The sequence below is a fragment of the Carcharodon carcharias genome, chromosome 33 (assembly GCF_017639515.1).
Source record: "Carcharodon carcharias isolate sCarCar2 chromosome 33, sCarCar2.pri, whole genome shotgun sequence".
Lineage (NCBI taxonomy): Eukaryota > Metazoa > Chordata > Chondrichthyes > Lamniformes > Lamnidae > Carcharodon > Carcharodon carcharias.
The window spans coordinates 9,442,400-9,513,188 of record NC_054499.1 but is presented as its reverse complement, the minus strand read 5'-3'; the positions used below and the strand labels follow the sequence as shown (position 1 = coordinate 9,513,188).

Genomic DNA, 70,789 nt, shown 5'->3' with positions numbered 1-70,789 from the left:
CACACTCAAACATACACACAAACAAATGCATACAAACACACATGCACACAAAGAAACATGCGCACACACACACACATACATACACGTAAACAAACACACATGCACACAAAGAAACACGCACACACACACATACATACACGCAAACACATGCACACAAAGAAACACACACACATATACGCATACAAACACACATGCACACAAAGAAACACACACACACATATACGCATACAAACACACATGCACACAAAGAAACACGCACACACACACATACATACACGCAAACAAACACACATGCACACGAAGAAACATGCGCACACACACACACATACATACACGCAAACAAACAAATACAAACACATGCACACAAAGAAACACGCACACATACAAACACACATGCACACAAAGAAACACGCACACACACAAACACACACACACAAACACAAACACAAGCAAACACACAAACATGCACAACACACACACAAACATACAAACACACAGTGTTCAGCAGAGGCTGCTGGTTTGCTATGAGCAATCAGAAGCCTGGGTGATTTCCCCTTCCCTGAGCTGCTCTGCAAAGCCAGTCACCACCAGCAAGAGAGCCTAACCTCTTCCCTTTGTTCCTGAACTAAAAACTATCACAAGAATAGGGCGGGTGCAGGGAGGTGGGATTAGAAAGGGCACCTGGGTGTCCTTGGGCTGGCAAGGACAAGATGGGGCTGAATGGCCTCCTTCTGTGCTGTAACTTTTCTATGGTTCTATGGTTCCAACGCAATTCCTAACAGGACATAATAGGAATGTCACCGCATTGTTACATATGCTCACTTATAACAACACTGGAACCAGTTTGGTGAGCTGTGGGTGATCCAAATATGAAAGCAGAATCTTTAAAAACCAAACTCTTTTCCATCTCGTTCCACAGGTTTGCTTTAACCCAAACCCAAATGATTGTTTTCAGAAAAGGGTCAATAGGTCCAACAAAATTATCCCTCGATTCCGCCCCCCCATATCCCTCAACCCCACCAGATCCCTCAATCCCCCAACCCAACCATATCCCTCAACCCCACCATAACCCTCAACATCCCTCAAGCCTTCCAGAACTTTCAACCCCACCGTACCCCTCAATCCCTACACCCCGCCATATCCCTCAACACCACCTACTCACCAATATCCTTTAAACCCACCCACTCCACCAAACCCATATGATTGTTTTCAGAAAAGGGTCAATAGGTCCAACAAAATTATCCCTTGACCCCCCCCCCCAATCTCCCTCAACCCCACCAGATCCCTCAATCCCTCAACCCCACCATATCCCTCAACCCTACCTACTCACCTAATATCCTTCAAACCCACCCACCCACTCCACCACATCTGTCAAAACCCCATTCTCTCCAAAACCTAACTGGCCCCCAGTTAATAATTCAATCCCCACCTCTGATAATCTACTGGACACCTCCAGTCCCCTTTGAGTGAAAGGTTCCCTATCTTTCCTTCTCGCTCCCAGGTTCTCACGCCCCTACCCAACCCCAGAACTTGAACCCTTCCCCCACAGCAGGGGTGGGGGCAAGGCAATTGGGCGTGTCAGGGTGTCCGAATCCCTTTTGCAGTCTCTAACCTTTAGTCAGGACTTCCAGAAACATCTTACTGTATCAGACGAAGCAGAACAGGATCCACGCCCAAATTTACCTATGGGGATTAACCCATTCCCGGCTGCAGGTTGGGGATTTGGAGAGAGAACCACATTGCAAGGGGAATGGACTATTAGCCTGAAAGTAATCTTTGATGTTAGTTTGCTGGCATCTCCGTAACAGCTTAGGGAGAGGAATGGAATGGTTATTATGGCCACATCATGGATAGGCAGCAACACCCACCACCACCCCCCTCTCCGAATGCTCCCAAATCCCATATCCTGACAGTATTGAGACAACACATTGCTGTGATCTGGAAAGCACTGCCTGAAAGGGTGGTGGGTGGAGATTCAATAGGAACTTTCAAAAGGGAACTCAAAGGGGAAAAAAGTGGAGAAAATTCAAGTATCACTTATTACACAAGTGCCGGGCGATGGCCATATCAGTGAGACAGAATCTGACCATCTCCCCTTGACATTTAATGGCACTAACATCGCTGAATCCCCATGATCAACGTCCTGGGGGTTACCATTAACCAGAAACTGAATCGTCCAGCCATATAAATACTGTGGCTACAAGAGCAGGTCAGAGGCTAGGAATCCTGCGGTGAGTAACTCACCTCCTGGCTCCCCAAAGCCTGTCCACTATCTACAAGGTACAAGTCAGGAGTGTGATGGAATACTCCCCATTTGCTTGGATGAGTGCAGCTCCCACAACACTCAAGAAGCTCAACACCATCCAGGACAAAGCAGCCCACTTGATTGGTACCCCATCCACAAACATTCACTCCCTCCACCACCGACGCACAGTAGCAGCAGTGTGTACCATCTACAAGATGCACTGCAGGAACTCACCAAGGCTCCTTCAACAGCAGCTTCTGAACCCACAAACTCTACCATCTAGAAAGACAAGGGCAGTAGGTAGATGGGAACACCACCACCTGGAAGTTTCCCTCCAAGCCACTCATCATCCTGACTTGTCGCTGGGTCAAAATCCTGGAACTCTCTCCCTAACAGCACTCTGGGTGTACCTACGCCATATGGACTGCAGCGGTTCAAGAAGGCAGCAGCTCACCACCACCTTCTCAAGGGGCAATTAAGGATGGGCAATAAATGTTGGTCCTGCCAGCGATGACTGCATCCCAAAAACAGACTAAAAAATAGAGCCAGGGAATTGGGATTAATTGGAGGGCTCTACCAAAGTGTCAACGCATGCACGGTGGTCTCCTTCTGGGTGGTATATGATTCTCCATTTCCAGGAAGTCTTTCCTGGGTTAGCTGATCACACATTGGCTGTGATTGTCTTTAGCAACCCCTGAGTGAGACAGAGGGAATCTTCCCCTAGGAATCCTATTGTGACTCAATCAGCTGCCACCATATCCAGGTGGACCTCAAGAGGTTATGTCGCCCCTGTACATTCTGATACAAACATCTGACACATTTATTCCCCATTAAGTTCCCTGGGGGGTGTTCGAACAAGCTGATAAAGAAAGGTTTGCATTTCTATAGCACCTTCCATTGCATCAGGGCATCCCAAAGCACTTTACAGTCAATGAGGTACTTTTTGAAGTCTCGTCACTGTCGTAACGTAGGAAAGGCATCAGGCAATTTGTGCACAGCAAGCTCCCACAAACAGCAAAGCAATAATCCATTTTAGTCATGTTGATTTGAGGGATAAACATTGTCCAGGACACCGGGGAGCTATCCTGTGCTACTTTGAAATAAGACCGGGAATTTTTACATCCGCTGGAGAGGGCGTTTCACCTGAAAGACAGCACCTCCCGACAGTGCAGCACTCCTGCAATGCTCCACTGGGAGTGTCTGGCGCTCAAGCCTCTGAGTGAGACTTGAACCACAAACTTTCTCAGAGGCAGGAGTGCCACCCCCACTGAGCCACAACTCACAGTGCCACAGAAAAGCAGAGTGCTCTAGGAAGGAGCGCTGGGGCCTCAGCTATTTGCAATCTATATCAATGGCTTGGATGAAAGGATAGACTGCATTGTAGCCAAATTCACTGATGATTCAAAGCCAGGAGGGAAAGCATGTTGTGAGGTCTCAAAGAGACTGCAAAGAGAGATAGTTAGGTTAAGGGGTATAGATAGTGTAAACGCAAGTAGGCTCTTTCCACTTAGATTAGGAGAGATAAACACAAGAGGACATGGCTTTAGGGTGAAAGGGGAAAGGTTTAGGGGGAACATTAGGGGGAACTTCTTCACTCAGAGAGTGGTGAGAGTGTGGAATGAGCTGCCATCTGATGTGGTAAATGCGGGCTCACTCTTAAGTTTTAAAAATAAATTGGATAGATACATGGATGGGAGAGGTCTGGAGGGTTATGGACTGGGTGCAGGTCAATGGGATTAGCGGAATAATATTTCGGCACAGACTAGAAGGGCTGAATGGCCTGTTTTTCTGTGCTGTAGTGTCCTGTGGTTCTATGGTTCTAAGTGAGTGGGCAAATATTTGGCAAATGGAGTATAATGTGGGAAAATGAGAGGTTGTCTGTTTTGCAGGAAGAATAGTGAAGCAGAATATTACTTAAATGGGAGAGAGACTGCAGAATGCAGCAGTACAGAGGGATCTGGGTGTTCTTGCGCACGAATTACAAAAGGCTACCATGAGAGTACAGCAAGTGATGAGGAAGGCAAATGGAATGTCGGCCTTTATTGCGAGGAGTGTAAAAATAGGCAGTCTTGCTACAACTGTACAGGAATGAGACTGCACCTATAATACTGTGTACAGTACTGGTTTCCTTACACAATGAGGGATACACTTTCATTGGAAGAAGTTCAGAAAAGGTTCACTCAACTGATTCCTGGGGTGAAGGGATTATCTTCTGAAGAAATGTTGAGCTGGTTGAGCATTGGGGTTTAGAAGAATGAGGGATAATCTTACTGAAAATTAAGATTCTGAGGGGGCTTGACATGGTGGATGCTGAATGTTTCCCTTCATGGGGGTAAGGGGGCAAAATTTTCAAAGTAATGAATCGCCCATTTAAGACGGAGATGAGGAGGAATTTCTTCTCTCAGTGGGTCATTAGTCCCTGGAATTCTTTTCCCCAAGAGCAGTGGAGGCTGGGTCATTGAACATGTTCAAAGCTGCATTAGATTTTTTTCTTATTAACGAGTGAGTCAAGGGTCATGGGGACAGGCGGGAAATTGGAATTGAGGCCACAATCAGATCAGCCAAGATCTTATTGAATGGCGGAGCAGGCTCGAGGGACTGAATAGCCTACTCCCACTCCTATTTCTTATGATCTAATGTTATAGTCTCTCTCTCTCAGCATTTTATTAATTGATCGGATTGTCTGCCCCAGTAGTCATGAACCTCTAGAAACAGCAATCTGGCTACAAGTCAATCAAAGTGTCACAATTCTGACCATGTTTAAATAAAGAGCATATTTGTCTGAATGACTAGGTTAGTGCAAATCAAAGCCGGGATAATGATATCAGAATCATTTCACCTCCAGATCGCAATCAGTTTTATTACTGATATTAATTCTCTCGGTGCTGATGCTCACTCCCTCTGCAACTATTCTGACACTCCCTTTTAAATCACTCACTTTGAAAACAGTTTAAAGTGTTTAAAAGAGATAGGGCATTATTCATACAGAGGTGGGGTGGGGGGCTTCAACTGGGATTTCCAAAAATGAATTCCTCAAGATAAACAGTGAACTAAGTTTAACTAACTTTAAGTTGCACTATCAGCCACTTCTGCAAATGCGATTCCCTCAATGAATTTTCTTTATATTAAGTTGTGGGTTAAAATACTGCTAACTTTGACAGACTGACCTGCTGGAGACACCCCGAGCTCTCCCTGCCTCAAACTGGTGACGGTGGCCTGCTAGTCAGTCGCTCTCCTCTCTGGTGCAATCCTCTGCCACACTGAGAGACCTATGGCTTGTGGAACAAGTGTCGCTTAGAATGAAACGGAGCCAAGCTGCCTCCTAAGCCAATCGGCTGTGACTTCCTGGGTTATTTCAAACAGTTGAGTTCGAGCCAAAACACATGCAAAAATTATTAACTCTTTAAAAGCACCCTCACTTAGTTGCCTAATCGACTTCAATCGTTCCCATTTCATTGGGAGGAGCGATTTGGATCCTGCACTTCAAAGTGGAACGAGTTTGTATAGTGACCTGGGTGAGGCAGTGTATTGATTATGTTACTGGGTTAGTAAAACCCAGAGACCTGCACCAGGAATCCGGACCTTCGGTCTGTCCGCAAGCATGACCCAGACCTCCCTGTCGCTTGCCATTTCAACACACCATCCTGCTCTCGTACCCACATGTCCGTCCTTGGCCTGCTGCTTTGTTCCAGTGAAGCTCAACACAAACTGGAGGAACAGCATCTCATCTTCCGACTAGGCACTTTACAGCCTTCCGGACTGAATATTGAGTTCAACAATTTCAGATCATGAACACTCTCCTCCATTCCCACCCCCTTTCTGATTCCCCTTTTTTTCCAATAATTTATAGATTTTTCTTTTCCCACCTATTTCCATTATTTTAAATATATTTCCAGCCATTGTTTTATCTCTACCTTTTAGCCTATTTCAATCCCTTCCCCCCACTCCCACTAGGGTTATCTGTCCCCGTCCTGCTTTCTACCCTTAATGTCACCATTAGCACATTTCTTAGCTAATATCACCACCGTCAACACCTCTTTGACCTTTAGTCTATGAAATCTTTTGGCTATCTCCACCTATCAGTGGCCCTCTATCCAGCTCTACCTGTCCCACCCCCCCCCTTAAACCAGTTTACACTTCACCTCTTTTCTATCTTTCCTTAGTTCTGTTGAAGAGTCATTCGGACTCGAAACGTTAACTGTATTCCTCTCCGCAGATGCTGTCAGACCTGCTGAGTTTTTCCAGGTATTTTTGCTTTTGTTCCAAGAATTTGGAGGCTACTCTTCCAAGAGTTGTCCTCTACCAAGTGTTGAAGACTGACACGTTCTAATGTCCGGTACTACATGCTGAGGGTCACACTAAATCTTGGGGCAGCCACCACAGAGGCACAATGGGGAAAGGTCACTGTCTGAGGCCTTTCAGCTAGAGTGCACCAAGGGGCTGGAAACTGTGTACAGGCCCTTGAGCAGAATGCCCGACATGGAATGTATATGGTAAATATGTCGCTATTGTGTTGAGGCACCTCAGAGTGGAACCTGCTGTGTAGAGAAAAGATTAATTTTATTGCACTCTCCGTAATTTTCAATTCAAAATGCTTTGTAATGTACTTCTCCAAATTTTATGAGTAAAGTATATTTTTGGAAAAAAGTAGTCTGGGGTTACGTGTTCAAATTCTACCACAGCAGCTGGAGAAATTTAAATTTAGTTAACTACGGTCTGGAATGCGCTGCCTGGGAGGGTGGTGGAGGCGGGTTGCCTCACATCCTTTAAAAAAGTACCTGGATGAGCACTTGGCACGTCATAACATTCAAGGCTATGGGCCAAGTGATGGTAAATGGCGTTGGGTAGGTAGGTCAGGTATTTCTCGTGTTGGTGCAGACTCGATGGGCCAAAGGGCCTCTTCTGCACTGTGATTCTGTGAGCTAATGAAATCTGGAATAAAGGAAGTGGCGCAGTGATATTGTCACTGGACTAGTAATGTCCAGGTTCGAATCCCTCTACGGCCGACAGCAAAATTTGAATTCAATTAAAAAAATACTGGAAATAAAAGTCTATTGATAACCATGAATCAACTGTTATGAAAAACCCCATCTGGTTTGCTAATGTGAACTGATATCCTTACCTGGTCTGGCCTCCAGACCCACAGCAATGTGGTTGACTCTTAAATGGCCTAGCAAACCACAGAGTTCTCAAGGGCAATTGGGAGTGGGCAATAAATACTGGCCTACCCAGTGTCACCCAGATCCAATGAGTAAAGAAAAATGCAGCAGTAATGGTGACCATGAAACTACTGAATTGTAAAAACCCATCCAGGTTCACTAATGCCCATCTCTGACACTTCCCTTCCCTTCTGTGACCTCCCTGTCTCAATTTCTGGTGATACTGTCCACCAATATCCATTACAAGCCTACCGACTCCCACAGCTACCTCGACTACAGCTCCTCACACCTCGCTTCCTGTAAGGACTCCATCCCATTCTCTCAGTTTCTTCGCCTCCGTCTCATCTGTTCTGATGATGCCATTTTCCAAAACAGTTCCTCTGAAATGTCTTCCTTCTTCCTTAACCAAGGTTTTCCACCCACTGTGGTTGACAGGGCCCTCAACCGTCTCCAGCCCATCTCCCGCGCATCTGCCCTCACACCTTCCTCTCCCTCCCAGAACCATGATGGGGTCCCCCTTGTCCTCACTTATCATCCCACCAGCCTCTGCATTCAAAGGATCATCCTCCGCCATTTCCGCCAACTCCAGCATGATGCCACCACCAAACACATCTTCCCTTCACCCCACCCCTGCGCGGCATTCCTCAAGGATTGTTCCCTCCGGAACACCCTGGTCCACTTTTCCATCACCCCCTACACCTCAACCCCCTCCCACTGCACCTTCCCATGCAACCGCAAAAGGTGCAACACCTACCCCTATACTTCCCCCCTCCTCAATGTCCAAGGGCCCAAACACTCCTTTCAAGTGAAGCAGCATTTCACTTGCACTTCCCTCAATTTAGTCTACTGCATTCGTTGCTCCCAATGAGGTTTCCTCTACATTGGAGAGACCCAACGCAGACTGGGTGACCGCTTTGCAGAACACCTTCGGTTTGTCCGCAAGCATGCCCCAGACCTGCCTGTCGCTTGCCATTTCAACACTCCACCCTGCTCTCATGCCCACATGTCCATCCTTGGCCTGCTGCATTGTTCCAGTGAAGCTCAACGCAAACTGGAGGAACAACACCTCATCTTCCGACTAGGCACTTTACAGCCTTCCAGACTTAACATTGAGTTCAACAATTTCAGATCATGAACTCTCTCCTCCATCCCCACCCCCTGTCCAATTCCCTTTTTTTCCAATAATTTATACAGATTTTTCTTTTCCCACCTATTTCCATTATTTTAAAATGTATTTCCATCCATTGTTTTATCTCTACCTTTTAGCCTATTTCAATCCCTTCCCTTCACCCCACCCCCACTAGGGCTACCTGTACCTTGCTGGTCCTGCTTTCTACCCTTAATGTCATCATGAGCACATTCCTCAGCTAATATCACCACCGTCAACACCTCTTTGTCCTTTTGTCTATGACATCTTTGGCAATCTCTTCTTCGCCTCCACCTATCACTGGCCCTCTACCCAGCTCTACCTGTTCCACCCCCTTCAACCAGCTTATATTCCACCTCATTTCTATATTTCTTAGTTCTGATGAAGAGTCATTCGGACTCGAAACGTTAACTATATTCCTCTCGGCAGATGCTGTCAGACCTGCTGCGATTTTCCAGATATTTTTATTTTTGTCACTAATGCTCTTTCTTGAAGGAAATCAGCCGTCCTTCTCTGGTTTGGCCTATATTTAATTCCAATTCTAACTTCTTCTAAAATGGCCGAACAAGGCAGTCATGTTTGAGGCAGCAGCTCACCAGAACCATAATAGTAAAGGCAAAATACTGCCAATGCTGGAGCTCTGAAATAGAAACAGAAACTACCGGGAAAACTCAGCAGGTCTGTGGAGAGAGGAAAAACAGCTCAGCATTTCAAGTCCAATATGTCTCTTCTTTGGAACTCGCCACCTTCTCAAATTATGGGTGGGCAATAAACAGTGGCCTTGACAGCCAAGCCTACATAAAGTGAATAAAAAAAAAAATCCTTGGAAAAACTTAGCAGGTCTGGCAGCATCGGAGGAGAAGAGCAAAGTTGATGTTTCGAGTCCTCATGACCCTTCAACAGAATGTTGAAAATTCATGAGGACTCGAAACGTCAACTTTGCTCTTCTCCGCCGATGCTGCCAGACCTGCTGAGTTTGTCCAGGTATTTCTGTTTTTGTTTTGGATTTCCAGCAAAGCAGTTTTTTGTTTTTAAAAAAAAAATCCTCTCTCTCCAGTTGAATGGTACTCACCTCAATTTGGCTATCTCACTCGACCTGACTGAAAACACTGACTGAGGAATATTAGGCAAGACGCAGGGGGTATAAAAGGATTCAGATATTCAAAAACCTTGTTTTAATAAGCTCCGAGCTCAGAACGATTGTGGAGCTGTTGGAAAGATAGGCTGGGGCAAAAAGGAACATGGAATAAGGCGGATTCAATGGACTTTCATTTTGATAGCTCTAGATGTCTCACAGGGAATGAAGGGCTTCTGGGAGGTACGTAGCTCATCAGCCAATTTGCACATACACCAAGGTCCACAATCACTTTCTTACAGGTGTTAGATGAGGGATAAATATTGGCCGGGATCCTCTTCTTCCAATAATGAGGTGGGATCAAATTCAACGGACCGGACACTGTTTCCAGATGGCAGAAAAGGTTCTTCCCCAGCCACATCCTGTTTTCTCAACTCTCAAATGGCCAACATTCCAAGGGAGGGCAAAGACACACTCAACCTCTCCTTGGAGCACAGCAGCATTGACATTAATGACCGGGAGGGGCTTGCTACCAATCGTTCAGGATGGCGACAACTTGTCCATCAAGCTGCATCACACTTCAAGTCCCAACACTTTAATGGTGAGGCAGAGCAGCAGCAGAGAAGGAAGCAAATCCTGCACTCCAGTTGCCACTACCTTGGAGGGCACCCGAAGATCTGTGGGTCAAGAATCGGCATGACCAGTCAGGTGAAGACCCCAAGCAGAAACTTCAACCCCCCAGAGTAGATGCCGAATCGAGAGCCAGCAGACGGGATCTTCTACATTCACCAGAGAGGGTGGAAAGAACAGGGGAGCTCTCCCCATATCCTGGGCTAAATTCATTCCTCAAAGCCAAAAACAGTTGATCTAGTCATTTAGTTAATTGCTGTTTGTGGGATCTTGCTGTGCACAAATTGGGCACCGCATTTCCTGGCCATTACACTTCCACAAATAATTTTGGCGGTTATAAAGCTCTTGGGGAGAGCCGGAGGTCAAGCAAGGTGCTACAGAAATGCAGCTCTCTCTACTTTCAAGCCCCCAGCATCGAGCACCCTCAGTCATAGCACAACTTGAAGCTGAGTCTTTCGCCTGGTGTAAGATTTCTAGTTAGAAACTATTTAGGGAGGCCTTAAACCATCAAAATCCTGAAATAGACCCCTGTGGGACACCACTCTTAACATTCCCCAAGGCTGGTGACATCCCTGTACCTCTAGCCTATGGCTTCTATCAGGACAACAAATTACAGATCCACAACAAAATATGCCCATTGCTCCAGCATTCATTAATTCTCAGAGACCGAAACATTGTATGTTTTCAAGGAGTTAGATATAGCTCTTGGGGCGAAAGGGATCAAAGGGTATGGGGAGAAAGCGGGAGCAGGTTATTGAGTTGGATGATCAGCCATGATCATAATGAATGGCGGAGCAGGCTCGAAGGGCCGAATGGCCTGCTCCTGCTCCTAGTTTCTATGTTTAACAGGCTCTGAGGCGAGAGTGAGGCATACCAGAACCCTCACAGCTATCAAACGGAGAAGGTATTCATCTTTGGATTCAGCCCAAACCATGGGCATTACACTGTCTCCCAAGGTATACATGTACAGGGCACTCCCTGATTCTGAGTGATGCAATATTTACCTGGTTAAACATTGATATCACTTGAGCAAGCGTAAACAGACACACCCATTTGAGCGCTGGTCCAGAACAGACAACATGGAGCACCAGACAATAGACCAGGTTGACTTGAGGGGAGCCTAATTCTTCAAGGAATCACATTGGGTTGAGGAAGTCAAGATGGTTAGACAACGTCCAGTTTAACAATCATTATGAATGAATAAAACTATCTACAGCTGATGAGAGCATTTCATTGATAAGAACCTGCTCCAAGGAAAAACGGCCAAATGTTTCCTTGCTTAGGGATTAAAGTCTCATTTAGCCCTTGCCCAGTTGCCATGGAGATTCTGATTTATTTCTCTCTCACTGTAGCTGCTGGAATAAATGTGCTATCATCTTTGCAGGATGGAGTTAGAGGCACAATTAAGAAACTTGCATACTCGTTTTCATGCCCTCAGAATCTCCCAAAGTACTTCACTGCCTAAGCACCTGTTTTTTTTTGCAGTTGAAATGTAGGCATTTTTGTTGGTGAATACAACAGTCAATTTAAGTCACCAAAACCCACATCCCTACAGGTTCCAGAGGTGGTGCTGCTACAGCAAGTGCATTTCTTCACTCGAACCACGAGCAATGCCACAGAAGATTCACCAGTGGGTCTAAACTCCACAGCTTTCCAGGCTCATCGAGTTCAACAACTTCAGGCCTTAATCTCTGCCCCCATCTTGATTTTCTTTGCCGGTTTCAGTTTTGCTCTCGGTGTTCCCGTTTTTTCTTTTGGACTGGAGCTATTCATCATTCTGCCACTTACACCTCCTCTGGGCCCATCTTTTGTTTCTCAACATGTCACGTTACCACTCCCTTTGGTCACTTAATCACTCCCACCTTCCACCCCAACACAGACTTTCCCCTTTTGCTCTTTTTCCGCCCTCCCAGGTTTTCCAGCTATAAGGGAGTCAAGGGTTTAGAGGAGGCAGGCAAGAAAAGGGGAGTTCAGGCCACAATCAGACCAGCCATGTGCGTGTTGAATGGCAGAGAAGGCCCAAAGGGACAAATGGCCTACCCTTGCTCCTATTTATTACCCCCTCCCTTGCTTAAAATACGAACACACAAATTAGGAGTAAGCCACTCCACCATTCAATAAGATCATGGCTGACCTGATGTTAATCTCAACTCCACATTCCTGCCGACAACAGAATCACAGTGCAGAAGAGGCCATTCGGCCCATCGAGACTGCACCGAGCAACATCTGACCTACCTACCTAATCCCATTTACCATCACTTGGCCCATAGCCTTGAATGTTATGACGTGCCAAGTGCTCATCCAGGTTCTTTTTAAAAGGATGTGAGGCAACCCGCCTCCACCACCCTCTCAGCATTCCAGACCGTCACCACCCTCTGGGTAGGAAAGCTTTTCCTCACATTCCCCCCTAAACCTCCTGCCCCTCACCTTGAACTTATGCCTCCTTGTGACTGACCCTTCAACTAAGGGGAACAGCTGCTCCCTATCCACCCTGTCCATACCCCTCATAATCTTGCTGACCTTGATCAGGTCGCCCCTCAGTCTTCTCTGCTCTAACGAAAACAACCCAAGTCTATCCAACCTCTCTTCATAACTTAAATGTTTCATACCAGGCAACATCCTGGTGAATCTCCTCTGCACCCCCTCCAGTGCAACCACATCCTTCCTATAATGTGGCGACCAGAATGCACACAGTACTCCAGCTGTGGCCTCACTTAGGTTACATACAACTCCAACATGACCTCTCTACTTTTGGAATCTATGCCTCGATTGATAAAGGCAAGTGTCCCATCTGCCTTTTTCACCACCCCACTATTATGCTCCTCTGCTTTCAGAGATCTATGGACACACACGCCAAGGTCCCTTTGTTCCTCAGAATTTCCTAGTGTCATGCCATTCATTGAATACTTCCTTGTCAAATTGCTCCTTCCAAAGTGTATCACGTCACACTTTTCAGAGTTAAATTCCATCTGCCACTTATCTGCCCATTTGACCACCCATCTATATCTTCCTGTAACTCTTTCGAGTACAAACCCGTTTCCATCTGTTTCAGATGAAGTTACATTGTTTCATAGTTTTGCCATTGTGAGATTTGAACTCTTGATCTTGGGGATCCAAACCCAGTACCATAACCACTTGGTTCCTGTAGCCCAAGACATTCAACCTTGCTGTTAACCACCCGGCCAATCTTTGTGTCATCCGCAAACTTACTAATCCTACCCCTCCACATAGTCATCTATGTCGTTTATATAAATGACAAATAATAGGGGACCGAGCACAGATCCCTGTGGTACGCCATTGGATAATGGCTTCCAGTCACTAAAGCATCCTTCTGTCATCACCCTCTCTCTCCTACAACTAAGCCAATTTTGAATCTACCTTAGCAAATTAGCCTGTATCCCATGTGCATTTGCCTTCTTTATAAGTCTCCCATGTGGGACCTTGTCAAAGGCTTTGCTGAAATCCATATAAACCACACCAACTGCACTACCCTCATCTACACACCTGGTCACCTCCTCAAAACATTCAATCAAATTTGTTAGGCATGACCTCCCTCTGACAAAGTCATGCTGACTATCCCTGATCAAACCTTGCCTCTCCAAGTGGAGATAGATTCTCTCCTTCAGAACTTTCTCCAATAGTTTCCCTACCACTGACGAGAGACTCACTGGCCTGGAGTTCCCTCGTTTACCTCTACAACCCTTCTTTACTAGCGGTTAGCTGTTCTCCAGTCCTCCGGCACCTCCCCCATAGCCAGAGAGGAATTAAAAATTTGGGTCAGAGCCCCTGAGATCTCCTCCCTCAGCAGTCTGGGACACAAATCATCCGGACCTGGAGATTAGTCCACTTTTAAGCCTGCCAACACCTCCAATACCTTGTCACACTCTCTATCAATTTGCTTAAGAACCTCGCAGTCTCACTCTCCGAGTTTGATACCTTCATCCTCAATCTCTTGGGTGAAGATGGATGTGAAGTATTCGTTCAACACTCTAGCGATGTCCTCTGGCTCCACCCATAGATTGCCCCCCTGGTCCCTTATGGGCCCTACTCTTTCCCTGGTTACCCTCTTCCCATCGATATACTTTTGGAATATCTTGGGATTTTCCCTTTTACCAGCCAGAGCTTTCTCATATCCCCCCTTTACTCTCCTAATTGCTTTCTTAAGCTCCACCCTACACTGTCTGTACTCCACTAATGCCTCTGCTGATTTGCTTCCCTTGTACCTGCTAAAAGCCTCTCTTTTCCTTCTCATCGTAATCTGAATATCTCTGGTCATCCATGGTTCTCTGGGCTTGTTACTCCTTCCTATCACCCTAGCGGGAACATGTTGAGCTTGTATCCTCCCCATTCCCTTTTTGAACACCCACTGTTCCTCTGTGGATTTCCCCACAAGTAACTGTTCTCAGTCTACCTTGACCAGATCCTGCCTTGTTTTACTAAAATCCACTCTCCCCCAATCCAAAACATTTTTTTGCAACTTGTCTATTTCTTTGTCCATAACAAGCTTAAATTGCACCATGTTGTGTTCGCTATCACTAAAATGCTCCCCCACCACCACCTCAGCCACCTGTCTGGCTTCATTCCCCAGAATTAGGTCCAGCAATGCACCGTCAATTGTTGGATCCTCTACATATTGACCTAAAAAGTTCTCCTGTACACATTTCAAGAAATCCATTCCATCCAAGCCCTTAACACTATGTCTATCCCAATTAATGTATAATATAATTACCCTATTGTTATTGGTTTTACACACCTCCACAAATTGCGCACATATTTGCTCTTCAACTTCCTGTTGACTATCTGGGGGTCTATAATAAACACCTAATAATGTGGCTGCCCCTTTTTTATTCCTAAGCTCAACCCACAAAGCTTCATTCAATGCCCCCTCCAAGATATCATCTCTCCTTACTGCAGTAACGGACTCCTTAACTAATAATGCAACGCGACCTCCTCTTTTACCCCCTCCCCTGTCTCGCCTGATGATTCTATATCCCGGAATGTTGAGCTTCCAGTCCTGCCCCTCCCTCAACCACGTCTCAGTGATGGCTACTATATCACAATTCCACGTGTCAATCCTCATCCTTAACTCATCCGTTTTACCTGTAATAATCCTGGCATTAAAGTAGAGGCCATCCAGCCTTGCCTTACTCCCTTGAAGCTTAATGCAGCTGTACTCCCTCTGACTTGTTTTACTGTATTATGATGTGTCCCTATCTTGCTAACATTCTGTGTCCCCTCCCCCTGCCGAATTAGTTTAAACTCCTCCCAACAGCACTGGCAAACCCGCCCGCAAGGATGTTAGTCCCGCTCTGGTTCAGATGTAGACCATCCTGCTTGTAGAGGTCCCACCTTCCCCAGAAACGGTCCCAGTGATCCAGGAATCTAAAACCCCCCTCCTGCACCTACTCTTAAGCCATGAATTAATCTGCGCTATTCTCCTATTTCTGAGCTCGCTAGCACGTGGCACTGGGAGTAATCCAGAGATTACAACCCGAGGAGGTCTTGCTTTTTAGTCTACTGCCTAACTCCCTGAATTCAGTAATCTTTCATCCCCTTGCTTATCTATTACATTTTCTAACCTTTCCCAGTTCTGATCACAGGTCATCGATCTGAAATGTTAACTCCGTTTCCTCTCCATAGAGGCTGTCAAGACCTGCTGAGTATTTTCAACATTTTCTGTTTTGATTGCTAATGCTCTAAGTAAGCCCCAGACAACTGCTGGGGAGAGGGAGGGACTCTGCGGCAATAAAATTACTCGTATCCTGTATCTCACGAGAAATCTAATTTATATTTGAATGAATGAATGTACTGCTTTTCTCTGTCTCCCCAGCGAGCCTGTTCTATGGAGTGACACAATGAATAAAAATATCTCTGCAGATTAGTTCTGAATTTGAACGTGTCAGTAAAGGCCATGACATTGGGTTCTACAAAAGGAGAATCATGCTCATCATTGGCATCTTTATCAACTTCCTTTATAACCCTAAAACCTATAATCGCAATTTAAAAAACATTCATTCATTGGACGTGGGCTTCGCTGGCTGGGACAGCATTTATTGCCCATCCCTAGTTGCTCTCAAAGAGGTCACCACCTAATCTCTTTTCTGTGTGAAGTGGGCAGGTTCGCACAAGTGTTCCTCAGATAAAATAAAAACAGAAAATGCTGGAAAAACTCAGCAGGACTGGCAGAATCTGTGGAGAGAGAAACAGAATTAAAGTTTTGAGTCCGTATGATTCTTCTTCAGAGCAAGAGAGTGGTAAAACGGACACGAAACGTTAACTTCTGTTTCTCTCTCCACAGATACGGCCAGAGCTGCTCAGTTTTTCCAACGTTTTCTGTTCTGCATTTCAGATTTCCAGCATCCGCAGTATTTTGCTTTTATCAAACATCCCTTATGATTCAATCCCCACCCCCTCCATCGCAATCCTTCAGATGCCCGAAATGGGGAAAACACTCCATTCGCCAACGAGAAAATCCTTCACACCGGCACAAATTAATAGAAAAACACTGTGTTGCATCCAAGGATTTTTGCTTACACAGAGTAAAAGGTAAGCGGACTTAAATCTAACAGCACTCACTCAAAAACCTGACTCCCAGCCGCGATGCGCGATGTTACAGAAGGCGAAGAGAGGCTTGGTCTAATTCGTAATCAAATTCACTCCACGGCCTCTTCCTCCCCATCTCAGTCATCCCCAGCCACGAGGTCTCTTGCGTGTCCTCAATTTTCATTGCTCCACCATTGGCAGCCGTGTCTTCAGCTGCCTAAACTCTGGAATTCTCTCCCTAAACCCCTTCGCGTCTCTTTCTCTCTCTCTCTCCTCCTTTAAAGCGCTCCTTGATACCCACCTCTTAGGGCAAACCTTTAGTCAGTCACCTGCTGTAACATCATGTAACGTGGCTGGGAGTCACGTCGAGCGAGCGCTCTCCACGACGCGCTTTTGGACGTTTTTGCCACGTCAAAGGCGCCACATAAACGCAAGTTGTTACAACGAGTCTTGCCTCAGCATATTCTCTTAACGACCTAACCCCTTCCCCAGTTAGAACGGCAGCAGGAGAAAGCCCATTCTCAAGCCTGAGGTGGGCAGTGGTGCCAAGCAACTACTTCACATCACAGCGAAGCCTTCCAATGTTGCATGGGGTCAATATTAACGTTTCAGTAAAGAGCGACTTAATCAAATGAGCTTTATTCTAAAAAAAAAATTGTGTAAACTTCACGGTGGTGATTCGAGTGGTGGGAATTTCTGCCCAAGAGGCCCTAGTGACAGTAGCCCACGGTGCCAGTATTTACACAGGTTTGCGTCCCTTTTGGCAGGTGGCACTGCCAGCAAGCCGCGGCCCACGGAAACCACCGGGCAGCTGGTGGCACTTCAGTCATTCTATTTCCAGGCTGCTTGAGACGCAGAGGCAATCATCCCTCTGCCGGGGGGGAGGGGGGGGAGAACAGAAAACTTCGCTCCCACCCTCCGTCTCTCGCCAGAAGAGTAAGCGGCTGCAGGTCGGTCAGCCAGGCACGTTGAGGCTTGCTCTGCTCTTCCGCCTCCAGGCTCGGCTCAGCTCGTGCCAGGCCCATGAGCAACCCCTGCGGCTCGTTCGCTGCACCCGCCGAGTTTGCTGCTTCCCCCCTCCTCCCCGCCTAGCAGGGGAGAGGGGGGGGGTCCTGGGGGAGAGGAGGGAGTGGCGAGCGAGAGGGAGAAGAGAGTCAACGACGGGTCTCATTTCGGCGAGTGCTGCTGCAAGGAGTTGTTACTGGACTGGGCTTTGCTTTCGGAGGCCGAGGGAAGGGACACCACAATGTACTTCTGGGTGCTCCCGGTCACCGTGCTGCTGGGCGCGGTCTGAGAGGTGGAGACCAGTTTGACGATCGGTTGAATGCTGGCCACTGTAGTGGTGACGGGCGACGTACTGCCTGTCCCGCAAGGAGTCGTCCTCAGCGTTATCACCTGAGGGGGAGAAAAAGCAAGAAACTTTTAACCATCTTCCGATCCCTTTTCTTCGTAGCCATTAAACGCGATGGGAATGGATTTCAGCTCAATTCTCAGGGGGGGGGGTGGAACGTCTCATCCAAAAGACAGCATCTCTGACGGTGCAGCACTCGCTCAGTGCTGCGTCAGAGCGTCAGCCATGATTGGTGCTCTTTTAGAGCAGGAGTAGGCCATTCGGTCCCTCAAGCCTGAGCCACCATTCAATAAGATCACGGATGATCTTCTACCTCAACTTCACCTTCCCACGCTATCCCCTTATCCCTCGCTTTCTCTGGTGCCCACAAGTCTGTCGGTCTCAGTCTTGAAAGATACTTCATGCCTGGGCTTCCACAGCTCTCTGGGGTAGAGAACGCCAAAGGTTCACAACCTGCTGGGAGAAGAAATTTCACCTCGTCACGGTCCGAAGAAGCGGTCAACTCCTTATCCTGAAACTGTGACCCCCTAGTTCTAGACACTCCAGCCAAGGGAAACAGCCTCTCAGCACCTACCCTGTCAAACGCTCAAGAATTTTGTTTGTTTCAAAGACATCTCTCATCTTTCTAAAGTCCTGAGGATGTAGGCTCATCCTATTCAATCTCACCTCATAGGACAGGCCTATCAAAATCTCGTGAACCGTCACTCTTACTGCTCAAAGGTTCCTTTATGCCCCACACAAGCCTCATCTCACCCCATCGCCGTAGCCTTCTATTCCTCATGCGTCTCCTTTAATCCATCTGTAATACTCACCTCGACCACTCCATCTGGTGGTGGCTTCCACATTCTCATCATCAAATCAAAACATGGTCACAGTACAGGAGGTCATTCAGCCCCTCATGTCTGTGCTGGTTCTCTGCAAGGGGAACTTGGTCAGACACTGCTCCCCACCCCCGAGCCACTGCCAAAATTTCTCCCAAATTCTTTATTGGATTTATCAGCAAATACTTTATACTGCGGGCCCCACATTCTGGTCTCACCCATAAGTGGAAGATCATATGAACATAAGCAATAGAAGGAGTAGGCCATTCAGCCCCATGAGCCTGCTCCACCATTCAATAAGATCAGGGTTGATCTGATCGCTGTCTCAACTCCACTTTCCAGTCTGGCACCCCCCCCCATTAACCCCTGACTCCTTTGTTAATTAAACCTTGAATTTTTTAATGACCCAGCCTCCGCTGTTCGCTGGGGAAGAGAATTCCATAGACTAACAACTTCTGAGAGAAGAAATTCTTCCTCATCTCTGTCTTAAATGGGTGTCCCCTTATTTTGAAACTGTACCCCCGGTTCTAGATTCACCCAGGAGGGGAAACATCCTCTCAGCATCCACACTGTCAGGCCCCCTCAGAATCTTATGTGTTTCAATAAGGTCACCTCTCATTCTTCGAAACTCCAATGAGTATAGGTCCAACCTGCTCAACCTTTCCTCATAAAGCAAACTCCCTCATCCCGGGAATCAGCTGAGTGAACCTTCTCTAAACTGCTTCCAATAAAAGTATATCCCTCCACAAGTAAGGAGACCAAAGCTCTACAGAGTCCTCCAGGGAACATCTCATCTACTCCGTCGAGCCCCTTCAAAAGGTGGAAGAGCTCTATCAGGTCACCACCTCAGCCCTCTCTAACCCCAACGTGAAGGCTCCAATTTGCTCCCCAGTCTATGGCGAATTGGTGTCGGTGTTATGGGGACTTTTGGTGGCCCCACCAGCCCTGGGCTTGGGAAGGCCACAAGGGTCAGGCAGCCGGAAATTGCTCAACTCGCTCCGAAGTCGCAACGGCAGCTGGCCGGTGAAGCGAGATTTACGTAGTGCGCAAGCTGGGCTGAGGCTGAGGCTTGCAGAGGGAGTCAAAGTTAAGCAAAGTTACTCTAACGCGTCCCCTTGCTTCCCCTGACCTTTAATAGTAGCAATGTGGGGAAAGCATTCTACGGAACATTTCAGGTTCCCACCTTGCCCAACTCACCTTGGACAAACACTGATGTCCGTCCATGGAAACAGTGGGGCAAACAGGCAGCACAGATTAGGCTTGTATTCCCTCGAGTACAGCAGGTTAAGGGATGATCTAATATAGCTGTTTAAGATAATTAAAGGATCTGATCAGGTACAGAGAGGGAGAAACTATTTGCTCTGGTTGGGGGGAAAACCAGAACAAGGAGGCAGGACCTTCAAATTCGAGCCAGGCCATTGAGGGGTGATGTTAGGAAGCACTTCACACAAAAGGGAGTGGAGATCTGGAACTCTCTCGCCCAATAAAGGCCATTGAAGCAAAGGGTCGACTGAAAATTTCAAAGCTGAGTGATAGTTTGATAGGTACAGGTGTTACAGAGCCAACACAGGTAGATGGACTCAAGATACAGATCAGCCATGATCTGAATGAATAATAGAACAGGCTCAATGGGCTGAATGGCTTCCCCCCTCCTGTTTTCTTTCTTCAAAATCCCTCCATGGCCTCACTCTTCAGTGTCTCTGTAACCACCTCCAATTCTGATCTCCTCTGCTTCCAAGATTTCCATCGCTCCGTCAACAGCAGTCATACCTGCAGCTGGTTAGTCCCCAATCTCTGGAATTCCCTCTCTGAACCCTTTCCACCTCTCTCTCTCTCTCCCCTCCTTCAAGATGCTCCTTAAAACCTACCAAACTGATCTGTCCCAACATCTCCTTATATGGCTCAGCGCCAAGTTTTGTTTGACCACACTCCTGTGAAGCGCCTTGACGTCTTACATTCAAGGCGCTATATAAATACAAGTTGAATGAAACTGGACACTGGCACCGCAGGAGGACAAGTCGATCGAAGTGGCAGGTTTTAAGGAGCATCTCAAAAGGATACGGGGATGGCCAGACATATAGGGTGGGACGTAACTGAATAACGAAACGGGCTCAAGGGGCTGAATGGCCTAGCCTCTTGTTGTGAGGCTCCTCACCGCTTTTTAAAAAATTCTTTCATGATATGTGGGCGCTGCTGTCTAGGCCAGCGTTTGTTGCCTACCCCTAATAGCCCCTGAGAAGACGGTGTTAAACCACCTTCTAGAACCGCTGCAGTCCGCACGATATCTGCAGTGGTTTGGTACAAGAGAGTGGCTTGCTAGGCCATTTCAGAGGACAGATAAGAGTCAAGACATTGCTGTGGGTCTGGACTCACAAGTAGGGCAGGGCTAGGTAAAGACAGCAGATTTCCTTCCCCTGACGGGACATTAGTGAGCCAGGTGAGCTCCTCCAACAATCGATGATAGGATCACGTTACCGAGGCTAGCTTTCGATTACAGGTTCCCACCGGCTCACCTGCTGCGTGCTGGACGAGCCGGAGCTCGAGGACATCACGATATAGTTGGTTGGCGACGGGGAGGACTGGGTCGGGGTAGACGGGCGCGTGAGCAGTGTTTGCATTGGCAGCGTGATGGAGCTGGGCACCTTGAAGATGCTGGGGCTGGTCGAGGGTTGTGACGACTGTGGGCTTTGGGATATCGTCAGAGTCGGCCTGGGCTGCAACACAAAAATAAACAGATGGATGTGAGGTAAACACACAGGAATATTAAAGGCTGTGAAACCAAGGAGAGCAGTTGGGAGTTATGATCAGGCATGATCTAAATAAATGGCCAGAACTGTTTCGAGGACCTGAACAGCCTCCCCCTATGTCCCTAACACAGTGCAGGCAATTCAGCCCAACCTGCCCATGCTGGTGTTTAAACTCCACGGGAGCCTCCTCCCCTCCTACATCATCTCAGCCCATCACCACCTCCTTTCTCCTTCATGTGTCTAGCCAGCTTGCCCTTAAATGCATCTCTGCTATCCACTTCAACCTCTCCCTGTGATAGCGAGTTCCTCATTCTCACCACTCTTTGGGAAAAGAGGATTCTCCTGAATGGATTTAAGTGACTATCTTACATTTGTGGTCCCCATAGTTCCCCATTTGCTTGGAGACCAGAACAGCATCTCTACAAAACCTCTTCATAATCTTCCTCCGCCAACCCACCCCAAGCATTACCTTTTATTCTAGAGAAAAGAGCCCCACAAACGAATGAAACCTCTCAGTTCTAGTGTAATTCTAGTGAATCATTTTTGAGCTTTCTGCAGCGCTTCTATAAAACATTTCATAGTACGAAGGCCAGAACTGTACATCGCACTCCAAGGGTGACCTTACCCCAGCTTCTCCTACACAAATTCACTGTTATCTTCCTTGGTTCGCAACCATGATCCTTTTTTTTTGGAAAATCATTTTGCGGTGGCGATCTTAAATTCCGGAAAGAAGCATTTCCACTTGTAAATCTGGAGCAATGATGCCCGGGGTGGTGGGGAGGGGAGGGGAGGGGAAGGGAGGGGAGGGGAGGGCGGTGCCTACCTGCTGCGAGCTGGATGAGCTGGACGCTGAAGACATCATGATGAATTTGGTCGCAGGTGGCGAGGGCTGGGTTGGGGTTGACGGGCGGGCGGAGACCAGAGTCTGCATGGGCAGCGTGATGGAGCTGGGCACTTTGATGATGCTGGGTGCCCGCGACGTCTGCGGAGACTGCGATATTGTTAACGTGGGGCGAGGCTGCAACAGTCAACGACAGCACAGATGCTAAGTAAAACCAGCAGTCCCTGTCCCCCCCCTCTCCTCGAAGGCAGTGGCTCATGAAGCGCTCCCGAAACGTCTGACCTTTCTTTCCCCTCGCCCCTGTCAGCTGCCATCTAGATGCTTAGTCAGGCGGGGCCCACGTGTAAACAATAACAGGAAAGAGAATTTTTCTTCTTCTCTTTCTTCATGGGACGTAAGGGTCACTGGCGAGGCCAGCATTTGTTACCCATCCCCAGTCGACCTCGAACTGAGTGGGCTTGCTCGGCCATTTCAGTGGGGCGGGGGGGCAGCCAAAGAGCTGACCACACTGCTGTGGGGTCCGGAGTCACATGGGCGAGGGGGGGGGCGGGGGGGGCCAGACCAGGGAAAGGTGGCAGGTTTCCTTCCCTCTAATGGGACATGAGTGAACCAGATGGGGTTTTTAAATGACAAATCGCCGATTGCTTCATGGCCACCATTACTGAGGCTAGCTTTCAATTCCAGTTATTTCAATTAATTCAGTTTAAATTCCACCAGCTGCTAGCGGGGAGGGGTGGGGGATTTGAACCCGTGCCCCCCCAGAGCATTACAAACAAAAAAAAACAGAAAATGCTGGAAGAGAAAAACAGAGCTAACGTTTCGAGTCCGTGTGACCCTTCTTCGGAGCTCTGAAGAGTCACACGGACTCGAAATGTTAACTCTTGTTTATCTCTCCACAGACGCTGAGTTTTTCCAGCATTTTCTGCTTTTGCTTCAGAGTTCCAGCACCTGCAGCATTTTGCTTTTACCCCCACAGCATCAGCCTGGGCGCCTGGATGACTAGCCCAGCGACATTAGCACTATGCTACCATTTTCCCCTAAATAGTGCCATTTATTCAGCGTTGTCCAATAGAAATAACTAGCCCCAGGTTCGATGATGGCAACACCGCTTTAATTACTGGTACTCATTTTAGTAGAAACCGCCTTAGACACAATACAGGTAAACCGAGTATATTCACGTAACTATCTGCTGCCATTCAGTAACCAAGAAAGACAGTCACAACGATGAAAAAACACTCATCCGTCGTGCTTTTCCTCTCACCATTCCCAAATTTCCAAAAAAAAAAGCTGGCTTTATATAGCACTTTTCATAGCTACCTGATGTCTTAAGCTTTGGAAGCCAATGAAGCACTTTTTGAAGTGCAGTCATTGCTGTAGGAAAATGGCAGCCAATTTTCACGCAGCAAGCTCCCACAAACAGTGATGCGATAGTGACCAGATCATCTGCTTTTTGAGATGTTGATAAAGGGACAAACATTGGCCAGGACACTGGGGGGGGGGAAACTCCCCTGCTCGTCTGCGAAAATAGTTGGACGGGATCTTTTATATCCATCCGAGAAGGCGGATAGGGCCTTGGTTTATTGCCTCAGTTGAGAGACGGTGCCTCCAATAGTGCAGCACTCCCGCACTACTGCACGGGCAGAGAGTCAGCCTTGATTTTTGTGCTCAGGTCCATGGAGTGGGACTTAAACCCGGAAACTTGTGGCTCGGAGGTGAGAGCGTGAGCTCCCCACTGAGCCCCAGTGGGCACTGCACTGAGTATACATCAAGAAGTAACCCATTGGCTGTGAAACGCTTTCAAAGAGCCTGAAAAAAAAAACAGAGAAATAAAAGCTGTCCTTTCTCTGAGACCAAGCAGCCAGCCGAACAACCCCTGCTCCGGCTCAGCAACCGTTTGTTCTTGATGGTTTAAAAAGGCGCTAGGTAAATGCAAGGCATTGTTGCTGCGGTTTCTCACCTGCGTGATGGTTAGTGTGGTCCTGTTCACCTGCTGGGCCTGCATGGCCGCCTGGGCACGGGCTTTCACCACGTGGGTACACAGCATGGGGCCCAGGTACCCATAGTCTGTCTTGTAGGACTCCTGATTGTCGGGAGGAGAACGGATCTTTGCCACGACTGGTGCGCAATGTTTCTGGAAGAGCAGAAAGGAAGCACGCAATGTAAGGGGGGAAAAAAAAAAGTGGTCAAAGGAGAATCAAGAGCAAATTTCAGAAAGTGATTTGGATTTACACGTGAAAGGGAATATTTGCACGGCTACGGGGGAACAGAAGCGAGAGAGGGGACCAATCGCCTGGTCCTTGCAAAGATCTGGCACCGGCACAGCTGGCTGGAGGGGCCTCTTTCTGTGCTTTAAGATCCCACGCTCCCAATCTCGAGTTCTTTTCGAAATCATTGCTTGGGCTCAGTGTGGAGTAGTGTGTCCAATTCTGGCCACCAGACTCGATGATTCTCCAAGGCCTTGGAGAAGGGGCAGAGGAGATGGACTTGAACGGTTCCAGGGATGAGGATCTTCGGTTACGTGGAGAGACTGGAGGAGCTGGGATTGTTCTCCTTGGAGCAGAGAGGGTCAAGGGAGATTTAATAAAGGTGTTCAAATCGTGAGGGGTTTTGATAAGAGTGGATAGGGACAAACTGCTTCCAGTGCCAGAGGGACACAGGTTGACAACTGGCAAAAGAACCTGAGGGGAGATGAGGAGAAGTTAATTTTAGGCAGTGACCTGGAACATGCTGCCTGAAAGGGTGGTGGAAGCAGATTCAATAAGAACTTTTAAAAAGGAATTGGATAAAGACCTCAAAAGGAAATAACTTCAGGGCTATGAGGGAAAGGGGGAAATCTGATAGCCCCTTCAAAGAGCCTTCATGTGGTCAATGGGTCAAATGGCCTTCTTCAGTTCTATAAGCTTAGATGAATATTATGTATTTGAACATTCTGCAGACAACACTTCATCACGCCACATAAAGCCCGTCAAGCTCTATAATTTATTCCACAGGTCACCTACCAGTAGTAAACTTTGTACATGATCTGCTCCAATCTTGTCGATGTTGCTGACGACAGGTCCCTCTAGCACCGTTCGAATACGTTCTCCTTCTATCTGAAGTCTCTGGATTATCAGAGTCTTGATCACCTGTTTATCAATGGTGTTTGGTTAATGTGTGCGGTGTTACGGACAGACTGCTGCGATTTATACAACCCGCACCATCTACGACCCGCGCTTCAGCAACTCATCAAGGCTCCTTTGGCAGCACCTTCCAAACCCAGGGCCTCTACCACCTAGAAGGGCGAGGGCAGCAGGTGCATGGGAACACCACCACCACCTGCAAGCTCCCTCCTTCCCCCAAAGTCACACACTGTCCTGACTTGGAACTATATCGGCCGTTCCTTCACTGTCGCTGGGGCAAAATCCTGGAACTCCATCCCTAACAGCGCTGTGGGTGTACCTACACCGCACGGACTGCAGCGGCTCAAGGCAGCGGCTCACCACCACCTTCTCTAGGGTATTTTGGGGATGGGGAAACCTGTGCTGGCTTTGCCAGAAATGCCCAAATCCCACGAATGATTAGGAAACAGGAACGAACATGACATGACAATTAAGTCTCATATCAAAAAGCAAAATAACTTCAGACTTACAGAGGGGAACATGACAACCACTTTGAGTGTGTAACCTAATCCAAATTTATTAGAGGGTCTCACACAGCAAACTGCTTTTAAATGAGGTCCTTTGTGGAGACAATGAAACTCTGAACAGGCCAGAGCACTGTTATTATCGGACACAAGTCTGTATCGGTCTGCGAGCCAGGGGTTTTTGCTGCCATAGTAACCACGTTTCCCAGGCTCTGCGGCAACTTCACTCCAGGGAAGGTATATTAAACACTTTCAAGAGACACTCACATCGTGGCCTAATTCTGCCAATCCTGCGATGCAGCCGTACCTCGTCGTCCAGGGAGTCTTGTCATCCAACCAACTCTGAAACCGTAACAAAGAGCCAAGCCTAGTTACATGCGGAGGGTTCAGTGCATCGAGCGTCTGAAGTATCCCGTAGGCCAACCAGGTGGTCTGATCAATGGTAATCTAGCTCTGGTTCCGGTGAGTACAGTATGGTACAAAGTCAATCAAAATCGGGCCTTGTGTTTAAAAAGTATGAGTTGTGCCAAATTTGACTAGGCCTGGGGCGTTAAAATAAATCTTACGGCCTGAGAGGATCCACATGTACGCAGATGATAAACCAGCTAACTCGCCACTGCTACCTCTGGTTTGCCATGCAGTTGGTCCAACATCCAGTAGGTATGGATGTTTTCTCAGTTTAAAGATCGGGAAGAGGGGAGGCATTGGCTTCAGTATCTGACACAAGCTCCGTTGCCTAGCCACTGACTCCAGCCCCTCCCTGGCCAATGCCTGAGGCTGCAGCTGACTGCTTGCAACCCCAACCTCCTCCATGGCTCTGAGCTGTGCTTTCAAACCCATATCCTCAGTAACTAAGACTGCCTATTTCCACCACCCTAAAATCGACTGCTTGCTCCCCTCTTCACCCCATCTGCTAAAGAAACCCTCTCCCATGTTTCTGTTACCTTTATACTCGTTTATTCTAATGCTCTCCTGGCCGATCTCCCAGCTTCCACCCTTTATAAACTTGAACTCATGCAAAGATCTGTCCAGTATTCGGATTGTATTCCGTTAACCCCATGTTCGCTGACCTAGACTGGCTCCCAGCTCAGCAACACCTTGATTTTAAAATTCTCATCCGCGGTCTCCCCCCACCCCCCACCCCACCCCAACTCCTTCCTTATCTCTGCAATCACCTCCAGCCCCACAACCCTCTGAGATCTCCGCATTCTCTGGCCCTCTGATCTCTTGCCTATCACCGCCTGCCCTCTATTGGCAGCTGTGCCTTCAGTGGCCTGGGCCCGTAGCTCTGGAATCCCCTCCCTAAACCTCTCCGCCTCAGTCTCTCCTCCACTAAATACAACCTCTTTGACTGAGCTTTTGGTCTACTGCCCTAATACCTCATGCAGTGCAGTATCAAATCTGTGTCTGATAACACTTTGGGACGTTTTACACTGAAGAAAGATAAATACAAACTCTTGCAGCTGGCGGGGGGGTTAATTAAGAGGCCGCAGACAAAGATTTGCTCACACGTTCCAAAACAAACAGTCTTCAACGAATACGTTTTAGAATTTCTGTAATTGCACAGATGAATTTTAATCCTTGCACTCAGACAATAACAAGACAGACCAGATGTGTAGCGACAAACCTCTCGTTTGTGCTCCTAATTTGAACAAAAATCTGCAACATCATTGAGGAATTTGATTAAACAAACTACAACGAGGGTCTCCTCCTGCTCACGAGGAGCTCCGTTCGCCCTGACCCCCTTGAAAAATGACCACCCGAGGTCACAGGTCGGGTGAGGCGGTCGCCAATGGCCATCGGCTGCGTGGAGGGGAACGCGGGAGGGCCACCAGGGGCCGCGACTGCCTTACCTTGGTGAAGGTTTTGGTGATGCGGGACTGGATGTTGTTGGTGGTGGTGCTGAAGTTCTTACAGATCTGCGCCATGAGGCGGGCGGCAAAGTCGCGCAGCGCCCAGTGATTGTCCACGTCCGGGCGAAGGCAGAGCTGCCGGCTCACAATGCACGTCACCACCGCGGGGATCAGCTCGTGCAGCTGTGGGGGCGGGTGGGGGGGGGTAGAGAAGAGAGAAAGGTTATTGGTAACAATTCCAAGGCAATGCTTATTAAAAAGAAAAAGAGTGCCCATCCAGCTCCCCCCACAATACCCACCCCTTCCCAACCTGCTACAGACCTACAGCCTTCCAAGGTCTCTGACCTCTTCCAATTCTGACCCCTTGCAAGTCCCCGATTTGAATCACTCCACCATTGGCGGTTGTGCCTCCAGCTGTCTAGGCTCCAAGCTCTGGAACTCCCTCCCTGAGCCGCTCCATCGCCACCTCCTCCTTTAACATGCTCCTTAAAACTTCCTCTTGGACCAAGCTTTTGCCCCCAATATCTCCTCGTGTGGCTCAGTGTCAAATGTTTATTGATAAAGCTTGCTGTCTAAAAGGTGATTATATAAATGCAAGTAAAACATTGCAGGTGCTGGAAATCTGGAATTAAAAACAAAAAAAATTGCCGGAAAAGTCCTGCAAGTCCAGCAGCATCTGCGCAGAGAGAAACGGAGTTAACATTTCGAGTCTGTGTGACTCTTCCTCCGAGCTAAAGAGAAGTAGAAATGTGATGGATTTTACACTGTTGAAGGTGGCTGGTGCAGGTGGTGCAAGATAGGAGGTCAGGGATAGGTGGGAGCTAAGGAGAGTTTGACAAAGATGTCATGGACACAAGACAAACAGAGTGTTAACAGTAGCGGTAAAGACTAAAGAAGGTGCTGTTAGTGGTAAAGGTAAGACAGCAGAAGGTGTTAATAGCAGAACAGGTGCAAGTTGTTGCTGCCCATCCGCTGAGCTGAGCTGCGCAGCTACAAGTTCCGCTCCAAAGACTAAAGTGTTGGTTGTGGTTAAGGGGGTAGCACTCTCTCTCGTCTCCCAGTCAGAAGGTCGCGCATTCAAATCCCACTCCTGAGACTCGAGCACAGAATCCAGGCTGACACTCGCAGTACCGCACTGAGGGAGTGCTGCCCTGTTGGGAGGCGCTGTCTTTTGGATGAGCCCTGTCTGCCCCCTCGGGTGTGTAAAAGATCCCATGACACTAACTCAAAGAACACCAGGGGAGTTCTCCCTGGTGCCCTGGCCAATATTTATCCCTCAGTCAACATCACAATAATAATAGATTATCTGGTCATTATTTCTGTTTATGGGGCTTCCTGTGCATTATTTGGCTGCTGCATTCCTGAGGTGGTGAAAGGCGCTATAGAAATTCAACTCTTTCTTTCATACACTCCAAGGAAGACAGAATGGGACGACACTCACGTATTTTTCCAGGTACAGTGTGGGATTGTCCATCAACGCTTTCACCATCCGCATCAGGTAGATCAGCAGGGCCAGGTTGTTCTGTACCACGTTCACACGCACCTGAGGAACCAAAATAGGAAAAACACCAAGACTCCGAATGATTCCAATCGACAAGCTCAATGCGCCTACGCTGTTCGCAGCCATTCCCTGTGATAATTCTCACCACTCTCTGGGGAGTAAGTAAGTTTCAATTGGATTTATTAACAACTGATGGCCCCAAGCACAAGCGAAGGCATCAACTCGACATCTACTTTATCAAACCATTGCATAATATTAAAGACCTCTATCGGCTCGCCCTTCTGCCTCCTTACGATAAACTAGGTTACAAGTCACATAGGGCGATTTGGATAAAATTGAGCAACGACAGAGGGGGGGCCACGACGAGACTAGGCTAGGCACCGGCAGACGCGAGCACAAAATAAAGAGAGATGGGGTGTGCGAGCGAGAGCAACATTACGACTCTTACCCCTTCAGATATGAAGGTGCTGAATCTGGGCAGCATCTGGTACAAGCCTGGGTCAGTGGCTATGCTCTGCAGTGCCTCCTGTGCGAGAGAACGAGGAAAAGTTGTCAACCTTGAGATAATGGCGAACAGGCTTCTCTTGAAGACACAATGGGTTTTGTTTTTTTCTTTTCAAAAAGATCTTACTGCTCTCTTGGCCTCACAGGATCCGACACAGGCCTCGGTTATCTCCTTGTAATACAGCTGCTGCTCCACGGAGAGCTCGTGCGTGGTCCTCGGTTTTAGTTTCAGTACACCCCCGTCCAGCAGAGACTTCTTTTTATCTTTACCTGGACAGAGAGGGTGAGAAAGAGGGGTGGGAGGAAATTTATTACAGAGCAAGCACAGAGAGCACACAAGAGAATATCACAGAATAAAAATACCAGACAGAGGTGTGTAGAGAGAGGGGGAGATGTAGGGTGAGAGACAGAAAGAGAGGGGGAGAGGGCGAGAGATGTAGGGTGAAAGAGAGAGGGACGGGGGGGGAGATGTTGGGTGAGAGAGAGAGAGAGCGAGAAATGTAGGGAGAGAGAGAGGGGTGGGGAGGAGATGTAGGGTGAGAGAGAGATAGAGAAAGGGGGGAGATGTAGGGTGAGAGAGAGAGAGAGAGAGAGAAAGGGGGGAGATGTAGGGTGAGGGGGGGATGTAGAGTGAGAGAGAGAGAGAGGGGGGAGATGTAGAGTGAGAGAGAGAGCGAGAAATGTAGGGAGAGAGAGAGAGAGAGGGGTGGGGAGGAGATGTAGGGTGAGAGAGAGAGAGAAAGGGGGGAGATGTAGGGTGAGAGAGAGAGAGAAAGGGGGGAGATGTAGGGTGAGGGGGGGATGTAGAGTGAGAGGGAGAGAGGGGGAGATGTAGGGTGAGAGAGAGGGGGGATGTAGGGTGGCTGAGAGAGAGAGGGAGAGGAAGAGGTAAGGGAGATGTAGGGTGAAAGGGGGAGATGTAGGGTGAGAGGGGGAGATGTAGGGTGAGAGGGGGAGATGTAGGGTGAGAGGGGGAGATGTAGGGTGAGAGGGGGAGATGTAGGGTGAGAGGGGGAGATGCAGGGTGAGAGGGGGAGATGTAGGGTGAGAGGGGGAGATGTAGGGTGAGAGGGGGAGATGTAGGGTGAGAGGGGGAGATGTAGGGTGAGAGGGGGAGATGTAGGGTGAGAGGGGGAGATGTAGGGTGAGAGAGAGGGGCAGATGTAGAGTGAGAATGTGTGGCAGATGTAGAGAGGAAGAGAGAGAAATGATCTGTTTAGCTGCTTCCTACAATTAGATAGTAAGTTCTACTGCAGACTCTGCAACCCTCAAGATGAAATGCCTGTGATTGGGTGGAAGGCAATGGTCATTAGACAACACAATGTTGCAAGGTAAACAGTGACAATGGGACAAGCGCAGGAACAGAAAACTGGGTCCAGAGGAATTGTAAATGATTGCAGGTCATCCGAGAGAAATTGGAAGCAGGGGGTTAAGATCTAAAAGTGTTACACTCCGAAAACAAGAGTTCAAATCCCACCAGGGCAGTTTGAAAATCCGAAATCAGTTTCAAAACAAAATTTGGAAATAAAAAAACTGGCATCGGAGGAAGAGATCGTGCCACTGTCAGAATGGCGGAATATCCCACCTGGTGCACTAGCATTCTTTCAGGAGGGAAACCTGCCCTCCTTACTCTGCCTGGGCCACACGGGCATAGCTGACTCCTAATTACCCCCCGAAAGTGGCATAGCGAGCCTCTCAGTTGTACCACCACCTGTTCAGGGCAACTAGTGACAGGTAAAACACCAGCCTTGGCAGCAGCGAGAATGCATCGAACCAAGTTGTGCACCAGCCCAAATCCCATGCCAGTTTTTTTTTAAACTGGGTTCTGTGTAAAAGCAACAAAGGGCAAGGCCAAAAGTAAATGGAGGAGGAAAGAAATCCAATGTCACTTGGATAAAATTCAATGTTTTCAGATATTATCCCCAAAGTTAATCTTCGGACAGTCAAATTCATTGGTCTTCTACCACTTTATAAAACACTAGTTAGACCACAGCTAAAGGACTGCGTACAGTTCTGGTCACTTTTTCTTTCTTGCCCAGCATGGACACAATGGGCCGAATGGCCGCCTCCTGTGCCTGTTCTATTTTGCTGTCTTCCCCAGATCAGATCTCAACTGTTTTGCATTCACCCTCAGCCTTCGATAGACACGTATTGCTCTTTCGTCTTGAAGCTCAGGCACGAGTTCCTGACCTTTGCCATCTGTGGCTGCAGCACCTTGACCTTTGCCCTTTGCTTGACCTTCTTCCTCTTGGCCTGGTTTGATGACCTTCAGAGGCTCGGTAGACTCGACCTTCTGTTGTTCTTTAGGGGCTGAGGAGGAGGAGATGGGAGAGTACAACGCGATTAGAAACTCACAGTCCGAAGATCAGGAATTCAGTTAACAGGGAGATGGCTATGGAAATTGAGCTACTTTGAGAGCATTCAAGAGGCATTAAATAATGAAGAAGCCATCACACACTGAGTTAGCAATGCCAGGGTGAGTAAAAACACATTAACTGTTATACTGTAGATGTAGAGGGGTTCTGGTCAGACCCCATCTGGAGTAACTGGGTTCAGGTTTGAGTACTGCGCCTCAAGAACAATATATTAGTCTCGAAGAAGATGCAGAGCAGGTACCAGAATTTAGCAGCATAAATTGACATGTTAGGCTTGTATTCATTTGGATACAAAACATTAAAGGGGTGATCTAATTGAGGGAATTAAGGCGATTTAAGGATTCGACAGAATGAAGAGAGAAATTATTTCCTCTAGAATAAGGCAGCATCGCCTTAAGTTCAAAGTCAGGCCCTTTACTCAGCTGTATTAAGTACGTCCTCACACAATATACTTAAGGGGTTTGACAGGGTAGGTTTTAGACTGTTTCCCTGGCTCGAGAGTCTAGAACACCAGGTCACAGTCTCAGGATAAGGGGTTTTTTGGAATGAGGCGAAAAGTTTCTTCACTCAGAGGGCTGTGATCCTTTGGCATTCTGTGCCCCAGAGGGGCTGTGGATGCCCAGTCGTTGAGTAAATTCAAGGCTGAGATTGATAAGATTTTTGGACGTGACGGGAATAGGGTGAGAAAGTGGAGGTGAGGAAGTTTATTAGCCATGATCGTGTTCAATGGCGGAACGGGCCCAACAGGCGACTCCTGCTCCTGCTGATCTTATGTACGGAAAGAAGCATTTCTACCAGAGAGGCGACACCCACGTTCTGGAGCCTTACCGGGAGGAGGATTCTCTGGAATTGCAGGCTGCACTCCTTCAATACTGAGCCAGTGGGCTGGAAAGCAAAAAGAGAGGTGGTTACGTCTGGTTCAATGTGTTATCTTACATTCGTTTTCAGGACGCAAACGGCCACTGGGGAGGGCAGCACTTACTGTCCACCCCTAATCGCCGCCTATAGGAGCTGCCTATAACCGGGTGGCTTGGCGGTGCCATTTCAGAGGGCAGTTAAGAGTCAACCGCATTGCTGTGGGTGGGGAGTCACACTTAGGCCAGATTGGGTAATATCGCGCAATATTTCAGTCGGCGGGCGTGTGCAGGAGCTGGCAGCAGCGCTCCTGCCAACAATTAACAGGCCTCTTAGGGCCATTAAAGTACCAATTAAATGTAATTTTTCGCTGCCTTTCCAGCCTTACGGTAGCCTTTACACATTTTAGGAAATCTCATCTGCAGGCGGGATGAGGTTTCCAACAGCAACTAAAAAAAAAAAATTTTTTTTTTTTTAAATTTTTAAACTTTTCATTAATAATCTGTCCCTGCTCATGAGGGCGCATTTTTTAAAAAAAAACATTTTTACATTCTTTATTTTTGATTTTTTTTTTTATATCTTAATCTCCCAGAGGCAGCTCTGGGGGCTCAGGGAGCTTTCCTTGCTCGCATGAGCAAACTTGCACGCTTGCACTCCTCCTCGCATCCCCCTCTCGCCACCCTCCACACACAGGCAGCGCAGAGCACTGCAGCGCACGATTCACACTCAATTGGCCCACCAGTGTGAAGTTGCGGGCAGCTTCCCGACTTCTCCCACCCTCCCCTGCCTGACAAGGGCAAAAATCTTGCCTCAGGTTTATTAATTAATTGATTATTGCTGGAAAGGCCTGCTGTCGAAGCTTTTCGTCTTGCACTCATCAGGACACACACACAAGAGTGCCCAAATTTTAGAGACGCAATAATTTATACTGCCTGAGAAAAGGGTGCTGATTGGTTGACAAATCAACTATTTAGTCAAGGTGCTGCCATGGAGAATGCACCAGCAAACTATCATCGTGAACAATAATTCACTGGTGCATTCTTATTGGCCAGTGTTGACTTGCCAACCAATCAGCACCTTTTTCTCATGCAGTATAAATTGTTGGTCTCTTTGAAATTTGGCATTCTTGTATCTGTCCAGATGAGAGCCAGACAAAAAGCTTTGACAGGATGTCCTGTCTTTTAGCAATACCCAATTTCTGCATTATCTAATCTCCACCCCCTTCCACTTCTCTCCCCACCACCCCCCAACCTTAAACCAGCTTATATTTCACCCCTCTCCTTGGATTCACTCAGTTCTGCTGAAGGGTCACGGGGACTCGAAACGTCAACTCTTTTCTTCTCCGCCGATGCTGCCAGACCTGCTGAGTTTTTCCAGGTAATTCTGTTTTTGTTTTGGATTTCCAGCATCCGCAGTTTTTTTGTTTTTATATTTTTAAACTAATTTACTGATTTTAAATCCCTCCCCCCATCCCGTGTGTCCGCAGCATTAGCCTGGTCCTCTGCGTTACGAGTCCTGTAACATTACCACTATGCTACCATCTGCTGCCTCTTGACTCTCGACCATCTTTCTGGAGCTTGCTGTAGTGGGGAGATGGCTACAAGAAAGGGTGGGAAGGGCGGAGGTTCGACTCGCGGGCTGGTGTTTACCTTTGAGGCAGACGTCCAGCGGTACCCGAGGGAGTGGAGTGTTGATGATATCGCTGAGGTCAACCTCCTTCTCCTCGTAGAAGTGGAGCTCCCGCCCTCCTCCACTGGCGTAGCGGAAGGGAATGAACTCCTGAGCGTGGAACCCGTACAGCGGCTGCAAAGAGGAGCGATATGGCAGCAGTTTAAAACAGGTCCCCAAATCCCTCGCCATTAACCAGCCGCTCCTGCCACCCATAACTTCCTTCAATCAACACCTCTGCTTCACTGCCATTGGCTTAAAAACTCCTGTACCGAGAACGAGGGACAACAGCCCGTGCAAAGAGACTGCAGAAGCTGAAATTCTTCTCCTTAGAGCAGAGACGGTCAAGGGGAGATTTAACAGAGGTATTAAAGATCATGAGGGGCTTAGATAGAATAAGGGGAAACTTGTTTCCACTGGCAGGATGGCCTGTGACCAGTGGGACACAGGTTGAAAATAGTTGGCAACGGAACCAAGGTGAGGGAGGGAAGAGATGAAAATTTCTTCTCTTTTAAAAGCTCAGCACGTTGTGAACTGAAACAAGTTGCCTGAAAGGACGGTAGAAGCAGACTGAAAGTAGGTATTGAAAGTAGCTTTCAAAAGGGAAAAGATAGATACCCGAAAAGGGGAACCAAATTAGAAGCGTGGGGAAGGAGCAGAGGAGCAGGGATAATTGGATAGCTCTTTCAAGAGCCGGCAGAGGCACAACGGGCCAAATGGCCGCCTTCGGCATTACACCGAGTTCTTCCAACTGTTGCAGTGCATTCTGCATCTCAGCTCACAGGTTAATACCCCAAAGCTGGGTAACAGCCAGCGAATACCTGGCCAACTGGTTTTATACTGTTAACTGGAGTGACAGAAAGAGGGTAAGTTCAACAGTAGGAAACAATGGAGAGAGACTGGCACACCTCAACATTTTTCAGCTTCAGGGCACAATCGATATCTACTGTCGTCAGCTTCTTCCGCTTTCCATGGTGCATGTACTTCAAAGCATCCTGCGGGGAGAGACGCGAGTCACATTAGTTTAAAATGATACTTTAATGGGGTTAAGAAGGAACTTCAGCGCCATTCACCTCGTCCTCCCAGAGCACTGACACCACTCCCTTCCCAGTACAGCTTTAACGTCTATCTGAAGAAGCAGGTAAAGTAGTTCACACGTCTCCCGTAAAGGAGGGGATGCAATACCCGACTGGAGGGTCAGTCTCCCACTGTGGGCCGAATGGTCAGTGGGTGGGCCTCTGCCCAAAGCGAAGGCGAGTACGCTATAAGGCTAGTTGTCCTTCCACTTAAACCACCAACAAATCATACACAAGGTCAACGGGTCTGCATAACTGGTCAAGAACGTTCTCCCATCACCCTCTGTACTCACTGACTTACACTGGTTCCCGGTCTGGCAACGCCACGGTTTTAAAATTCTCATCCTTGCTTCCCTCCGTGGCCTCATCCTTCCCCGGCCTCATCCTTCCCCTATCTCTGTAACCTCTTCCAGCCCTACACACCTCCAAGATCACTGCTCTCCTCTAATTCTGGCTTCTCGAGTGATATTCGATTTCCATCACTCCACTGTTGGCAGCCGTGCCTCCAGCTGCCTGGACCCTATGTTCTGGAATCCCCTCCCTAAACACTGACCCCTTCCTTTAAGATACTCCTTCAAATCTCTCTCTTTCTCTTATGTGGTGCAGAGTTAAAATTTTGTCCAATTACGCTCCTTGGGATGTGTTACTACGTTGAAGGTGCTACATAAATACAAGTTCTTGTTAGTTTGAAGGCTATAGGCCTACATTTTCCCAGCACTCAACCTTGTCACAATGGCTTTCGGGATGGGCTAGAGTCAGGTCAATGCATGCAACACGATACGAGGTTACGGATTAGCTCAGAATCTACCCAGACACTTTCAACCGGGACTTATTTTACTCTGGCCATTTCTATTAATTGTTTAAAATGAGAGAAACTCCAAGGCCCCTCTCCTTCAGATCTATCAGTTAATTATAAAGAAGACAGGCCGAGTCTTCAGGTCGCACAAGACTGAACAGCCTGGAGCTTCATGACACAGAAGGATGCTGTGACCCTGAGCTCCAGGCTGTCCTAAGGGAAGAAAATCTCAAAGGGCCAAGCCTCCTTCCTCACTTCAACTTTGCTGTTCTGTTCTCCAAATCTACCTCTAACTGGCTCAAAAGAGGCAAAAGGCAGAAAATACAATGGGCAGGCGCCCGGGACCGAGACCAAAGGCAGGGCAGGTGCCCGGGACCGGGACCAAAGGCAAGGCAGGCGCGTGGGATGATTATAGAAACACGGCTTAAGGAGAGACAGAATAGCAGCCTAACATTCCCAGTTACAGGGTATTGAGGCAAGATAGAGAGGGTTATAAAATGGTGGGAGGGGTGCGGGGGGGGTTCGCAAACTTGGTTACAGAAGATTAGAAGTGTGAGGAGGGATAATATGTTAGAAGCTTCATCAATTGAGGCCATATGGATTGCGCTTTTGAACAAAAATAGGGGCAGTCACACTACTGGGAGTACTGCAGGCCCCCCAAACAGTCAGAGGGAGATAGAGGACCAAATATATAGGAAAATCTCTTGAGAAGTGCAAAAACGGTAGGGCACTCATAGTAGGGGATTTTACCTACCTCAATATTAACTAAGATAGCTCTAGCGTGAAAGGAACGGAGGGGACAGAATTCTTAAGGTGCATACAGGAGAACTTTTTTGGCCGGTATGTAGCAAGTCCAACAAGAGAGGGTGTGATTCTAAGTTTTAGGAAATGAAGCTGGTCGGGTGGAAGGAGTGGCAGTGGGAGAGCATTTTGGTGGTGGTCATCATAATTCAGCTACTTTTAACATAATCATGGAAAGGGACAAAGGTAGAACAGGAGTTCAAGTTCTAAATTGGGGCAAGGGCCAATTTTACTAAACCGAGGAGTGATTTCGCAAACGCGGATTGGAAACAGCTACTTGAAGGCAAATCAGCGCCAGAGCAGTGGGAGGCATTCAAAGGGGTTCAGGGTAAACATGTTCCCACAAAGGAAAAGGGTGGGATGGCCAAATCTAGAGCCCCCTGGACGTACAGTGTAAGATAAGGCGGAAAAGGAAAGCTTATGTCAGACACCAAGGACTCAACACTACAAAAAGCTGAGAGGAGCAGAGAAAGGAGTGAAATCAAAAAGGAAATTAGGAAAGCAAAGAGAGGGCATGAAAGAATATTGACAAATAAAATCAAGGAGAACCCAAAGATGTTTTATCAATTTATTAAGGGTAAGTGGACAACTAAAGAAAGAGTAGGGCCCATAAAAGGCCAACAAGGTAACTTATGTGTAGAGGCTGAGGATGTGAATACTTTGCATCTGTCTTCAAAAAGAGGGGGACAGTGCAAGCATTGTAGTTAAGGAGGAGGAGTGTGAAGTATTGGATGTGATAAACATAGCGAGAGCAGAAGTATTAAGGGGGTTAGCACCCTTGAAAGTGGTTGAGTCTCCAGGCTGAATGAAACATACCCTAGGCTGTTAAAAGAAGCCAGGGAGGAAATTACAGAGGGTCTGACCATCATTTTCCAATCCTCACTAGGTATGGGTGAGGTGCCAGAGCACTGGAGGACTGCTAACGTTGTACCTTTGTTTAAAAAGGGAGCGAGGGATAGACCAAATAATTACAGGCCAGTCAGTCTGACCTCGGTAGTGGGAAAATTATTGGAATCAATTCTGTGGGACAGGATAAACAGTCACTTAGAGAAGGGCACAAATTAATCAAGGACAGTCAGTATGAACTTGGTGAGGAAAGATAGCATCTGACTAATTGGATTGAATTTTTTGAGGAAGTAACAAGGAGGATTGATGAGGGTAGTGCAGTTGATGTGGTTCTCATGGATTTTAGCTAAGCTCTTGACAAGGTCCCACATGGTAGACAGGTTAAAAAGATAAAAGCCCACGGGACCCAGGGGAATGTAGCAAGCTGGATACAAAATTAGCTCAGTGGCAGGAAATAAAGGGTAATTGTTGATGGATGTTTTTGTGACTGGCAGGGTGTTTCCAGGGGGGGTTCCACATGGCTCAGTGCTCAAACCCCTGCTTTTTGTGGTATATATCAATGATTTGGACGTGAATGTAGGTGGATTGATCAAGTAGTTTGCAAAAGACACAAAAATTGGCCGCGCTGTTGACAGTGAGTTGGATTGCTATAGACTGCAGGAACATATCAATGGACTGGTCAGGTGGGCAGAAAAATGGCAAATGGAATTCAACCCAAAGAGTGTGGGGTGATGCATTTGGGGAGGTCAAATAGGGCAAAGCATTACACAATAAATGGGAGGATTCTGAGGGGTATAGAGGAAGGGAGAGACCCTGGATAGTATATCCACAGGTCTCTGAAGGTAGCAGGGCAGGTTGATAAAGGTGGTTAAGGAGGAATATGGAATCCTTTCATTTATGAGCCAAGGCATAACAAATACAGCAGGGAGGTTATGCTGGAGCTATGCAAAACATTAGTACTCAAGTGTGGCCTAACCATGTGCAGTTCTGGTCACCTCATTAGAGAAAGGATGTAATTGCACCGGAGAGGGCACAGGGGAGATTTACAAGGATGTTGCCGGGACTGGAAAATTGCAGCTATGAGGAAAGATTGGATAGGCAGGGGTTGTTCTCCTTGGAATAGAAGAGGCTGAGGGGAGATTTGATTGTGATGTACAATATTGTGAGGAGCCTGGATACAGTGGATGGGAAGGGCCTATTTATCTTAGCAGAGAGTTCAGTGACTAGGGAGCACAGGTTAACTAAATGGTAGAAAGGTTAGGGGAAAAATGCAGATTTTTTTTCACCCAGAGGGTTGTGGGGTGTCTGGAACTATCTGCCTGAAAGAGGCAGAAACCTTCAACTCATTTTAAAAGTGGCTGGAAACGCACCTCCGGTGCCATAATCTGCAGGGCTATGGACCAAATGCTGGAAAGTGGGATTAGGTTGGTGCTTCGCTTTTTTGGCCAATGTGGACACGATGGGCCAAGTGACCTCTTTCTGCGATAATTCAGGGACCGTGCGCAAGCACAGGGCGGACGCAAGGGACCACATAAATACAATAGACACCAGTGACTGTGTGTAAATATAGGAGATGGGCACGGGACTGTGCGCAAGTACTGGAGGCAGAACAGAACTACACAAAGGTACAGTACAGACAGACACAGGCCTGCAGGTAAACACAGGAGAGAGAGAGAGAGAGAGACAGGCTTACATAAATACAGACAAGAGACATATGTATAGTCAGTGTGTAAAAACAGGCAAGACAGGTACAGGACTGCACATCAATGCAAGAGGCACAGATGCAGGACTGCGCATAAATACAGGTGGTTGGCACACAGGACTGCGCATAAATACAGGTGGTTGGCACACAGGACTAATCATAAATACAGGTGGCTGGCACACTGGACCGCGCATAAATACAGGTGGCTGGCACACTGGACCGCACATAAACACAGATGGCTGGCACACTGGACCGCACATAAATACAAGTGGCTGGCACACAGGACCGCGCAAAAATACAAGTGGCTGGCACACAGGACCGCACATAAATACGTGGCTGGCACACTGGACCGCACATAAATACAAGTGGCTGGCACACAGGACCGCGCATAAATACAGGTGGCTGGCACACTGGACCACGCATAAATACAGGTGGCTGGCACACTGGACCGCACATAAATACGTGGCTGGGACACAGGACCGCACATAAATACAGGTGGCGGGCACACAGGACCGCACATAAATACAGGTGGTTGGCACACAGGACCGCACATAAATACAGGTGGCTGGGACACAGGACCGCGCATAAACACAGGTGGCTGGCACACTGGACCACGCATAAATACAGGTGGCTGGCACACAGGACCGCACATAAATACAGGTGGCTGGCACACTGGACCGCACATAAATACGTGGCTGGGACACTGGACCGCACATAAATACAAGTGGCTGGCACACTGGACCGCACATAAATACGTGGCTGGGACACTGGACCGCACATAAATACAAGTGGCTGGGACACTGGACCGCACATAAATACAGGTGGTTGGCACACTGGACTGCACATAAATACAGGTGGTTGGCACACTGGACCGCACATAAATACAGGTGGCTGGCACACTGGACCGCACATAAACACAGGTGGTTGGCACACTGGACCGCACATAAATACAGGTGGTTGGCACACTGGACCGCACATAAATACAGGTGGTTGGCACACTGGAACGCACATAAATACAGGTGGTTGGCACACAGTACTGCGCATAAATACAGGTGGTTGGCACACTGGACCGCACATAAATACAGGTGGTTGGCACACTGGACCGCACATAAATACAGGTGGCTGGCACACAGTACTGCGCATAAATACAGGTGGTTGGCGCACAGGACTGTGCTTACAAGGCAAGTTTACCTGTGCCAGCTCCTTGATCCTGTAGCTCACTTCCTCAGTCAAGCTTTGGCATGTTTCCTCAGAAAGCTGGGAGATTCCTATGGATTCAGCGATCACTTTCATTGACTCGGTGGGAAGCAGCGTGTTGCTGATCTTCAATTTCTTCTCCTCAGCCATGCTTAGTTCCCATCATACATCCTGCAGAAAACAAAACAAAAAAAAAATCCCAGAAGGTTTAAAAAAAAAATAAACCCACTTTTGGATAACGAGCCCATTCATCTAAACCGGCCAACACACGTCCCAAGGGAATCTTCCCTGCACCCTCTCTGCAGCCTTCACATGCTTCCTAAACCGCATGTGCTCAGAACAGAACACACGCCTCCAGTTCAAGGTCGAGCCAGTGCTTTTATACAAACTTCAACAAATGCTGGGAAAACTCTCAGCAGGTCAGGCAGCCTCTGCGGAGAGAGAGAAACAGAACTAGTGCAAGGTCATTTCGATCTGAAACGCATAACTCCCTTTCCCTCTCCACACAGGCTGCCTGACCTGGGCATTTCCAGCATACTTTATCCTGTTTTTATTTCCGATTTCCAGAGTCTTCAGTGCTTTGCCCCCTATCAACAAAACCCGGCCTAACCGCTTTCTGAACCTGTCACACAAGCGTACGAGTTAGGAGCAGGAGTAATGCATTCGGCCCCTCACGCCTGCTCCATCATTGAATTAAACCATGGGTGAGCTGATCGCGGCCTCAGCTCCACTTTCCTGCCTGCCCCTCACAACTGCTTCTGACTCCCACGTCAATCCAAAATCTAACTCAATCTTGCATATATTCAATGACCCAGCCTCCACTGGTCTCTGGGTGGTGGTGGTGGGGTGGGGGGGGGGCGCGGTGTGTGTGGAGAAAGAGAATTCCAAACACCAATGACCCTCTGTGAAGAAATATTCCTCATCTCGATCTTAAATGGAAGACCCTTTATCTTAAAACTGTGCTCCCTAGTTCTAGATTCCCCCACGAAGGGAAACATCCTCTCAGCATCCACCCTGTCGAACACCGTCAAAATTTTTATATGTTTCAATAAGATCACCTCTCGTTCCTCTAAATCCCAATGAGCATATAGGCTCAACCTTTCCTCATAAGACAACCTCTTCAATAGTTTGTGGATATTTAGATGCCAGGATTGGGGTGGGGGGGGCTGGTGGTGGTGAGAGAAGAGGTTTAAATCTGTGATTAAAAACAGAAAGTGCTGCAAATACTCAGCAGGTCTGGCAGCCTGGAAGAGGAGAGAAGCAAGTGTTCAATTTTGAGCAGTGTCCAACATGACTTTTCCTTTTTTTTTTGGAAACCCTAACGTTGTTTATAAATTCCCCCTACCTCACTCACCCACTGGAGCTGGTGGAGGAGGGAGCGGAGGCCGGACTGAGGGGACAGTAACTGTGGGGGCGTTGCTGGACTGGGGGGGATGGGGGGGGAGGGAGTTGTGGCCGGACTGGGGGAATGGGTGGGAGGTGGCCGGACTGGGGGAATGGGGGGGGGTGGCCGAACTGGGGGGAATGGCCGGACTGGGGGGGGGGGGCCGGACTGGGGGAATGGGGGGCTGGTGGCCGGACTGGGGGAATGGGGGGCTGGTGGCCGGACTGGGGGAATGGAGGGGGGGGGGGGTGGTGGCCGGACTGGGGAAATGGGGGGGGGCGGGGGGTGGTGGCCGGACTGGGGGGAATGGTGGCCGGATTGGGGGTGTGGTGGCCGGATTGGGGGAATGGGGGTGTGGTGGCTGGATTGGGGGGAATGGCCGGACTGGGGGGGGTTGGCTGGACTCGGGGGGGGGGGGGGGGGGGGGGGGGGGAGGTGGAGGGAGGGTGGCTGGGCTGGGGGTGGGGAGGGAGGGAGGGTGGCCGGACTGCCGGGGCGGGGGGGGGGGGGGGGGTGGAGGGACGGTGGCTGGACTGGGGGTGGGGAGGGAGGGTGGCCGGACTGCGGGGGGGGGGGGGGGGGGGGGGGTGGAGGGAGGGTGGCTGGACTGGGGGTGGGGAGGGAGGGTGGCCGGACTGCGGGGGGGGGGGGGGGGGGGGGGGGGGGAGGGAGGGTGGCTGGACTGGGGGGTGGGGAGGGAGGGAGGGAGGGTGGCTGGACTGGGGGTGGGGAGGGAGGGTGGCCGGACTGCGGGGGGGGGGAGGGAGGGTGGCTGGACTGGGGGGTGGGGAGGGAGGGAGGGAGGGTGGCCGGACTGCGGGGGGGTGGGGGGGGGGGGGTGGAGGGAGGGTGGCTGGACTGGGGGTGGGGAGGGAGGGTGGCCGGACTGCGGGGGGGGGGAGGGAGGGTGGCTGGACTGGGGGGTGGGGAGGGAGGGAGGGAGGGTGGCCGGACTGCGGGGGGGTGGGGGGGGGGGGTGGAGGGAGGGTGGCTGGACTGGGGGGGGGGGGGGAGGGAGGGTGGCCGGACTGCGGTGGGCGGGGGGGCGTGGGGAGGGAGGTTGGGTCGGACTGTGGGGATGGTGGCCGGAATGAGGATCAGTGACCGGGGGAGGGTGGCCGGGGGCCGGACTGAGGGGGCAGTGACCGGGAGGGGGGGGGGGTATTTGGGCCTCTCTCGCTCTCTCTCTCTCTCACCCCCGGGCCCGAGGCGCCTTGTCTCCGGCACAATCCGCCATCTTAACCCCTCCCCCCCCCCACAGGTCCTGTCAGTCAGAGAGTCAACATCCTCCCGCCCAGCTCCTCTCTCACCCCCTGATGACCAGTCACATTCCCCCCTCCCCCCACCGCCCTACTCTGCCCCTCTCTCCCCCTCTCCCCTGGGGCAGACCAGCCGCCGCTGACCCATCGCCTCCATTTTGTTTTTTTTGTGTGTGAACATTTCAGCGAGCAGGACCTGGAGCCTGACGTCATCCTACGTGATCTCCACCGCGCGCGCGTCACGCATCGTCAACGTCGAACCCACCCCCCCCTTTTTCGCGTCACGGATTGGCTGCGCCCCTCCCACCTGATCGCCTACGCATCACGGATTGGATGTTCCCGCCTATGTTGGTCACCTCGTGCCGGCTCCTACGTGATCACGTCCTGGCCTCCGATTGGCCGATCCCCACGTGACCCCCCCACCCCTTGCTCCCCTGGAGTTGTCTTCATTTGGAGTTGGGATGGCGCCAGGTGTGGACAATAGTGGGAGCCGCTGGTAGGGAGGGAGGCCTCAGCAGAGGGAGGGAGATATCTAGCCTGACTTGAGGAGAAAGCAGACGACAACACTCAAGAAGCTTCAGAGTGCTGACCCTTGTCCTGCTATTACCCTATTCTGCATTCTTACCTTTGCAGCTATCAGCACCTCCTTTAGTCCTTAACATGACCATTGACACCCCCTTTGTCCTTTAGGTCATGACACCTCTGTCAATCTCTCCTTTGCCCCCACCTAGCACTGGCCTTACATCCAGCTCCACACTTCCCTCCTCCCCCCCACCCCACCATGGCCCGGCCCCACCCCACCCCCCCCACCCCCAAACATTATATTTTCATCACATTCGTACTTCCCTGCAACTCTATAAGAGAAGAATCGTATGGTGTGGAAACGTCAGCCCTTGTTTTTCTCTCCGCCAGGTGCTGTCAGACCTGCTGAGTTTTTCAGGCATGTTGTTTTCCTCTGCAGATAAAGGGGAACCTGTGGAGTACTTAGATTTCCAGAAGGTATTTGACAAGGCGCCACGTCAAAGGCTGCTACGCAAAACAAGAAGTTTGTGGTGTGGGGGGGGGGGTAGGGGTTTAACACGTCAGTGCGGGTAGAGGATTGGTTAGCTAACAGGAAACAGGCATAAATGGATCATTTTCGGGTTGGCAAGATGTATGGCAGGGGGCTCGAGGTGCTGGATCGGAGACCCACCTAATCCCACGGGTACATCATGCCCTAACCCTGACTGAAGCTTTGCATGCGGCACTTTCAGAACTGGCCACGTTGATTAAGAAGTCGATAAAAGAGACACTGCCCCTGCCTGTTGGTGTCACCAATGGCATTTTGTATGTGGATAACAGATGTTGGAAGAGGGGTGAGGTATGCCAAAATTGGAGATGCATGTTCCGCTGGCAATCATCCAAAAATGTGAATCCTGCAAGCGTTCTCGGGATGTGCTCGTTCAGTTTCAGTACTTTGGTAAGAGGAGTGCTGGCCAGATTGCGGAGCTGGAGGACACGCAAGTTGTCAGGGAGTTTGGGTGATTCCTCTGGATGGCACCAGAAGCCCCCAGCCAGGACAGTGACTGATTAAATCCGGTTACGATGCCAGAGGAGAACATGGGTGTGGTGGCAGCGCCCAGCAAGGACACAGAGTTGGGGAGGTGGTGGTGGTGAGTATGAAGACTGGAGGTGGGCAGAGTTGGCAAAATGGGTGGCCCTCCGGGGAAAGTCCTTCGCATCAGATATTACCAGAACAGGACATCCAGCTATAACACTGGCTTCTACCCAGCAACGTGGAAAATCTGCCAGGTATGTCCTGAGCGCACAAAGCAGGACAAGACCAACCCGGCCAAATGCTACCCCATCAGTTTACTCTCAATCATCAGTAAAGTGATGAAAGAGGTAATCAACAGTGCTATCAAGCGGCACTTGCTTAGCAATAACCTGCCCCCTGACGCTTAATTTGGGTACCACCAGGGCCACTCAGCTTCTGACCACATTACAGTCTTGGTTCGAACATGGAAAAGAGCTGAACTCCAGAGGTGAGGTGAGAATGACTGCCCTTGGTCACTGCCTTGATATCGAGCTTGGCATCGAGGAGCCCTGGCAAAACTGGCATCAATGAGAATCAGGTGGAAAACTCTCTGTTGATTGGAGTCGTACCTAGCACAAAGGAAGATGGTGTTTGTTGGAGGTCAATCATCTCTGTTCCAGGGCATCACTGCAGGAGTTCCTCAGGGTAGTGTCCTAGGCCCAGCCATTTTCAGCTGCTTCATCAATGACCTTCCTTCCATCATAATGCATGTTTCTTTCCTTAAATAAGGTGGGGCCATACTGTTCAGTACTCCAGATGTGGTCTCACCAGTATCCGGATGGCTGGACCATCGGCTGCAGTGGGGATCATGCGCCATCGTTATGCAGGTGAGAGAGTCTGTACGAAGCGACAGAACCGGATCCTGCATTTTCATAAGGATAAGAGTGTCCAGTTACGGCTGAACTGCTTATGTAGAGCCCAAAACGGAGACGGAGGACGGGACCCTGAGGAAGTCTGACGTGATATTTCAGAAAGGGTGGCAGTGCTCATCACGGTGAGTTACAAAGACAACAACATGCCCCTGGACGGGACACGGGATGAGCAGCACAAAAAAAATATGAACCTTCTCGGATTGTCAATCTGACTGACTGATCGAGTTCTTTGGCTTCGAAAGAGGAGCCAGAGGGAAATGGCTCAAGAAGAATTACGAGCTCTTGAATTATTTGTGAATCGAGAGAGACGAGGCCTTCGCGACACATTTCCCGCAACTCACCCTCTCGCTCACTCTGGAAATGCTAGATAGATCCATGACTTTGTTACACCTGCCACACTAAACAGTCAAGAGAAATGCACTGGGCACACAGCAGTGACCAATCTTTTACCAAATTAGACAGACTGGATAGAATTCCTGAGCAATTCCAAGGGATTGGGAGCCACAAAGAGGTCTTCCAGTCAGACGTTGAAGAGAGAGTGCATCTCCAAAAGTGGCACATTTCGGTAGTATTAAAGCCCCTGACTGTGGGAAGAGCGGACGAGAGTCCCTGTTTCTGGGTATAGCACCTCGTGTTAATGTGAGAGTTAGATTCTTTTTATTGCCTTTTTTCCCAGTGTTTTCTATAATAAACCATCAAGTTGACTGATGATGTTTTGATGGGGAATAGTGGAAATGCCGCCACCCATTTGACAATGACAGAGTTGCCTCCCTTGTTTGGTGGGTGATCCTTTTCTTGCTGAAATCTGAAGGCGGCTGGTATCACAGTCAAGATCTACCCAGCATCCCTGAGTAATTACAGTCCTCCCTTGGCCTGTGATGACTGGCTGGACCAGCCATAAAAAGACTGGAAATAGGGAGCTGAATATGCCATCTTGGATTGCCTGTGTTTGAGTCCCTGATTCACCCATTGCAAAATCAGAGTGCATCAGGTGGTCTTGTGGTGCAGTGGGTAGTGTCCCTGCCTCTGAGCCAGAAGCTCCTGGGTTCGATTCCCACTCCAGGACTTGATGGCCAAGGGAGAGGAGTTCATTACATGGTCAAACAGGTTGAGTATTGACCTGAAAGTCGTTCCAATGCACGCCAATGGCAGATGGTAAAAGTGGGAGAGACTCCTGGTCAGTCATGTGATGTAAAGAACATTGGATCCTCTACTATCACTATCCATAGCTCCAGACTACAACATGCAGGTTGCTACAGCAACTCGGACTCCCTGAGTGATCTGTAACACACCAAAGGGGCAGTGGACCAAGAAGGTTAAGATAAGGAGTTGAAAGCAGTTTCAGTAATTTCACAAGGCTGAAAGGTGTCCTGAGTTGCATCTCTATCTCCTCCAACCACACAATCCTCTGGCTCCTTAAAAGTTATGAAAGGATTTGATAGAGTAGAAGTCAAAGTGTTCCCAGTTGCTGACGAGACCAGAACATGGAGTCATGAATATAATTCAAAAGGAGAACTTCCTCTTCTACCCTATCAAATCCTTTCATAACTTTTAATGAGCTCTGTCAGGTCACCCCCTAGTCAGGTAAACCAGACTAAATGTTGTGTTGGGTGATAAATTGGGTAAACAAGTTTCTCCAGAATCCTCAACTGGATTTATTAGTGACAACATATTTATGGGAGGCCTTGTGCTCCAGTGGGTAATGTTTCAGCCTCTGAGCCAGAAGCTCCAGGTAAAATAAATTGCAGGACTTGATGGCCATGGAAGGTGCAATCATAAACTCCAGCAAACAGGTTGACCATCAAACTGCAAACACCAATGGCAGGTGGAAAGAATGGGAGAGAATCCTTGTCAGTCGTGTGCTGGAAAGAACGCTGGAGCCTCTGCCGTCACTATCCATAGCTCCAGACTATAGCATGCATGTAAAAGTAAATGTTGTCACAGCAACTTGAAGTCCCTGAGTGAACTGTCACACCACCATACTCTATTTATGCACCATACCTAATGACTATTTTTCAAATGGAGTGTTTTGGATTTGGATGGATATGTGATCAGTTGTTGAGCCAGTTAGAGTTTATAATCACAACTGGTGAATGGTTGGGGAATGATGACCATCTGAGTTACTTATTCGGATAGATGGTGTTGTAGCGGTAATATCACTGGGCTAGTAATTCAGAGGCCCAGGCTGATACTCAGGAGCAAGGGTTCAAATCCCACCATGGCTGCTGATGGAATTTAAATTCAATTAAGAAAATCTGGAATTGAAAGCTACCCTCAAGTTGTTTTGGTTCACGAATGTCATTTAGGGAAGGAAGTCTGCCACCCTCACCCGGTCTGGCCTACATGTGATTCCAGACCCACAGCAATGGTGGTTGGCTCTTAACTGCCCCTCTGAAATGGCCAAACAAGCCACTCAGTTCGAGAGCAATTAGGGATGGGCAATAAATGCTGGCTGAGCCAGTGATGCCCGCATCCCATGAAGGAATAAAGGAAGCTTCAAAATGATGAAGGGAATCAGCAGAACATCTTATAAAGAAAATAAATTGCTTTTATGTAGCATCTTTCAGGATACTCATGTCTTGAATATGCAGCACTTCCGGTTTCCAGAAGGGCGGGAGGTTCAAATTGAAGCAGCAGCCAATCAGGAAGCGGGTCTAGCGGGTCAGGAGGAGGAGAGGGTGCAGGCCATGTCAACTTGAACGCGTTGACGCGACGACGCAGGCGATGGGGGTGAGCCACGTGGGGTTGGGGATTTGGGGGCCGGGGTGGTGGTGGGGGGGGGGGGGTTTAGCGGCGCCGCGTTCGGTGATTGGCTGTTGCGAGGAGAGTCGCGTGGCGGTCTGCAGTGCAGCGCCCTTTGGTTGGCTGCTGTAAGGTGGGTCACGTGGGGGGAGGGGGACTTAGGGGTGGGGGTGTTTGGCGGTGCTGCGCTTGGTGATTGGCTGCCGCCTGCCAGCTCGAGCCGTGGGTGGGGGACGGCGTTGGGAAAGATGCTGCAGCCGCTGCTGGTGCTTTTTGTCCTGCTGCTCGCCGGCGGAGCGGCAGCGGTGGAGGAGGACCAGGGGGAGGCTGAGAGGCTGCCGACCAAATGCGAAGGTGAAGGAGGGAAAGAGGAGGAGGAGAGGCCGGTCCCTGGGCTGGTTCAAAGGGTGGGTGGGGTGAAAGGTTAGACCTGGTTGCCCCCAGCAACTGAGCATCCAAGATGGCGGCTAGTGGCTCCCATTGGAGAGAGACTCACCAAGAGAACCAGTGACTCTCAGACACTGCTGGATCTGAGTCCCAGAGACCTGAGCACAAACATCGAATCCGATACTCCGGTGCAGTGCTGAGGGAGTGCCGCACTGTAAGAGGGTCAGTACTGAGGGAGTGCTGCACTGTCGGAGGCTCAGCGCCGTACTGTCGGAGGGTCAGCTCTGAGGGAGCGCTGCACTGTCAGAGGGTCAGTACTGAGGGAGTGCTGCACTGTCGGAGGCTCAGCGCCGTACTGTCGGAGGGTCAGCTCTGAGGGAGCGCTGCACTGTCAGAGGGTCAGTACTGAGGGAGTGCAGCACTGTTGGAGGGTCAGTACTGAGGGAGTGCAGCACTGTCGGAGGGTCGGCGCTGAGGGAGTGCCGCACTGTCGGAGGGTCAGTACTGAGGGAGTGCCGCACTGTCGGAGGGCCAGTACTGAGGGAGTGCCGCACTGTCGGAGGGTCAGTACTGAGGGAGTGCCGCACTGTCGGAGGGTCAGTACTGAGGGAGTGCCGCACTGTCGGAGGGTCAGTACTGAGGGAGTGCCGCACTGTCGGAGGGTCAGTACTGAGGGAGTGCCGCACTGTCGGAGGGTCAGTACTGAGGGAGTGCCGCACTGTCGGAGGGTCAGTACTGAGGGAGTGCCGCACTGTCGGAGGGTCAGTACTGAGGGAGTGCCGCACTGTCGGAGGGTCAGTACTGAGGGAGTGCCGCACTGTCGGAGGGTCAGTACTGAGGGAGTGCCGCACTGTCGGAGGGTCAGTACTGAGGGAGTGCCGCACTGTCGGAGGGTCAGTACTGAGGGAGTGCCGCACTGTCGGAGGGTCAGTACTGAGGGAGTGCCGCACTGTCGGAGGGTCAGTACTGAGGGAGTGCCGCACTGTCGGAGGGTCAGTACTGAGGGAGTGCCGCACTGTCGGAGGGTCAGTACTGAGGGAGTGCCGCACTGTCGGAGGGTCAGTACTGAGGGAGTGCCGCACTGTCGGAGGGTCAGTACTGAGGGAGTGCCGCACTGTCGGAGGGTCAGTACTGAGGGAGTGCCGCACTGTCGGAGGGTCAGTACTGAGGGAGTGCCGCACTGTCGGAGGGTCAGTACTGAGGGAGTGCCGCACTGTCGGAGGGTCAGTACTGAGGGAGTGCCGCACTGTCGGAGGGTCAGTACTGAGGGAGTGCCGCACTGTCGGAGGGTCAGTACTGAGGGAGTGCCGCACTGTCGGAGGGTCAGTACTGAGGGAGTGCCGCACTGTCGGAGGGTCAGTACTGAGGGAGTGCCGCACTGTCGGAGGGTCAGTACTGAGGGAGTGCCGCACTGTCGGAGGGTCAGTACTGAGGGAGTGCCGCACTGTCGGAGGGTCAGTACTGAGGGAGTGCCGCACTGTCGGAGGGTCAGTACTGAGGGAGTGCCGCACTGTCGGAGGGTCAGTACTGAGGGAGTGCCGCACTGTCGGAGGGTCAGTACTGAGGGAGTGCCGCACTGTCGGAGGGTCAGTACTGAGGGAGTGCCGCACTGTCGGAGGGTCAGTACTGAGGGAGTGCCGCACTGTCGGAGGGTCAGTACTGAGGGAGTGCCGCACTGTCGGAGGGTCAGTACTGAGGGAGTGCCGCACTGTCGGAGGGTCAGTACTGAGGGAGTGCCGCACTGTCGGAGGGTCAGTACTGAGGGAGTGCCGCACTGTCGGAGGGTCAGTACTGAGGGAGTGCCGCACTGTCGGAGGGTCAGTACTGAGGGAGTGCCGCACTGTCGGAGGGTCAGTACTGAGGGAGTGCCGCACTGTCGGAGGGTCAGTACTGAGGGAGTGCCGCACTGTCGGAGGGTCAGTACTGAGGGAGTGCCGCACTGTCGGAGGGTCAGTACTGAGGGAGTGCCGCACTGTCGGAGGGTCAGTACTGAGGGAGTGCCGCACTGTCGGAGGGTCAGTACTGAGGGAGTGCCGCACTGTCGGAGGGTCAGTACTGAGGGAGTGCCGCACTGTCGGAGGGTCAGTACTGAGGGAGTGCCGCACTGTCGGAGGGTCAGTACTGAGGGAGTGCCGCACTGTCGGAGGGTCAGTACTGAGGGAGTGCCGCACTGTCGGAGGGTCAGTACTGAGGGAGTGCCGCACTGTCAGAGGTGCCACCTTTCAGATGAAGCATTAAACTGAGATCCCATCTAGCACTTGGATGGACAAAAAAGATCCCACAGCTGCTATTTCAAAGAAGTGAAGGGTCTTCTCCCCATTATACTGGGCCAATATTTATCCCTCAATCTGCATCACTAAAACAGATTATCTGGTAATTATCACATTGCTGTTGGTGGGAGCTTGCTCTGTGCAAATTGATTGCTGCATTTCCCACTTTACAACAGTGACTACACATGATGAGAATATGGGACTGCCACCTCCAGGAGTAGCTATGGTGAATGACACAGATGCATTTAGAGCAAAGCTTGATAAGTGCATGCGAAAGGAAATTAAGGAGATGCTGATAGGCTCAGATGAAGTGGGGTTGGAGGTGGCTTGTATAAACACCAGCATGGATCATATGGGCTGAATGGCCTGTCTGTGCTGTAAATTGTACAGATGTGAGATTTTGATTTATCGGTTAGATTAAATGTCTCATGTACAGCATGCGCCTCCTGAGCGAGTTTTGATGGAACTAAACGTAATTTACTAGTTGGCTTGGGCTAGTAGCCCTGTACCTAATGCCATTATTGTTACTAAACAATATAAACAGAGTTTGGGCCTTTCTCCTTTCTGAAGCAGAAACAGATTTCAGACCCAAGGCTCGAGTTCTGTGGGAGTTCTCTCCCCATCCCCCGACCCCCCCCCCACCCCTCAACTGTCAGCAATAATTCTTTCATAGTTTTGAAGATTAAAATAAAAATGCAAGTTTTTTTTATGTTATGGAAGTATTTTTTCCAGGCAAAGACTCCATGTTGATTCAGTGCTTTAAGTTGTGAGGTGGAAAGAAGGCAAATCTGTCAGGAACCTGTTAGGCGCATCCTGCAAATCTCCATATGGGTTTTAATTGCCCCCTTGCAGGGCTTACACCTCTCGTTTGGTCAGCGGTGGTGGACCATGAGTATGTGGGAGGTGGGCATTTTAAACCGTAAGCATGATATTGCGTGGTCCCTAACTCCTGTTTCTTTCTCGTGTGTGTGAAGTGTGCAAGTTCCTGACAGTGGAGCTGCAGTCCGCACTGGACAAGACAAAACGTTCCAAGGAGGTACTGGAGCTCGGAGAAGTACTGGACAGTGGGAAACGTAAGAGAAAGATAAAGTACAACACATCGTAAGTATGGTGGGATAATCTACTCTGGGCCCACTAGCCCACATTCTGTGTTTTATGCTTTTCTTTCAGTCTTTAAAAAGTTTCTCCAAAAGCTCGGTTTATGGTTTACAAGTTCCCTGGTGGCCCAATGATAAGGGATCGGTGCTCTCAACACCCTAGCATGGGTTCAATCCACAGCCCGCTTTAGGGGATCGACAAGGTACGCAGCTGACAGATTGTTTCCGCTGGTCGAGAAAGCTAGAACCTGGGGCACAGCCACAGGATAAGGGGCCAGTCATTTAGGACTGAGATGTAGAGAAATTTCTTCACTCAAATCTTTGGAATTCTCTACCCCAGAGGGTTGTGGATGCTCCATCGTTGAATACATTTAAGGCTGAGATTGACAGAGCTTTGATCTCGCAGCGGATCAAGGGATATGGGGAATGGGCGGGAAAGCGGAGTTGAAGCCCAAGATCATCCGTGATCATGTTAAATGACAAAGCAGGATCGACGGGCCGAATGGTCTACTCCTGATCTTATTTCTTAATGAGACAATCCGATATAACACCAAGACATGGAGCGTTTTTAGTTCTCTCCAGCTGACACGTGGCTCTCCTTCAATCAGCAAGAGCCCCCCCACCTCAGGCAGCAACTAAACCAGCCTCCATCCCTTTTTTTTTGTGACCCTGCCAGTCAGCTTCTGGGACATAACTGCGCCCCCCCCCCCCCCCCCCCCCCCCCCCCCCCCCCCCCCCCCCGGAGGTATCGGCATGCTTGCATCATAATGTTTGATAATGCACCCCCCCCCAGGCCCCTTAGGCATCACTTTCCCATTACCCAGTTTTTAATGTGAAGGAAAGGTAAGGCTCCCAATCCGATTCCCAGTCGACCAGGCAGAGGCAGGACAGGGTCAGGCTTGGCCACACCTGAAGTCCAGGCATTTGAGTGAAAGTTATTGGGATCCCAACAAATGTAATGGCCTTCCAGCCTGGGTGAAGGGAAGCATTGGCATGCCCCTATGGTTTTTTTTTAAACAGGTTTCCGAATGCTATTCCATATGGCTCATTTCCCTCCCCCTCCACACCCCCCACCCCCCAAACCATGTGAGTACTGCATGTTACCACCCCCTTGAAGACTATGCTGTGAGGCACTGGGACATTGGCCTGGAGTTTGGCAGGGGCAGAGAAGTGGCTGTCCCTTCCTCCCAGGTAGGAAAGGCTATTTCTGGAAGGTTCTGGAATGCTGCACGGAGTGGCCTGGGGAAGGTTCTAGAATGCTGCACAGAGAGGCCTGAGAAGGTTCTGGAACGCTGCACGGAGTGGCCTGGGAAGGTTCCGGAACACTGCACGGAGAGGTCAGGAAAGGCTCTAGAATGCAGCACAGAGAGGTCCGGGGAAGGTTCTGGAATGCTGCACAGAGAGGTCTGGGGTAGGTTCTGGAATGCTGCACGGAGAGGTCTGGGGTAGGTTCTGGAATGCTGCACGGAGAGGTCTGGGGTAGGTTCTGGAATGCTGCACGGAGAGGTCTGGGGTAGGTTCTGGAATGCTGCACGGAGAGGTCTGGGGTAGGTTCTGGAATGCTGCACGGAGAGGTCTGGGGTAGGTTCTGGAATGCTGCACGGAGAGGTCCGGGGAAGGTTCTGGAATGCTACACGGAGAGGCCTGGGGAAGGTTCTGAAATGCTGCACGGAGAGGCCTGGGGAAGGTTCTGGAATGCTGCACGGAGAGGCCTGGGGAAGGTTCTGGAATGCTGCACGGAGAGGCCTGGGGAAGGTTCTGGAATGCTGCACGGAGAGGCCTGGGGAAGGTTCTGGAATGCTGCACGGAGAGGCCTGGGGAAGGTTCTGGAATGCTGCACGGAGAGGTCTGGGGTAGGTTCTGGAATGCTGCACGGAGAGGTCTGGGGTAGGTTCTGGAATGCTGCACGGAGAGGTCCGGGGAAGGTTCTGGAATGCTGCACGGAGAGGTCCGGGGAAGGTTCTGGAATGCTGCACGGAGAGGCCCGGGGAAGGTTCTGGAATGCTGCACGGAGAGGCCTGGGGAAGGTTCTGGAATGCCGCACGGAGAGGCCTGGGGAAGGTTCTGGAATGCCGCACGGAGAGGCCTGGGGAAGGTTCTGGAATGCCGCACGGAGAGGCCTGGGGAAGGTTCTGGAATGCCGCACGGAGAGGCCTGGGGAAGGTTCTGGAACGCCGCACGGAGAGGCCGGGGGTGGGGGGGGGGGGGGTGTTCTGGAACGCCGCACGGAAGGCCGGGGGGGGGGGGGGGGGGGTGTGTTCTGGAACGCTACATAGATAGGCCTGGGGATGTTCTGGAACGCTGCACGGAGAGGCCGGGGGGGTGTTCTGGAACGCTGCACGGAGAGGCCGGGGGGAGTGTTCTGGAACGCTGCACGGAGAGGCCGGGGGGGGGGGGGGTGTTCTGGAACGCTGCACGGAGAGGCCGGGGGGGGGGGGTGTTCTGGAACGCTGCATAGAGAGGCCTGGGGATGTTCTGGTACGCTGCACAGAGAGGCCTGGGGATGTTGTGGAACGCCGCGCGGGGAGGCCTGGGAGTGTTGTGGAAGGCCGCGCGGGGAGGCCTGGGAGTGTTGTGGAAGGCCGCGCGGGGAGGCCTGGGAGTGTTGTGGAAGGCCGCGCGGGGAGGCCTGGGAGTGTTGTGGAAGGCCGCGCGGGGAGGCCTGGGAGTGTTGTGGAAGGCCGCGCGGGGAGGCCTGGGAGTGTTGTGGAAGGCCGCGCGGGGAGGCCTGGGAGTGTTGTGGAAGGCCGCGCGGGGAGGCCTGGGAGTGTTGTGGAAGGCCGCGCGGGGAGGCCTGGGAGTGTTGTGGAAGGCCGCGCGGGGAGGCCTGGGAGTGTTGTGGAAGGCCGCGCGGGGAGGCCTGGGAGTGTTGTGGAAGGCCGCGCGGGGAGGCCTGGGAGTGTTGTGGAACGCCGCGCGGGGAGGCCTGGGAGTGTTGTGGAACGCCGCGCGGGGAGGCCTGGGAGTGTTGTGGAACGCCGCGCGGGGAGGCCTGGGAGTGTTGTGGAACGCCGCGCGGGGAGGCCTGGGAGTGTTGTGGAACGCCGCGCGGGGAGGCCTGGGAGTGTTGTGGAACGCCGCGCGGGGAGGCCTGGGAGTGTTGTGGAACGCCGCGCGGGGAGGCCTGGGAGTGTTGTGGAACGCTGCACGGAGAGGTCTAGGGAGAGTTTGCCTGATTTTCATATAAAAGTACAGGAAGTAACTAGGAAAGTAAATGGAATGATGACCTTTATTGCAAGAGGGTTGGCATACATGAATAATGAAGTCTTGTTACGACTGTACAGAGCACTGGTAAGACCACATCTAGAGTACTATGTACAGTTTAGGGCTCCACTGTTAAGGAAGGGTAACATTGCATTAGAAGCAGTTCAAGGGAGGGCCACTAGGCTGATTCCTGGGTTGAGACAGTTGTTTTATGAGGAAAGGTTGAGCAGATTGGGCCTGTACTCATTGGAGTTTAGAAGTGAAGGTGGTCTTATTGAAGCGTATAAGATTCTGAGGTGGGGCTTGACAGGGTGGATGCTGAGTGGATGTTTCCCCTCGTGGGGGAATCTAGAACTAGGGGATACAGTTTCAAAATAAAGGGCCTCCCATTTAAGATGGAGATGAGGAGGAATTTCTTCTCTGAGGGTCCGTTAGTCTATGGAATCCTCTTCCTCAGCGAGCAGTGGAGGCTGGGTCACTGAAAATATCCAAGGCTGAGTTAGAGAGATACAAGTGAGTCAAGGGTTATTGTGGGGGCTGGGGGTGTGCAGCAGGAAAGTGGAGTAAAGGCACAAGTCTGAAAGTACCAGCTGCAAGTCGTAAATCAAAGGAAAATCTTCAGAAACACTTGTACTGAGTCTTTCAAAACAAATACACTCCATTAAACCTTTTTGTGGTATTTAATTGCTTCAGAAGCAACATTCAGACTTCAGTTTTCAGGAAAGGAAAATATGTTTGGGTTTAACTATCTCAGAATATTTTAGAACTGCTCCTAAGATATTAAAAGCAAAATACTGCGGATGCTAGAAATCCGAAATTAAAACAGAAAATGTTGGAAAAGCTCAGCAGGTCAGGTAGCACCTGTGGAGAGAGAAACAGTTAACGTTTCAAGTCCGTATGACTGTTCTTCAGAGCTACAGAGAAGTAGAAATGTGATGGATTTTATACTGTTTAACAGGGGGGTGGAGTAGGTGGAATGAGATGGAAGGTCATCGATAGGTGGGAACTAGGAGAAATTGACAAAGATGCCATGGACACAGCATAAAGGTAGGATAGCAGAAGGTGTTAATAGCACTCTGTGAAAGCACAAAGCAGAAACAAGTGACAGATGGCCCAGCAGTCCCAACTTTAAGCCTAAATTCTGCGTCCCATTTGTTTGAGTTACTGAACGTGTATGAAAATGCAGACTTGAGGACTAGACACAAGTGAGGAGTGTTAGAACTTTTCATTAAATAGTGCCATGGTCTCTATGGCGAGGTTACATAGATTGTGCAAAAGAGACAAACCACTTGACCCAGCAGCTCCGTGCTGGTGCTCTACATCAGCCTCCTCCCACCCCCTCTTCACCTCACCCCATCAGCATATCCTTCTATTCCTTTCTCCCTCATGTGTTTATCCAGCTTCCCCTTAAACGCATCCATCTAATTTGCCTTAACCATTCCCCGTGCAAACTAGTTATCCATTCTTTTAAGTAAAGTAATGGAAGATTAATGTCACTCACGCTTTGGACTTCCGTTAGAGTCAGCACCTTCAGGTGAGGGGAAAAGAGGAGAGAGAAAATTTGAGAACAATTCTGACCGCGGCTAACTTGCGTAAAGCAGAGTGAAGCAATAATTAGCTTTTTTGGTTACAGCCTAACGACACTGCTCTTTGTGGGCTCTATGCGGTTCAAGTCAGTGGTGGTGACTGTTTACTCGAAGTGACTTTCTGTTTTTCTCTCTCTCTCTCCCTCTCTCTCTTTTTCTCCCTCCCTACTGGTCTGATAGGGAGACTCGGCTAGCGGATGCCATGGACAACATCTGTGAAAGGATCCTGCAGTACAATGTACATGCCGAGCGACCCGGGAGCTTACGATACGCAAAGGTAGAAGCACGATGCTTTGGAGAGTGAGAAACGCCAGCGGGTGTCTGAGAGCGTGTGCAGCTCCGCATAGCCAGAATGCGCAGGACCCCTGTTTTGACCAGGCTTAATGTCCCTTGACCAGCTGAGTGGGTGAATCGAACAAGTTCTTTAGAAAGGAAAGAAAATGGGGGAGGTGGTTATGGGCGAGGTGCTGTTTTCGCAAAGTTACCGGCAATCGGACAGCAACTTGGATGACCCTGCATCTGTCCCTTGTCTGACTTTGCTGTACAGTTTACGTGAGCACCTTTAGACTTGCCATTATTTTGACTGAAAATTCTGGACTAATAGCCTTGATATTCATTGGCCAGAGATAATCACAGGATATGGCATGTCAGTGATGCCCCAGGTAGAAGCCGGCTGCTGCAATCCCTGTGCTGTCCTGCATTGTGTCCATCTGATGGCACTAGAGTGTTTAGTGCACTGCTCATCGACACTGCCTTGCAATCTAGACCACACTCACCTACTGTTAACCAGGAATATTCTGATCTCATTTAGACCATGAAAACTGCTTTCCACAATTAAATAAAGAAGATGAAAAAAAATTCTAATTTATGCAATCTCTCAGAATAAAGTATTAATATTCATAATGGTATGACTTAAATGCAGAACACAGTGTACTGTGTTTGTGTATATCTTCACCACAGTGTGTGTGTGTTTACTGGTGTAACTTTAATGAGTGGCCATTCATTGGTATGACTGTAGACTTTCACTCCTGTCCTAACTAGCACTATTCACCCCGTGCTTGCTGGTCTACATCAGCTCCTGGTTAAGTTTTGCCTCGATTTTAAAATTCTCATCATTATTTGCAAATCCCTCCATTGTCCCCGACTGCTCCCTATCTCTAGCCTCTTCCAGCACCAAGATCTCTGCGCTCCTCCAATTCTGCCCTCTGATTTTATTCCGCTCTCCCTCCCACCATTGAGCTGCCTTGGCCCTAAGCTCTGGAATTTTCCTCTCTAAGCCTCTCCACCCCTCTCTCCCCTCCTGTAAGACACTTCTCTAAACCTGCCTCTTTGAACAAGCCTTTGGCGACCTGTTGTTAATATCAGCCTTATGTGGCTCGGTGGCAAATTTTGTTTGATATTGCCTCGGGACGTTTTGAAGGTGCTATACAAATACAAGTTCTGGTTGTTTTAATGTTTGTGTGTATAACGGTGTCACTGCAGTCAGGAGCAGGAAAGCTGAAGGCCCCCTGTGCTGTGTCCCTTCAGCGTTTTGTTCTGTTGCTGGCAGGGCACCAGTGAGACCATGATGGCCCTGAAGAACCTGGTGAACAAGGGTGTCAAGGTGGAGCTGGGGATTCCGTTCGAAATGTGGGATGAGCCCTCAGCCGAGGTGACGGATTTGAAAAAACAGGTAAAAAGGCTCTTGCGCCATTTGTATGGGTGTCCCTTTTCATCTCCCCTGTCCCTTCTTTTCTCTGCTGAAGGCATTAGCAGGTCCTCGGGCACTGACACCTGTGGACGAGCGGCCAATCCCTGCATGCGTTATCCTTGACAACAAGAACTGTCAGACCGTTCAACTGCAGGGGAAACAAAATGGGGGAAGAGATTGCGATGTAAAATTGTTGAAGTCGGTGTTGAATCGAGAAGATCACATTCTGACCCAGCACCGTCTGAACACAACTGTACTCAACCCAATGACACACGGCTTGGTGTCTCTCTTTTCAGTGTGAGAACATGTTGGAACGGTACGAGGAGATAGTGGAGGATTGGTACTTTCACCATCAGGATCTCAATCTGGAGAGGTTTCTCTGCACGTCCCATGTGCTGGCAAAGGATGATCAAGGTCAGTCTGGGGTTGAGTCGGTGGGGCGGGGGGGGTTAGTTATTTATTTATTTTTTCGGGCTTTTTGCCCTTTCCTCCTCATTTTGGGCACTAACTCCTGGCTGTGATACAGTCCCATCAATAGTTTGTGCTGGTTAGGGTGTAGTTGGTTTTGAAGCGGGATGGATGACAAAGGCCAAAGATGCAAGAGCAAGAAGAGAGCTCAAGGAGGCACGTAATCTCTACTCGAACAAGAACCGACCAGTTAACGACTATTTCTGTGGATTTTTAATTTTTTTTTTGTTTTAAGCGCTGCTTCTCCCTTCGCCTTTTGCTTTCCCTTTTCCACCTCCTTTGCCTGGCACTGAATTCACCCCAGTATCCTAGAGGCTGTCTTTACTCTAGGACTCTGTGGCATGGGTCACCCTCACTCCGAGGGACTGCCATGAATTGTGCAGGTTAAGGAGGCAACTGGGCCCATTTGTGTCTGCATCTGATGCCCCACGCCCCCTTTGTTCTGTTAGAAAACCAACTTTGCTCAGTCATTAGGACTCTTGCGCTTGGGTTGCGAGACTGGCTGGCTGTTCAAAGCCTCCACCCTAGAACTTCAGCACAAAGTGTCCGCTGACACTTCACTGCTGCCCAGAGGCAATCCTGGAGCCAGAGAGAGATCCACCCATAGTATGCACAGAAGGAAGTCATTCGGCCCTTCGAGTCTGTGTCGGCTCTTTTGTAAAGCACTCCCTCGCTCTTTTCCCCCCTCACCCCTGCAATTCCTTTCCTTCTCCTTGAAGTATTTATTCAATCCCTTCTGAATACTCCTATCAAATCTGCAGGCAGATTCCAGATCCTAACCATGCGCTGCATTTAAAAAAAGGTTTCTCCTCATGTCACCTCTGACTTTTGCCAATCCATGTCCTCTGGTTATCGATCCTTCGAGCGATTGGAAGCAGCTTCTCTTTATTTACTCTATCAAAGCTCCTCATGATTGTGAACGCCTCTATTAAATCTCCCCTTAACCTTCTCTGATCCAAAGAGAACAATCCCAGCTTCTCCAGTCTCTCCATGTAACTGTAATCTTGCATCCCTGCAACTGTTCCAGTAAAATCTCTTCTATACCACCCCCCCCCTCACCGAAACCTTTCACGTGCCCCAAGAATTTGACACAATAGTCTCGCTGGGACCGAACCAGCGATTTATAAAGGTTTAATATTACTTCCTTGCTTTTGTACTCAGTCTCTTTATAAAGTCTGTATCCCATACACTTTATTAACTACTTTTCTCCAACAAGAGAAAATCTAACCATCGCCCCATGGCATTCAATGGCATTACCATCACTGAATCACCCACTATCAACATTCTGGGTGTTACCATTGACCAGAAACTGAACTGGACTAGCCATATAAATACTGTGGCTACAAGAGCAGGTCAGAGACTAGGAATCCTGCAGCAAGTAACTCACCATCTCGCTCCCCAAAGCCCATCCACCATCTACAAGGCACAAGTCAGCAGTGTGATGGAATACTCCCCACTTGCCTGGACAGTTGCAGCTCCAACAATACTCGAAGCTCAGTATCATCCAGGACAAAGCAGCCCGTTTGATTGGCACTCCATCCACCACCTTCAACATTCACTCCCTCCACCACCGCACAGTGGCATTACAAGATGCATGTAGCAACTCACCAAGGCTCCTACAAGAGTCCCTTCCAAACCCATGACCATTACCATTTAGAAGGACAAGGGCAGCAGATAGATGGGAGGTTCCCCCACCTGGAGGTTCCCCTCCAAGCCCCACACCATCCTGACTTGGAAATATATTGGCCGTTCCTTCACTGTTGCTGGGTCAAAATCCTGGAACTCCCTCCCTAACAGCCCTGTGGGTGTACCACAGGGACTGCAGTGGTTCAAGAAGGCAGCTCACCCACCTTCTCAAGGGGCAATTAGGTATGGGCAGTAAATGCTGGCCCAGCCAGCGACGCCTGCATCCCATGAAAGAATTTGTTTAAAAAAAAAACTTTGTTAACCTGTCCTTTGTGCACATACTTATTAAGCAGATGCTGAACCGAGACCCTTGTTTGAGTGAATGTAAAAGATCCAGTTGCAATATTATAATAATTGCATCCATTTTGACATCAGAAAATAATTAAAATCCAGGTCTCCCCATCAGCACTTCGCTGCTCCTAAAAATAAAATGTTCTCGGGTGTGTGCAGTATTCCATTTTCTTGGAAGTCTAAATGAATCCCAGTTGAAAAGATAGAAGTTACCTGGGTAACCGCAGCTTCTGATCTCGTAAAGTTGCGACTCGAGCCACCAATTTAAAAATTAATTCACGGGACATCATGAGCAACATCCAGGAGAACAAACGGCAGGACCGCTAGAACAACCGTGTGGTTTTCATTTCCTTCGTTCTCTTTTTTTTTCTTGTTGTATATTCATATGCAACAAACCAAACTGTTCGACTGGGTGGGGGCGGTTTGGGGAGAGGAGGTCACGTCATAAAACCCCCCCCCCCAGGAATCTGTCCGGTCGCAGTTGGCAACCCTGGCGGCATTCCGACTTTAATCCCTGACCCCGCTGGCTGAAATGTCTCCCGTTTGCAGATTGCCTGACGGAAGTGTGGACAGGACGGAAGGGGGACTCGGCTGACAGCCAGGAGAGGAGGAGACGGGCGGCTGCAGAGGAGGAGACAACGCCGGCAGGTGACCTGCCCGGCGAAGGAGACGTGCCGGGGAGCAAGGAGGCTAAAACAGCTGATCGGGAAGCCGCGCGCCACAACGCTGCTGAACTCTGACCCCCCCCCCGACCCCCCGCGCTTCACGACGCTGCTGAACTCTGACCTCATCCCCCCACCCCCGCGCCTCACGACGCTGCTGAACTCTGACCCGGAGTTGCGAACTTGGATCGGAAAACCCTCGCGACGCCTGTCACTGACTCCAAAGCGACGCGGGCTGGGCTATCCTCGTCAGTACAGCTAACGGAGACCATTTTAATCTTCATCCAGGGCTGTCCAAACACGGTGCAGCCTGTGCTCTGCCACTCCAGCCTGCAAGGTCTGCCTGTAGTTCTGCCTCTTATACTCAGCAACACGGAAGTATTGGGGAATGAACTTATGATTTTAAACTTTCTACGTGACCCATTCAGCATTGCGCAGCCCCCTCCCCTCCCCTTCCCTCAAGATTAAAAATCATGGACACTCATTTTAATAAGTAGCCCTCACCACACCACCACCCCCCTGTTTCCTACCCCCTGTAGCTCAGGTTACGGTCTCTCAAAACTGTCAGCTGGGTGGAGATGTTTTATCCTCATCCCAGGATACAGCGTGTGTTTTTTTAATCTTCCCTGACTCAACAGTGAAGATAGGCAGGGAGCCAGGAGGTTCTTGTAATGACTATTTCAATCCACAAAAAACTGTACCAAATCTGGCTCAGATTTACCGCTACACGGCGAATCCACTTGATCCCAGATCCCTGTGAAACAGGTGGCCTCTGAGACCGACTCTGCTCGGCTCAAACTCCATGTTAAACCAACAAATCCGATAGGCTCACGTTTCTGGTACAATCGGGAGAGCTTCATTGCATCCTGGCCTCATCGGACTGTGCCAGCAGCCAATCGACTTATTAAACTAGCAACCGTGCAGAACGAAATATACCTCTGGTGTCAGAAGAAAACGTGTCCTTTGTTAAATGCTGAGCTTCTCTTGGCTGCTCATGACCTCCCTGAACAATGCACTTTACAGAGTGAGCAACCTTCTCCCAGTGCTGTCCTTAGGCTGCTCGCTGGGGTCTTCCCCCCAGCCTCGAGGCTTTTCGCTGACCCCACCCCCTCCCCCGAGGCTCTTGCTGACCCCACCCCACGGCCTCGAGGCTGCCCGCTGACCCACGGCCTCGAGGCTGCCCGCTGACCCCCGGCCTCGAGGCTGCTCACTGACCCCAGCCCCCTGCCCCGAGGCTGTCGCTGACCCCACCCCACGGCCTTGAGGCTGCCCGCTGACCCCCGGCCTCGAGGCTGCTCACTGACCTCCACCCCCTGCCCCGAGGCTCTCGCTGACCCCACCCCCCGGCCTCGAGGCTGCTCACTGACCCCCACCCCCTGCCCCAAGGCTCTCGCTGACCCCACCCCCTGTCCTTGAGGCTGCCCGCTGACCCCCCAGCCTCGAGGCTGCTCACTGACCCTACCCCCCTCCCCCGAGGCTCTCGCTGACCCCACCCCCTGGCCTTGAGGCTGCCCGCTGATCCCCCGGCCTCAAGGCTGCTCACTGACCCCCACCCCCTGCCCTGAGGCTCTCGCTGACCCCACCCCCCTGGTCTCGAGGCTGCCCGCTGACCCCACCCCCTTCCCCGAGGCTCTCGCTGACCCCACCCCCTGTCCTTGAGGCTGCCCGCTGACCCCCCGGCCTCGAGGCTGCTCACTGACCCTACCCCCCTCCCCTGAGGCTCTCGCTGACCCCACCCCCTGGCCTTGAGGCTGCCCGCTGATCCCCCGGCCTCAAGGCTGCTCACTGACCCCCACCCCCTGCCCTGAGGCTCTCGCTGACCCCACCCCCCCGGTCTCGAGGCTGCCCGCTGACCCCACCCCCTTCCCCGAGGCTCTCGCTGGCCCCACCCCCTGGCCTTGAGGCTGCCTGCTGACCCCCGGCCTCGAGGCTGCTCACTGACTCTACCCCCCTCCCCTGAGGCTCTCGTTGACCCCAGCCCTTGGCGTCGAGGCTGCTAGCTGACCCCCACCCCCTGCCCCGGCCTCGAGGCTGCTCGCTGGGGTTCCCCTCGGCCTCGAGGCTGCTCACTGAGGTTCCCCTTGGCCTCGAGGCTGCTCGCTGGGGTTCCCCTCGGCCTCAAGGCTGCTCGCTGGAGTGCCCCTGGCCTGAGGTGTGGAAGACCCTTTCTTCTCCCACACCCCCACCCATCCCCACAACCCGAACCTAACCTGCTACAATATCAGGTGGGCTGGAAGGAGCACAGTCCTAAATCCGAGATTTAAATCCAACTTTAAAATCAGCATCAGAAGTGCCAAAAGCCATGCAGCAAGCTTTGAAAAGGGGTGAAGAGCATCTTCTGTTTGCAGAGTTTGTGACCTCATCCTATTTTTTTTAACTTGTTCATAGGGCGTGGGCGTCGCTGGCAAGGCCAGCATTTGTTGCCCATCCCTAATTGCCCTTGAACCGAGTGGCTTGCTCGGCCATTTCAAAGGGACAGTTAAGAGTCAAACACATTGCTGTGGGTCTGGAGTCACACGTGGGCCAGACCGGGTCAGGACAGCAGATTTCCTTCCCTAAAGGGCATTAGTGAACCAGATGGGCTTTTACGACCATTGATGATAGTCTCAGTGATGGTGACCATGAAACTAACTTTCAATTCCAGACATGTTATTTAATTATTTGAATTTAAATCCCACCCCCTGTCCCCAGAGGATTAAGCCTCAACCTCTGGACTACTGGTCCAGTGACATTACCGCTAGGCCACACAGGAACAGGAGTGGGCCATTCGGCCCATCGAGCCTGCTCTGCCATTCAATTAGATCATGACTGATCATCTACCTCAATGCCACTTTCCCACACTATCTCCATGTGCCTTGATGTTATTAGTCTTTTGATTTCTGTCTGGAACGTGCTAAATGATTGATCTTCCCTCCGGGATACAGAATTCCAAAGATTCGCCACCCTCTGAGTGAAGAAATCCCTCTTCACCTCAGTCTTGAATGGCCTGCCCCTGATCCTGAGATTACATCCACCGCCCCCCCCCCCACCTTGGTTTCATCCACCCTCTCTGCTTTTCCTGGATAGGGCTGAGGTGATATAACACCTTTTCATAAGCAGCAATAAGTTACTCCCCGGCAGAGTGTGAATTTATAACGACCTGAGTTTCTGCAGTGCCCTTCGGGAAGTAAAAGGCTCCACTAAAACGATGGTCAGGCAAACCTTCACACCGAGCCGTGTAGAGAGGGATGAGGCAAGTGACCAAAAGCTCGGTCAAAGAGGACTAGAGCTTTAAGGATGAGGGTTACAGTGTACTGGCGATAATGCGTCCATGCCAAACCATGCGTCCAAACAGGCTCCATTGTGTCAATGAAGAAGAAAGCATTAGGGACCCACCTTATTGACCTTGCAGTCATAGCTGTTGTTAGACTGGTTCATAACGGTTATTTTACACTACTCTTTTTATATCAGACACTCAGTGAGCGAGTGAGTGAAATCCAGATCCTCGCTCTACCTGCACATGCTTGGATTGTGTGTGATTATACTTTTTTTTTTATGCCTGGCTGGGTGCCAAGTTGCTGCCGGTGGGTCTGAGTGACAGCAGCATTGGAACAGGTACTTTCTGTAACTTCCAGCATCAGTCACCCTCGGCTGAGCTGGCCTGTTTAAGACGCTGATTTATTCCATAACGGTCCACACCTCGGAAAACTTATTTGGAAGCTGACTCCTTCATCAAACAACATAACAATTGGCAGCGGGAGTAGGCCATTCGGCCCCTTGAGCCTGCTCCGTCATTCAATAAGATCATGGCTGGCCTAATAGTAACCTCAACTCCATTTTCTAGCCTGTCCCCCATAACTCTTGACTCCCTTGTAAATCAAAAATATAACTCAGCTTTGAGTATATTCAGTGACCCAGGCTTCATTGCTCTCTGTAGAAGAGAATTCCAAACACTAACAACCCTCTGAGAGAAGAAATTCCTCCCCCTCTCCATCTGAAATGGGAGACCCTTTATTTTGAAATTGTTCTCGCAGTTCTAGATTCCCCATGAAGGGGACATCCTCTCAGCATCTATTCTGTCAAGACTCCTCAGAATCTGATACGTTTCAATAAAATCGCCTCTCATTCTTCTAAATTCCAAAGCGTATACGCCCAACCTGCTCAATCTTTCCTCATAAGACAAACCCTTTGACCCAGGAATCAACCGAGTGAACCTTCTCTGAATTTTTTCCAATACAAACATAATGCAGACTAACTAATGATGTTCTCTGACCTCGTTCTGTCTGAACATTCAGTGAGCTGAAAGAACATAGGACGCAGGAGTAGGCCCTTCAAGCCAGCTCTGTCGATAAGATCATGGCTGATCTGATTGTGTTCTCAACTCCAGAAAGAAGAGAGGAGATTGCACTTTTTTTGTTCCCTTTAACTTTGACACTATAAACCTGAAATGTGTGTGTAGAAAGGCTGATATCCTGCTGCTGAATCTTTGATATGCTACCTCATTCACCGGGGCCTTTTAAATGGGCCAGTAAGGCCCATACTGGGTTGCTCCTGGCTCACCAAACACAAGTCAACTCAAGGGTGAAAGCAAAAGAGTGCAGATGCTGGAAATCTGACAAAACAAGAAGTGTTGGAAAAATTCAGCAGGTCTGGCAGCATCTGTGGAGAGAGAAACAGAGTTCATGTTTCGAGTCAGTGTGACTCCTCATCAGAGCTCTGAAGAAGAGTCATACGGACTCAAAACGTTAACTCTGCTTCTCTCTCCACCAATGCTGCCAGACCTGCTGAGTCAGCACAAGGGCCCTGTTTTAAGGCGCCACTGATATAGCTAAGAAACACATGCTCCAAACTAATATAAGGTAAATTAAGCAACCAAGCCCCCAACAGAAGTAAAGGGAACCTTTCCAGTTTCATCATTGAGCTGTCAAGGTCCCTACACGACACTCTTATGTTCTGCGGTGACTCACAGAAGACATCTAGCAGCACGTTCAGCAGGGACATCCTGGGCATGGACCTCACTGGCTTAGGGAGCTGGTGGGCACAGTGAGTCAACACACGACACCTTTCCGCTTTTTTTTTTGTTTTAAGTTCTGAAGCTATCTCTTCAAGGGATCTCTCTGAGATCACATCTCAGAAGGAACTGTCGGGTACAGTAGGGAAAAACGTCTCGAGAGGACCCAGCAGTAACCGCGTCCTCCGCAAGTCCCGAGCCTTATTTTGTCACAGTGAAACCATTATCAGTGCTCGTTTATGTTTGTCCAATGAACGCTCCCAGACCGCTCAGCAGTATCTGCTTCATTGTGTAGCAGTGTGTGGTGCTCCAGCTAAACACATTGTTTAGACCCACATGGTAGCACGTTACATTTTTATAATACCTTTCCTTATAGCCACCGGAATTTTATATTTTGTATTTTTAATATGTGTTTTCTTAAAATATGCTTATACTTAAATATATAAAACAATAAAGGGTTTCTCAGAATATATTGTGTCTTTTGCATACACTTTGCTTTTGAAGTACTTGGACTAAGAACTGAAGGGTGGGTATATCCAACAAGCTGTTCACTTGTAAATGTAGCCAATACAATTACAATATATAACACAATTAACATCAGAAAATAAATGCCACCGATTCCAGAATCATAAAGTAGTATTACGCAGGAGGCCATTTAGCCCATTGAGTCTGTTGCTAGCTCTTTCAGAGAGCAATACAGATCGTCCCTCAAGTATTTATTAAGTTCCCTTTTGATAGCAGTTGTTGAATCTGCCTCCACTGCCCAATCTGAATCTAATGATTATTTGAGACGCGATGAGAGTATGAATGGGAACTATTTATACTGGGATCCAGCAAAACCGTTTTTTAAAAAATGATTTGGAAATATGGTCGCACAATGACGATGCCCATCTGATGTAGAACCCCGCACACTGAAACCTGTCCGCGTCTCGTGGGTGCTGTGATGACTCTGCCCACTTCATAGCTTCAGGTGTAACTTCACTGCCTTAGGTAAAACTGCGCTGCGCGTGCGAATATGGTCCCAGGTTTGATTTGGACTGAGTCATAAGAGCGGTTACAGCGTAGGAGGAGGCCATTCGGCCTGATGTGCCCATTCTATCCCATGGCAGGATCGGTTCGCCTAGTGCCACATTTTTTTTTTCCCTTTTCAGATTATGATACAATTCCCTTTTGAAAGCCTCGATTGAACCTGCCTCCACTGCGCTCTCAGGCAGCGCATTCCAGATCCTAACGGCTCGCTGCTTGAAAACGGTTTTTCACCTTGCTTCCTTTTTTCTTTGGTTGGTCATGAAATGTGGGCGTCGCTGGCTGGGCCAGCGTTTATTGCCCACCCCTAATCTGCCAATGATCTTAAATCTGTGTCCTCCGCTTCTCGATCCTTCCACCCGATGGGAACAGTTTTTCCCTATCCCTCACGATTTTGAACACCTCTATCAAATCTCCCCTCAGCCCTCTCCAGGGAAAACAGCCCCAACTTCTCCAGTCTATCTACAGGATTGAAGTTCCTCAAGCTTGAACATGGTGAGGATAATACAGTTGGGCTCTGTGTCCTCCTGGGAAGCGTGGGCAACACTGGTCTTGTGGTGATCAGGTTTTTGTGGAGCGAGCTGTCCAGTAATTTTAACTTTGGAATAAGAGATGGTAGCTACCTGCACGCACAACTGGATTCATTTAGCATTGAGACCTTTTGACCCAGTATGATTAGAACCCTGTGTGATTCCCACCTCAGTCCCACCCCTTTCCCCTTAAATGTATTCACTTCGACCACTCCCTGTGGTAACGGATTCCACATTCTCACCACTCTCCGGGTAAAGAAGTTTCTTCTGAATTCCCTATTGGATTTCTTGATGGCTATCTTATATTGAGTGGAGCTGGCTAGCTCAGTTGGCTAAGTAGCTGGGGTGTGGTTCTGACTAATGCCAACAGTGCAGGTTCAATCCCTGTTCTGACTGAGGTGGACTTGGGACTTAGTGCCCTGCCCTGGAAAGTGAAGGCAATGGCAAACCAACACTGACAACAAACTGCCATGAAAATAGCTCAAGATGATGCATCAGCAGACAATGAGCCCAGGACCTGCTTTCAGGCAGAGTTAGGGTTGCCAACTCTGGCTAGATATATTCTGAGCGATGTCACAGAACGCTGGTCGTGTGGGTGTGAGTAGGTTCTAAGACTGCGCAAGAGAGGAAGCGCGCACTCAAGGCCTCAATCCAACCCACTCCAAGAGACCATTTCATAACAGCTAATGACTTCCTTTATAAGTTCACACAATAGTTTCATTTTTTTGTTAAATCAGCTCGGACTAAATCCATCTCTATAACTTTCAGCCTACCTTCTGCTCGTCACAAGCTTATGTAATTTTTCTAGCAGCAGCAGTTGGTCCTTTTGCCCCTCGGCTCTCTGGAAGAAAAAGGGCAACGACCTTCAGAAGTGCAGTACGTGCGGTCATCAGTACCATTTTACATTTATCACTGAATCTCAGAATTTTAACAGCGCAGAAGTAGGCCATTCGGCCCATTGTGCCTGCACCAGCTCTCCAAATGAGCATTGTGGCCTAGTGCCACTGCCCTGCCCTCCCCCCCCCCCCCCCACCCCCCGTACCCCTGCACATTGTTTCTGTTCAAATAATCATCCAATGCTCTCTTGAATGCCTCGATTGAAGCTGCCTCCACTACACTTCCAGGCAGCGCGTTCCAGACCCGAAAAACTCGCTGTGCGAAAAAGTTTTTTTCTCAAGTCGCATCTGCTTCTTTTGCAAAATCACTTTAAATCTGCTCCCTCTCGTCCTTGATCCCTTTACGAGCGGGAACAGCTTCTCCCCATCTACTCTGTCCAACCCCCTCGTAATTTTGAACATCTCTATCAAATCTCCTCTCATCCGCCTTCTCTCCAAGGAGAACAGTCCCAGCCTCTATAATCCAACCTCAAAACTGAAGTTTCTCATCCCAGGCACCATTCTGTAATCACGCTGCCAAGCAGCACACAATCGTTTTACAATGATTGAACAAATTACGTGCACTATATTAATTTTACTGCTTAAAACATTGTTTCGAAATCTCCTGGATGGCTTTCAATAGCCACTGGGAGATAGATGCCAATTCTGGTAGACCCTTGACCATCCCAGAAGGGTTGGCAACCCCGGCAGAGCACGCATGACATCAGATCCTTTTCTTGACAGCCCCTAGTTGTGCTCACCAACCCCCTCCCCCCACCCCCCAACAAGAGAAAATGTTCTCTCTGTATCCACTCTCTCAAAACCTTTCATAGTTTTAA

General features: G+C 49.7%; 2 protein-coding genes across 7 annotated transcripts; one reads left to right on the top strand and one right to left on the bottom strand.

The window, feature by feature from the left end:
- Nucleotides 1-17,422: 17,422 nt before the first annotated feature.
- taf6 (TAF6 RNA polymerase II, TATA box binding protein (TBP)-associated factor) lies at nucleotides 17,423-43,956 on the bottom strand. 6 transcript variants are annotated; one of them, XM_041179024.1, is made up of 16 exons: nucleotides 43,936-43,956; nucleotides 41,350-41,526; nucleotides 35,846-35,932; nucleotides 34,919-35,072; nucleotides 33,243-33,299; nucleotides 32,230-32,349; nucleotides 30,167-30,309; nucleotides 29,984-30,061; nucleotides 29,476-29,577; nucleotides 28,035-28,217; nucleotides 26,449-26,523; nucleotides 25,559-25,684; nucleotides 24,517-24,690; nucleotides 22,542-22,736; nucleotides 21,485-21,685; nucleotides 17,423-18,194 (listed from the first exon to the last, which is right to left on the bottom strand). In XM_041179024.1, the coding sequence occupies exons 2-16, from the start codon at nucleotides 41,503-41,505 to the stop codon at nucleotides 17,967-17,969; spliced, it is 2,079 nt and encodes a 692-aa protein (XP_041034958.1). In that variant the 5' UTR covers nucleotides 41,506-41,526; nucleotides 43,936-43,956; the 3' UTR covers nucleotides 17,423-17,966. The 6 variants fall into 6 exon arrangements, with proteins under 6 accessions (XP_041034958.1, XP_041034956.1, XP_041034955.1 ...); XM_041179022.1 differs by lacking the exon at nucleotides 43,936-43,956 and adding an exon at nucleotides 42,710-42,847; XM_041179021.1 differs by lacking the exon at nucleotides 43,936-43,956 and adding an exon at nucleotides 42,701-42,812.
- Nucleotides 43,957-49,408: 5,452 nt separating this feature from the next.
- On the top strand, nucleotides 49,409-63,861 carry cnpy4 (canopy FGF signaling regulator 4). Its single transcript, XM_041178898.1, has 6 exons — nucleotides 49,409-49,542; nucleotides 52,820-52,946; nucleotides 57,913-58,009; nucleotides 59,282-59,404; nucleotides 59,719-59,836; nucleotides 62,417-63,861. Exons 1-6 carry the CDS (start codon nucleotides 49,437-49,439, stop codon nucleotides 62,605-62,607), a joined length of 762 nt encoding a protein of 253 aa, XP_041034832.1. The 5' UTR covers nucleotides 49,409-49,436; the 3' UTR covers nucleotides 62,608-63,861.
- The last annotated feature ends 6,928 nt before the right edge of the window (nucleotides 63,862-70,789 follow it).

Coding starts and splice junctions, on each gene's coding strand:
- taf6 (XM_041179024.1), bottom strand. CDS start 41,505: ATGGCTGAGGAGAAGAAATTGAAGATCAGCAACACGCTGCTTCCCACC. Junction 30,310..32,229: donor TGCAGCCACAGATGGCAAAG/GTCAGGAACTCG, acceptor CTCTCTGTCCAG/GTAAAGATAAAAAGAAGTCT. Junction 30,062..30,166: donor CCTGTGAGGCCAAGAGAGCA/GTAAGATCTTTT, acceptor TCTCTCGCACAG/GAGGCACTGCAGAGCATAGC.
- cnpy4 (XM_041178898.1), top strand. CDS start 49,437: ATGCTGCAGCCGCTGCTGGTGCTTTTTGTCCTGCTGCTCGCCGGCGGA. Junction 49,543..52,819: donor GCTGCCGACCAAATGCGAAG/GTGAAGGAGGGA, acceptor GTGTGTGTGAAG/TGTGCAAGTTCCTGACAGTG. Junction 59,837..62,416: donor GCTGGCAAAGGATGATCAAG/GTCAGTCTGGGG, acceptor TCCCGTTTGCAG/ATTGCCTGACGGAAGTGTGG.